The sequence below is a fragment of the Patella vulgata genome, chromosome 1 (genome assembly GCF_932274485.2).
Source record: "Patella vulgata chromosome 1, xgPatVulg1.2, whole genome shotgun sequence".
In the NCBI taxonomy this organism is placed as follows: Eukaryota; Metazoa; Mollusca; class Gastropoda; family Patellidae; genus Patella; species Patella vulgata.
Window position 1 is genome coordinate 75930641 of NC_065879.2, and position 64200 is coordinate 75994840.

At 35.7% G+C, this 64200-nt stretch overlaps 3 protein-coding genes and 1 long non-coding RNA gene across 8 annotated transcripts in view; 3 read left to right on the forward strand and 1 right to left on the reverse strand.

The window, feature by feature from the left end:
• The window catches only part of LOC126823612 (potassium voltage-gated channel protein Shaw), an 11408-nt gene extending 6958 nt beyond the window's left edge, over positions 1 to 4450 (forward strand). Inside the window, exons 2-3 of the mRNA XM_050552559.2 lie at positions 1314 to 1914; positions 3278 to 4450. Coding sequence (XP_050408516.2) covers positions 1336 to 1914; positions 3278 to 4120 — 1422 coding nt within the window. The 5' untranslated portion in view covers positions 1314 to 1335 and the 3' untranslated portion in view covers positions 4121 to 4450. The remainder of the gene's footprint in view (positions 1 to 1313; positions 1915 to 3277) is intronic.
• A 7524-nt stretch (positions 4451 to 11974) lies between these two features.
• On the reverse strand, positions 11975 to 21727 carry LOC126823598 (zinc finger protein 62 homolog). 2 transcript variants are annotated; one of them, XM_050552524.2, is made up of 3 exons: positions 21488 to 21727; positions 19336 to 19541; positions 11975 to 17180 (listed from the first exon to the last, which is right to left on the reverse strand). In XM_050552524.2, exon 3 carries the CDS (start codon positions 17023 to 17025, stop codon positions 15391 to 15393), a length of 1635 nt encoding a protein of 544 aa, XP_050408481.2. In that variant the 5' UTR covers positions 17026 to 17180; positions 19336 to 19541; positions 21488 to 21727; the 3' UTR covers positions 11975 to 15390. The 2 variants fall into 2 exon arrangements, with proteins under 2 accessions (XP_050408481.2, XP_050408487.2); XM_050552530.2 differs by lacking the exon at positions 19336 to 19541.
• A 571-nt stretch (positions 21728 to 22298) lies between these two features.
• LOC126823708 (uncharacterized) lies at positions 22299 to 30110 on the forward strand. The gene is made up of 4 exons (XR_007681268.2): positions 22299 to 22528; positions 26042 to 26180; positions 27011 to 27122; positions 28289 to 30110. It is a non-coding gene; the product is annotated as an uncharacterized LOC126823708 (long non-coding RNA).
• Positions 30111 to 31653: 1543 nt separating this feature from the next.
• On the forward strand, positions 31654 to 58040 carry LOC126823574 (uncharacterized). 4 transcript variants are annotated; one of them, XR_008788788.1, is made up of 12 exons: positions 31654 to 32057; positions 37363 to 38069; positions 39120 to 39449; positions 42063 to 42219; positions 42658 to 42812; positions 45109 to 45495; positions 49663 to 49731; positions 50086 to 50373; positions 52705 to 52773; positions 53338 to 53449; positions 53790 to 53901; positions 55535 to 58040. XR_008788788.1 is itself a non-coding variant. In XM_050552486.2 (7 exons), the coding sequence occupies exons 2-7, from the start codon at positions 37613 to 37615 to the stop codon at positions 46672 to 46674; spliced, it is 1554 nt and encodes a 517-aa protein (XP_050408443.2). In that variant the 5' UTR covers positions 31684 to 32057; positions 37363 to 37612; the 3' UTR covers positions 46675 to 46808. The 4 variants fall into 4 exon arrangements, 1 of the variants encoding a protein (XP_050408443.2); XR_008788790.1 differs by having other exon boundaries at positions 31657 to 32057; positions 37363 to 38060; XR_008788789.1 differs by having other exon boundaries at positions 32008 to 32121.
• Positions 58041 to 64200: the final 6160 nt, after the last annotated feature.

Genomic DNA, 64200 nt, shown 5'->3' on the forward strand with positions numbered 1-64200 from the left:
TATAAAAACAAACTTTTAGTTCCAATGGCTTAAATGTTTGTGTACATGCCTAGACAGACGTTATAGTGGCAACTATCAAGACACTATACAATCGAATACAATTCCTTAAAGGGTTACGAAATATTTTTGTTTGATATTTTAAAATGAGGTAATAATTGACTAAGTCGTCACATTTTGGAGTTTGGCATACTTAAATACATATTTATACACCGTGTCCTGTGAAATCTAGGACTTCCCCTTTAATTCTACATTTAACTTCCCCTTTCAGTGAACATCTTAGAGATCGTATCTGGAAGCGCCCTTTGCTGTGAAAAAGTTAGATAGCATCAATTACCGACCCACCGGCCTACTTTTCTAGTTATTTGGATATATTCGTTCAGGCAGATTACAAAATATTCTTTACATATAAATAGAAGCATCACATAGTCTTAACTATCTGATTATTGCTCTATTTTAATGAGTTTTAAGAAGTTCATCTTGTGATAATAATCATGTTAAGGAATTCATGTATAAGACATGCATGAGACAATGAAAGAATGTTTATAATTATATAGAAAAAAAGGTGTTGAAAAGCGTTAATTGAATAGTATAATTATAATTCGGCACATTAATTATGTTACCTAGCTTTGAGTGCCACAATAAAAAAAAATATGTACCTGATCAGACATAATAATTGTATAGCAATAATATTTTCAGTAAACTGATAGTGAAAAACCCTCAATCGGTCAGGAGGTAATTGGTAGTTGAAATATTGCTAGCCGGATGTGGTTGACAAGGTATACAATGGGTGTGGGCTGCCTCCGTTTTCGCACGCCGTACAATCGCCATGCTTGTTCTAAAAATTGAAAACAAGTAATTTATTTATTTAATTATTTCTGTAGTTTTGTAATCGGAGTTCAGCTTTAAGGACATTTAAGGACTCAGCAGGTATCCTTGTAGCACACTATAGCTCTTTGTGCGGGTGGGCATCAAAAGGACAACTGTTAATTTATATAATTTTCTTCAAGAGTTTGCTGTTAAAGCACGAACTTTGTTGGGGCCGTTATGGTATAATATTCCAGAGACCATAAGTAACTTGTTTATGAGGTTGAAAGTTGATGTTCCTGGGCAGGAGTAGTTCATAAAATCATGGCCCATTGGTTTTTGATGATTTGGGTGAACTGGGCCGTTTTTCAATCACATAGAACAGTTTCAACTCTAGGTTATATCAATCTTTACTTGTTATATGCAAATTGTGTTTTACAAACCGGGGAAAATATTGCATCCCTCAGGCATATTTAACGCTCATGATTTAACATTTTTGTCATTTCAAGGATAACCAGTACCCGAAACAAGATGCCTTTCTTCAACTCGGAGAGTGTAAAAGATTCTTCTGGAATTCTTCAAGCTCTACTTCCTGGTGCCAACATCCAAAAGAACAACCAAAGAGTGTTGGTAACTGTAGGCACGACAGATGAAGTTCTTGTGTTTAATGTTGGTGGTACTTGCTTCGAGACGTACTCCTCAACTTTGAGACGACTTCCCCATACGCGGCTCTCTGACGAACAATTCTTGAAAAGACACTACAGGGAGAAAAAGGATGATTACTTCTTTGACCATGATCCTGACGTTTTCAAAGTGGTTCTTCAATATTTGAGAACTGGGGAACTGCACCTTCCGTCATCTCTATGTGGTGCGTCTATAAAAGCTGAACTGGAGTTCTGGGGTGTGGAGGAGTGCACTATAGAAGACTGCTGCTGGTTAAACTATAATTCCTGGGCACAGACCTTACAGTCGTTGAAGAAGCTGGAACACGATCGTCAAATATCAATGGGAACACATTCATATAATTCAGAAAATACCAGAAAGTGGTATCGATTTCGAAATCAAGCCTGGGAATTTCTCAACAACCCTCATTGGTCCTTTTCTTCAAAGGTTAGTTATATTTCGATTGTCAGCACCTCATTAGATAGAAATAGAATAACTCCCAGTTGCAATCATTTCCTTAAAGGGACGGTCGAAAATCTCACGCAGTACCTGCAGTACAGTAAGCTGTTTAGAAGTGATTTTCTTCGCAGGGTTACGTAACTCATTTCCGGAATTTCATTGTTAAAATATATGTGTGGTGACTTATGGTACTCACAACGATCACTTGCGACTATACTTATGCAAGCATGTTGACAGACAACGGCAATAGCATGGAATTTGGGAACGTAATGCTAAAATAAATATTGAAAATGGAAGTTTGAATTTCTGAGAAAATGTACCACAGAGCTTCCGATAGTAGCTAGGGTGGAGGTAGGTGGAGTTAACACATGCACTTTAAAGTTACAATTTCATATTTTCTAAGAAACTCAAAACATAATTATTTCTATGTATTTTGCTCAATAGGTTGTCAACTCACTATTATACGATCATAGGTGTCATTCTCACACTTAAAACTCATTTACACCGGAAATAATAACACAATTACCTCCCAATTACCTTCCTTGTTTTCTATTCTCCACCATAGGATTAACAGGATTATTCTTTAACAAGGTAGTACTGTTTATAGATACCATCTATTTTAAGGCTTTATTTTAATAAATTTTAAAAATATAACGTAAAAATATGAAATTGCAACTTTAACTAGCACGGTCTATCACTAGGCTTAGTAGAGGTTTCGATCTCACAAGGGGCTTGGATTGCCGAATGGTTAGCACGTGCGCACTGTATCATAAGGTCTGTCATTGAGTCAACTGGTGGCGTGGTTTCGATTCCCCGGTCGTACGTGACAAGGAGTAGGGTCGCGTGTCCAACCTCGCGGGTTTTCTCCGGGTCCTCCGGTTTCCTCCCACTTCTAGCGAATTATTAAAATAAAGTTGAACCATATGTTAGTCCCGAAATGACCTAGTTTGTGTCGAGTGGACGTTAAACCCCATTTCTCTCTCTTTCGTTTCGACCTTACACGTGTTCGTGATATAAAAAAAGAGTGGTGCAGACGGTACAGAGCCACATCCTTGCACTGTTGGTGGGGAGGGGGGAGTTTTATCTCTCCGCCACATAAATGATATTACCACGTTTATTTAAAGAAAGAAGCTAAATCACAACTGATGCGAGGTCGGTCATTTCTCAACTAAATTATGATACAATTTTATTTCAATAATTTCCATTGCACTATTAGTCTGTAGCAGTGGAAAAGAAACGCAGACCCAGAGAAAAAACCCGATGTTTTGATAGTCCTGGTGGTTCTCTTCTCGATGGTGATACTGATATGCTGATTGTCTAGCCAGTAATATTGTTTTTGTTTTTATTTCAGATATATGGTGTTGTCTCCATTATTCTTGTATTTGCGTCTATATTTTCCTTTGTGTCACAAACCCACGAATACTTCCAAGTTTCTACAGAGCACAATGAGAGCCTTTCTGCAGAAAATGCCAGTTCAGAGTCATATCTTCCCTGGAGTAACAATTCCATTCACCCAGCACTGTTTATTACAGATGCCGTCTGTTTTGCCTTTTTCCTTTTGGAAATAGTAGTTAGATTTATTGTCTGTCCCAATAAATTGCGGTTTTTAAAAACACCAATGAACATAATCGACTTTCTAGCCTTAGTGCCGGATGTAGTTTCATATTCGTTTCCGCTGTCCGCGCCAGAGCTAGTAACATTCGTGTCGCTTATGCGCATTATTCGAGTATTACGTAGCTTCCGTTTAATGCGTCATTTCCCTGGATTATGGACTCTAGGCTACACCCTTAAAGCTAGTATTAATGAACTTTTGCTGATGTTACTGTTTCTGATTATTGGCATGTTGGTTTTCTCGTCTTTGATCTATTACGCAGAAGATCGTGAAAACTTTCCGAACATACCTCGAGCCTTCTGGTGGGCCCTCATCACCATGACTACTGTGGGATACGGCGATATGTATCCGGTATCCAATTTAGGATACTTAATAGGATCCATGACGGCCGTGTCTGGTCTATTGTTGATTGGATTCATCGTACCAGTTCTTGTAAATAATTTCATTCTATACTACAATCACACACAGTGCGCCCTAGAAAGGGAAAAACGACGTGGCCAGCGTTTACACCAACAAAAAAGACGACAGAAGTTGGAGAGAATGAATTCTTTCAAAACCGAAAATTTGAACACAGAAAACTAAAGATGGGGAAAAAAGATCTAACAATGTTATCAATTTGCTTATATACTAGTGTCCTATGGTGGTGTTCATTATCATTATACGGGATAAATTATGCATTGTGAAAGCATAAATAGGGAGGACCGGCTTTAAAGCAATTGGACCAACTGCTCTGAACGGTCTTCATTTAACTAAAACAAACGTAGGCTGTGAACCTAGTTGTAAATGCTAAACCCACCCTGTTCATTACATTATGAAGTGTCGCGACATAAAAACAAAAATCAAATTTTGCTCAACTGTAGTACGCAGTTTGAGTTGCTTTTTACTAGTGCTCAAAATAAAGTTTAAAAAGTACCAATTGTCTTTTTTGTAATTAACTCATATCAGATGGACTAAAGGAGTGTCTGCAAAAAGATAAACGAAGTCCTATAACTGTGTATTTAATTACAATCGCCCTATATAGATAACGTTTCTTAGCCCTGAAGCAACATAGATGTGCGTATTCCCAATCTCTAGGATGGGAAAAATTCAGTACACATATATGAACACCATGAAAACTCGGTTGTTTGTCACATTAACTGTTTATTTTGTCTTTTGGTCTTGGAGGATCCGAATGTGGCATGAAGTAAATCACAGAAACCTATAACATGATCGGTTCTTACTTGCCTGTTCTCTAGGGCATTGAACTTTCTAAGAAGACCGTTACCGCCATAGAAAAATGTTTTAAAACATAATTCCATGGCTTTAGTAAATACTATGGTGGCTGATAGTGGCCATGTTAAATCTCGCCCTTTTCATAACGCGACAACACGACATCACGACAGTATTGACGCAATCATACGACACTTTATTCTGTCGTATCATCGTGTTATTTTTATCGTAACGTCGAGATGTCGACTTATTGTCCTAGTCTCTTTCTACAAGTCACAAAAATACAGCTGTACTCATTACATCATATATAGGCCTAAGTAGTAGATTTGATAAATATAAAAGAGATAGTAGGAAAACGTTGATTAATTATTTGTTTTCTCAAAATAATGAAACATTTTGTGTCCACAAGTGAATTATATTTGGTATTATATTTAAAAAATCTAGAATTACAATAGCAGGACCAAAGTGAGTTAACTAAGTTAATTCCTTGAAGAAAAAGTGGTGTCGGGAGGTATCACACAAGTAAGCATTCATTGCCATGTGTACGACACCCACCAATATTTATAGATGACTGGAGCGATAGTTTAAAAATGATTTCAGAAGACAGGGTGGGAAGGGGATTGTAAAAAAACCAAATCGGGTCACATTCTTTAAAATCACAGCATTATCATAGTGCAGCACGTCACCCCAATAGTTGCAGGAGTCTTTTTTTTTTGAATGAGGTGGAGAAAACGATTCACAGCCTGTCATTGAGTCAACTGGCGTGGTTTTGAATCCCCGGTTGTACGTGACAAGGTGTAGGGTCGCCTGTCAAACCTCGTGGGTTTTCTCGTGTGCTAAGTGTTTCAGCGAATACATGTAGTTACAGAAAGTGTCTTGTAGATTAAGACTATAGCGCATGTGCAGTTTCAAACTTCCGAGACGACAAGTCGACAAGTCGATGATACGACAAAACCAAACTGTCGTATCATCGACTTGTCGACTTGTCGTCTCGGAAGTTTGAAACTGCACATGCGCTATAGTCTTAATCTACAAGACCCTTTCTACAACTATTCGCTAAAACACTTATCACACGTGAAAACAATATAATTTCAAAATTAAAAAAGGTTTAGAAAATATATTTTCATAGATCTGTTTTTTTAAGGTGTTATCTGTCAACCCTCTGGTATAACTACAGACTGCGGAACTAGATGTTCAAATTTGGCATAATCATTACTTTCAAAGACAGGATGGCATGAAATGAAATGAGATGGAGTTTAACGTCCTACTGTTCTCTCCTAAACTGGGCTAAAGACGACGGGCATAGGCCATACAGTGTGCTATGAGGGAATTTTGCCCGGGAAGCGGCGCTACGGCCCGCTCTTATATCGAAATCCAACTGCCAAGGGATCTTTTACGTGCACGCCAATGTGTACACGGGACCTCGGTGTTTCGTCCCATCCGAACGACTAGACAGCTGTCATTGTCAGGCCCTCCGTCCCGCATCACTGACAAGGGGGAACCACGCCGGTAAATCTTGATGAATTTTGTCGGCCAATGCAGGGATCGAACCAATCTGTGAAAAAAGTCGTCTAATATCTCTGTAAAAGATGACTGTTTTCAACACATGCAATCACGTCACGCGGTGTCAATCATTGGACCAATGGCGCGTGCATTGTTTATATAAGACGTAACTGCTTCGGGTAGAATGATGCCTTTTACTCATTTTAATACCCATTTACGCCACATAGGAAATATTTTTTACCTACAAATACTTCAAATGTCTTTATTTATTTTTCTAATACATAAAAAAAATATTTTTAGAATTAAATTTGTCGGAGGAATAATGTTAATATTGGGGACTCATTAAGTCGCATCGATGTCATTCTTATCAGAGGCCTAGCGAATATTCACTTCTGATCAGTGTGGGATCGAACACCCGACCTCCAGGCTAGCTAGCCAGCGTCTTGCCCACGTAGCCACGCGATCCTCTGAAAGGATGATACTCTCGGGTGTAAATACATGACCGAACCAGTACTGTCATATTGAAGACGGGCATACGCCATACTATGAGCGAAATTTTGCCAGGACAGCGCACTATGGCCTACCATTATATCGAATTCCAACTACCAAGGGATATTTTACGTGCCAGGCCCTCTGTCCAGCACAACTGACAAGACCTCGTCGGAAAATCTGGATGAACTTTCTCGTCCAATGAAGGGATCGAACACCCAGCTTTCGGGTTACCGAACCAACGTCTTACCTGCCTAGACACTGCGACTCCCCCGCAAAATATCAAGCACCAAAAACAATGGATCGAGGCCTAGATGATTACACACTATGAAAGCCTCATACGCCCCCCCCCCCCCCCACGTCTCTTATTTTGTTTTACAAATAATTTCAGAATCAATAAAATGATATCAATGATGTTTGATACGACTGAAAAATAACATGTATAGCATTGATTAAACAACATAGGTAGTAATGAGAAATATTACATATTGAATCCGTCTTAGTGATAGCGTAGATTTACTCAATACGTTCTTTCCAATAGATCATCATTTAACTTGAAACAAGGGAAACAGTTGATCGAAGAAAACAGATTTTTTTAAAAAAAAAAACAGGTTTCAATGTGACAGTAGTGCTTCGGTCATGCATTTACCTCCGAGAGTGCCATCCTTTCTTTGAAAGTAATGATTGTGCCAAATTTGAACAAATTCCATCTAGATTCGCGGCCTGTAGGTAGAGTGTTGACAGATCAAATGTAAAAAAAACAAAAAAAACAAAAACCCCAGACCTATAAAAATATATTTTCTTAAACTCTTTTAACTTTGAAATTATATTGTTTTCACATGTGCTAAGTGTTTTAGCGAATATTTATAGAAGGGTCTTGTAGATAAAGACTATAGCGCATGTGCAGTTTTAAACTTCCGAGACGACAAGTCGACAAGTCGACAAGTCGATGATACGACAGTTTGGTTTTGTCGTATCATCGACTTGTCGACTTGTCGTGGCGATAAGTCGATGATACGACAGCACGACAAAATAAGGTCGATGATACGACAAAATCTGACGATCTTACGACAATTTGTTCTGTCGTAAGATCGCCCGATTTTATCGTAAGATCGTGTGATTTTGTCGTGCCGTCGTATCATCGACTTGTCGACTTGTCGTCTCGGAAGTTTAAAACTGCACAGTGCACATGCGCTATAGTCTTAATCTACAAGACCCTTTCTATAACTATTCACTAAAACACTTAGCACATGTGAAAATAATATAATTTCAAAATTAAAATAGTTTTAGAAAATATATTTTTATAGGTCTGGTTTTTTTTACGTTTTATCTGTCAACACTTTACCTACAGGCCGCGAATCTAGATGGACTTTGTTCAAATCTGGCACAATCATTACTTTCAAAGAAAGGATGACACCCACAGATGTAAATGCATGACCGAACCACTACTATCATATTGAAACTTGTTTTTTAAAATCTTTTTTTCTTCGATCGGCTGCTTCCCTTGTTTTCAAGTTAAATGGTGATCCATTGGAAGGAACATTTTGAGTAAATGTATCATTGATACGGATTCAAAATGTAATATTTACTACCCTAAATGTATCATTGATACGGATTCAAAATGTAATATTTACTACCCTATGTTGTTTAATCAATTTTAGACACATTAATTTCCAGTCGTGTCAAACATCATTGATAGGGACCTACCATTTTATTGATTCCGAAATTATTTGTTAAACAAAATAAGAGGGGGGGGGGGTGCGTAGGGGACTTTCGGAGTGTGTTCATAGCTGAAGGCAATACTGGGCCTATTTTTAATCATCTAGGCCCCGATCCCATTAGTGATGCCAAACGGATAAATATGCGATAAGGTCAATAACAGCTGCAAATCGCTTTCTTCACCTCATAAAAAACCTCCCCTGCACTTATTGGGATGGCGTGCTACACCAATGCGGTGATTTTATGTGGTCTGATTTGAGGTTTTATATAATCCCCTTCCCACTCTAATAAAATAAATTGGAAATCTTCTGAAATCGCTTCTAAACTATCGCTTCAGTAATCTATAAGTATTGGTGGGTGTCGTACACGAGGCAATGCATACTTGTTCGATACCTACCGACACCACTTCTTATTCAAGGAATTAACATAGCTGACTCACTTTTGTCCTGCTATTATGATTCTAGATTTTTTGAATGTAATACCAAATATAATTCAATTTTGGGCGCAAAATGTTTCATTTTTTTTTAGAAAACGAATCAACGTTTTCCTATTATCTCTTTTGACGAGTCTTATTTATATGTATCTATGTATATGTATCTGATGTAATGAGTACAGCTGTATTTTTGTGACTTGTAGAAAGAGACTAGGACAATAAGTCGACATCTCGACGTTACGATAAAAATAACACGATGATACGACAGAGTTAAGTGTCGTATGATTGCGTCAATACTGTCGTGATGTCGTGTTGTCGCGCTATGAAAAGGGCGAGATTTAACATGGCCACTATCAGCCACCATAAAATACAGACAACGAAACATACGCCCACAGCAGCTTAGAGGTCCGGGGAGATTAAACAGATTAAATGATAACTTTTGTCGTTATAGCATTCACTACGTTGAACAAAGTGAAACAAGGGTCATAGAAGTTTTTCACAGAAATTGCTGAACTTTAACTGGCTTCTTCGTTTTACCCTAATCTAAATAATGCATATTATTATACATTTAATACTGATCGGATGTTAACATTTGTCATTAGACTTTTCACAAGTTTTAACAAAGTGAAACAAGGGCCATGACCCTAGAACTTATTAACGAAAATTGATGGAATTCAATATACTATTAAAATTGTCAGTAGTGAGCTAGGTAGCTCTTGGCCCTCGGACCAACTGGTTTCGTTTGGCCTCCATCGCGGTAACGAATACGTTACATGACGAGAAAGCGAAACTAGCTTGATTCACTATTCGTGCGCCTTACTCAGGTCATTTTGTTTCTCAGGATTGAGACCCTTATAGTTTTCAGTGGATAAGAAGATGAATTTTAGTTATTTTGAAAAAAAATATGTCAAATTTTTTTTTGCCATTCAGGGCCCTTGGACCAAGTCTAGTGGGTTCCTGAAAACCGATGAGTAAATGTATGATTAGAACAATTTGCCCTGGGCCAAAAAGTGTTGAGAGTTATTTAGGCACACATTTGTTGAGAAAACGACCCTGACAAATATTTTAAGAGATTTTTTAATTATATTTTGGGAACCAACATCTAATCCATTTCCACCAGGCGCGGATTAAGCGATGGTGCTGACCGTGTGTAGCCTGGGGGCCCCAATGTCGAAGGGGCCCAAAATTATTTCTAAAAATTAATGTATGGTTTGATTTATTATGTTGTGCCAAATAAATCTTTCTATCAACAATACTGACATAAAAATTGTATTTGTACAGACGGACAATGACCAGAATATATCCGTTTTTCACTGACATTCAGGTGACATTTTTAACCAAGCGCCCGATTCAAGCTTAATCCGTACCCTGATTTCCGCTGATGTCTTCCATATTAGATTCCATAATATTGTTTATTTATTTCGCAAAATGAATTTAGGAAAATAAAAAAATCCCCCCAAAAAATCGAAAATTGCAACCGGGCGACGGGAAGGTTTTTAGCTGTTAGCATATCCAAGGCCAATATACTTAGCGTTACCACGAACCCTATTGACACAAACCACCAGGCTTAAAGTACGCCTTTTATTTAGGGACCACGCCTGTGTATAATTCTTGATCCTATTGTTGTTGGGACTGTCACAGTTTAGTCTGAAATGCTACTCCCCCAAATTAGCGGACATAATCGAATGGAACTTGTCAGGTACCCTTTATAAGGAATACCATGCAGTCCCGTAGGCCTTTTAGTTCTTGATTGTTGTTATCTATGTTCCTGTTAAGAACTTTGGGACTTAAATCATAATCCCCCCAACCAAGTGTAATGTATGGTATGTCATGGCTCAGAAACAAATCAAGCGATTCCAGCATGTGGGACTGAACCAAATACTTCACGGTAGTGCCCCTCCCCTTTAAAGTGTCCTATAACGTGGAACCGGTCTTGTTAGAATGTACAATGATCATGGAGAGTCAAATAAACATTTTTTGGCTGAACGGAGTAAGTGACAAGGGTTATAACCGGTGTTTTATACCGTGTCATATACTATCAACTGGTGATCAGTTTCAGACGAGTTATTTGCCCATGAATATAAACTAGCTTACAAACGAACTTGAACATCAATTAGAATGTGACCCAACAGTTTGTCGTATGATTACACCAGGGCATTTTTTAAAAGGAATCTGAAGCATAGGGGGTCGTTTACCCCCGAGCGCGACAAAGTATTGTTTCCGACATACCGTAGATGAGTTTTGGGATGTGAACACCTTGTGCTTTGTTCGTTCTACTACAAGTATGATTTTACCTAAATATGCGACTTTCCTTCTCTGAAATGGTACCAAAAACGCGCAATTTTCATTTTACATCATCGGTTTTGTCCCACTAATTCTTTGTTTCTTTACAAATTTTGTCAGCCGTGGGACATCTGCCCCGCTACTTTCTATACTAAATAATGTATTACGTCTTGTCATTATTAGAATAAAATTCGTTCATTTTATTTTTATGGGCACTTGTGCTAGTATAAGAATCGTACCAGGACAGCGGCGAAGCCACCTACTTTACATCGAATTCCAACTATCATCGGCTATTTTACGTGAACACGAAATGTGTACACGGTGTAGTACTGCCGGACTTCTTTATTTGTTGTTCCTTGTGATCGTAAATAATACTACAGCAACAATGATTTTACAGCTTCATTAGTAAACTGGAAATAACTTTGCAGGTTCCTCGTTCTCAAATATATAATGACTGGTAAGAATTTCTGGGTGAGCTCTAATCTAGCTCTCCCCTACACCCTAATTTATACCCCCTACTTTCCCAGGTCTTTAATAACCTTGACGTGAATTTCCACGCCATATAAGGAATAAAACTCTATATTTCCCACAACCAAGACAGGCAACATTACCTATTTTTGGTCAACCGACCATAGGTCAATAAACAGCTAGAATTTGTGGACTATTTTGACAATGATTATAATTTAACTAAAACATCACTGTTTTTTACGAACAACTATAACTACGTTCATTTAGTACTTATGATTTGACTTTATAGACCAAATTGAAGAGACAATTTTATAAAGAGCCAAAATTGTCTCAAGGGCAATAGTGCTACATACGTGGACCTTGGTTATTCATCCCCATCCTGACAAATGTGTACACGGTGGACCTTGGTTATTCATCCACATCCTGACCAATGTGTACGGTACACGGTGGACCTTGGTTATTCATCTCCATCCTGACAAATGTGTACACAGAGGACCTTGGTTACCCCCCCCCCCCCCCCGCGACAAATGTGAACCGGGCTTGAAAAATCCAGAATGCTTCAAATATTGTGTTTGGTCTATTGTTGTTTCATTTCAATAAATCATTACGAAGGCAACCAAATGTTATGACTGGGCTTTAGTCAATGATTGTACTTATTGAAATATTCAACAAATTGAAAGACACGACTTTTAAAGATACTTTCCCAGAAAAGTATTTATCGGGTGGTTATTTCCAATAAAAGAATGTCAAATTTGGTATATATGGAAAGTTTAGACACCCAATCTTACTAGAAAAATACTGGATTACCCGAAAAACTCCCATGGGACAAGCACTGGGCAAAATTGTCAGAAAATCACAAACTGACAACCCGACTGTTATCTGCCAGCTTATTGTGTGCCAGCTTAAGTGAGGGAGCGGTTGTTATTTGTTGATCAAACGGTTAGACGGTTTTGGGAACATTTAGGGGTGTCAACGTACAAATTAAACGGCAGAAAAAGAAGTTGACAGAAAGAATTAAGAATTTACTTAGGCCTCAATATGTATGGTAAATGTACAGTAAGTAATGATAAATACATTCTGAAAAATGGATCCTCCCACAATGAAGCTACGTTGTCAGACATTACGTCTAACAACAGGTTACTTATAGCTATAGGTATCCCTGGCAAATACAAAGTTTTGAGAGGGAATTGAAGCAAATTTTTGTTTGATAGATTTGTTACTTTGAATATGTTTTTAATCCAAATATATCATCAAATCACAAAGTTTGTACGCGGGAATGTATCTTTAAGTACAGTAGTCTTTATATTAGTTCAATAATATTGTTCATAAGTCCTATAGAATCAAGACAGATTTCAATGCTGTATTATTATATGAACACACACATTTGGCCGCCACGCTTGATCCCAGGCTACAGATAACAATTTACGCAAGCTTCTAATTAGTTATATATACAAACGTAAATACTAATATAGCTGCTAATATACATACAAACGTAAACTAAATATACATCTAGCTGCTAATATACATACAAACATAAACTAAATACTAAGACAGCTGCTAATATACATACAAACACGAGCTAAATACTAATTTAGCTGCTAATATACATGAACTAAATACTACGAATAATAATCTGATTTACCAATTAATATATACATGCGGTAATATAATAAATATATAATATACAAATAAATCACATCTAAATTAGATATAAAACATAATCAATCCATAATCCTATACCCCTCTGCGAATCAATTCAATAACATACGGCCATTTATATACCTGTGTATATTAACTCATTCGTTACACCACGGCAAGATAAAAAAATTACAGAGTGTGTATTAAACAATTAAACAGTGTTAACAGTATAAAATAATAAACACATGTGGACTAACATTTATTTTTTTAAATTGAGACTTATAAACGTGGTAGTAGACTTGTGTGTGTGAGAGAGAGAGAGAGAGAGAGAGAGAGAGAGCAACATATTTCAATAATTCGCTTGTGTGTAGGGGACTTTAACTGTGGGAGGAAATCAGAGGGCCCGGGGAAAACCCACGAGGTAGGATCACGTACAACTGGGGAATCAAAACACGCCAGTTGTCTCAATGACAGACCTTAACCACCCCCCCCCCCCCCAACAACACCAATAAGACTTGATTGTGCTAAACAAATCAAAATGATCTCTAAAAGACAGGCATAGGTTATCGACTTCCAAATGCCAGGGATTTTTTTGGTTAGGTAAAAAAATATGTCAATTTGTTAACGGGGGAATTCCGGATTCCGTCACATCGGAACGACTAAGTAATATTCTAGTCCAGAGCCTTGTGTTTTACCTCTCGACTACCGTGAATCCTTTTGAAAATTAAGCACATGTATAATTGTAGTCAACTAAGATGTTCCTGGTGCTTGTTTTTAAAAAGGCCTAACGTAATATTAAATGTGAGAGCTATTTAATACGATAGACGGGACTCAGTTACGATTAAGAGAGTTGTACATGTATATTGTCAAGTGATGGTGGCAAAATTAAAAAGTCGATCTGGGAAACACGTGGTAAAAACGAAGCAATTATACTAGCTTGCATTTGCCTTAGCAGATCGAGTAGATGCTCATTTTATAAAACTGCCATATCAAATGCCTTTCTGTATAAAAACGGTATTCCTTTTATCAAAATATTTTTGGTAAAAATTTATTCAGCACAATAAAACCTCATATCAAAACTCAATGACAAAATGGCTCTCTACTGAATCTAAAATGATATTAAAAAGATACAAGATTTTAGTTCAATGTAAATAATCATGATATAAAACCCCTGTCAGAACATCAAATATTCCAATAAATAGTGAATAATAATAATACATAAACTTCCGGCGCACTCCACGTTTCAAAATTACCGATGGCACGTGGCATGGTCACCTGTATAGTTGTTGAGTAGGTCTACGGTTGGAATTGGGTCAACAAGAAAGCCATTCAAGATTTACCGTTATAATTTAGTATGGCATGCACATTTGGACAAAGCCCTAATTCAGTGCCCTTTTTAGTGAGGCCATGGCATATATAATTTTAATTTGTGACATTATTTCGATTATAACAATTGGTAACTTGACTGCATTGGACTGAATGAATGACAAGGGGTTTAATATAGTACCTTTTGGAATGGTCTCAGATCCCACGATGTCCTCTCACTGTTCCTGTTCATCCCTATTAAGCTGCAATATGAAAATACCCTTACCTTCTAGTTTTCACCATGATTCTTCTTTGTTCAGCAACAGGAGTCTTTTCTTGCCTAATCTGACACAAATTTATAATAACACATAAGCAAAATACTTTTAATTGGTCAGCAATTATGAAAGTTGCACTGGTGCACCGAAGTATTATGTTTATGTTTTTGAATCGCAACGCAAAATTCTAGTTGGAAATAGAGTTGACTTACTATAGAATTGTGTCAGATGCCACGAAAAATGATTCCTTTTGGCAAGCAATGGAGAATCCTTGTAAAAAATAGATGATAATGATTCCAAAATAGCCTTAGAACAGAGGTGAGGGTAGAGCGGTATTTTCATATTGCATGAAATGAAAAAAACTAATTCAATCTAAAAAAATTATGAGTCATAATAATTGAAGTCCCTAAAGTGCTACATTGTACAAGATTGATAACAAATGGAAATAACTCTGTAGATTTCCTATTCAGAGCAATTCTTTCACATTCAAAGAGTTCTTAGTTTTCGTGTCAACACAAAAAACAATTGATTCAAACAGTTATTCCTTTGGCGTGGTTTCTTTTATGTTTTCTTAGAACAGATATTGTAGTATATGATTTACCACAAATATCACAGTGATGTGGTTTATCCCCAGTGTGTGTTCTCTTGTGGAGGTTTAGAGTACAGCGTCTACCAAATGATTGATCACAAACATCACATTGAAATGGCCTTTCTTTAGTATGTGATCTCATATGCTCATATAGTACATCACTGCGACGGAATGAACTACCACAGATCCCACATTTATATACTTTCTGGACCACATGGCGCATTTTGTGGCTCTGCAGCCATTTATTTTGAGAATATCTTTTCCCACAAATATCACACATATATTCTGTGGTGTGAATTCTGCTGTGTTTCTGTAGAATGCCACTGTGAGTAAATGATTTGTTACAAACATCACATTTAAAATTGCCTGTTTTACCATGTACCTCAAGATCAGTACCCTTCTCATAAACTTTACTTTGTTCTGCTACATCCTCTTCGTCTTCGCTGTCTTCTGACAAGTAATTACTCTTTTGTTCCACTATTTGCCCGTCCAGTATCTCAAAAACTTGTTTTGCTTTAGCTGTATCCTCTGTTAATTCATCTTCTTCAATATGCATTTCATTGTTGTCTTCAATGTCACTGTATTGTTCTGAAATTTCACTGCCCAATATTTCACAAACTTTACTTTGTTCTGCTACATCTTTTGTTGATTCATCTTCTTCAGTATGAACTTGATTGTGGTCTTCTGTATTGCTGTCCTTTTCAGAAATTTGATTGTCCAAAATTTCACAAAATTTAGTGTGTTCTGCTACATCTTGCGACGATTCCTCGACTATAACATGGATTTCTTGGTAGTCTTCTAAGGAAGAGTTTTGCTTGAATATTTGTCCCTCTAATACCTCACAAACTACTGCTGCCGACTCTTCTTCTTTCACTTGGCCATGTTCTTCTAAGTCACCCTTTTCTTCCAAAATTTTTGATACATCGCAGTCAGAGTCTTTTCCTAGGCTGTGTGTTTTCTGGTGTCGGTACAAATTCTTGTAGCTGCTATATCTTTTATCACATAAATCACATGCCAGTTTCCCTTTCATAGCATGTGCCAATTTGTGTGTGTATAGACTACTGCTTCTATTATAAGATTTATGACAGAGATCACATGGAAATGGTCTTTCTCCAGTATGTATTCTTTTGTGTTCATTCAGAGTACTCTGTCGACCATATGATTTATGACACACATCACATTCAAATGGTCTTTCCCTAGTATGAGTTTGCATATGGCCTATTAGAATATCATTCCGATGAAATGAACGATCACAAATCTCACATTTAAAAAATTTAAGGACAATATGTTTTAGTTTGTGGTTCTGAAACCATTTACTTTTAAAGTATCTTTTCCCACAAAAATCACATATATATTCTGTAGTGGGACTTTTGTCATTTTTCTTTGGATCTCCATCGTGAGTAAATGATTTACCACAAACCTCATTTTTTAACATTTTCTTATGAGTTTTCATGTGTGTTTGGAAAGAAATACTGTGATCAAATGATTTACTACATATACCACATTTTAAGTTATATGTGATGTCGGGGTTATTCTGTATAACAAGATCGCAACTGCTTTCAGTTTGCTCTGCCATGATTTGACGTAACACGAAAATCACATAGAATTTGTTCACCTCTCACTTTTTCCTGTGTTAAGATAATTTGTTAGAAGAAATTGGTGAAAAGATTTTGTAATCACTCCGTCACTGTTACTGTTTGAAGATCTGATATGACTGGAAGATTCAGTTTTCTGAAACGTAAAAAAGATATTAAAAATAACATTCCTACAATTAAAGTTTAAGAATGAAACTGGGCTAATGAAAACAGGAATATACTTAGGGTTCTTTTACGTGCATGCCAATGTGTACGGTGTCAATTGATTAAACTTGTCCTTGCCAGATTCTCTGTCCTGTGTCCCACTGACAAGGGGAAACCACACAGTGGAATCATACCAGGGACTTCTTAATTAGTAAGGCACAAATTACTCACTGAGCCATAATGGCTCCCCATTGTATAATAAAAGATGACAATAGATTATTTAACATTAGAAAAGATAGGTTGCCAGGCAATGAAACATATGCCCACAGCAGCTAAATCGACCAGGAAGTCAACAAGAGTTGTCGCATATTTTTACTTTTGTCGGTAATGAAACATTTATAATACACTAAAATATGATTACAGGTAAAGACTCATTAAGTAATTATCAGAAAATCATTAGAATTTGTTTGGCCCATGCTAACTGTTAGTATACAAAACATTTAATATCATGAATTTAGCTGTTCAAGTTACCAAAAATCATTGAAAATCAATATACTTGTTCATCTCAAGACCTTAAACGCTGTGTATCAATCCAAAGTCAATTGAAATGATAATATATAGGCGTATAGGCGTACACACGGTGTATAAATATAAAATCATTCAGATGATAACTTTATGGTCTCTAAAGCATCTCATGATCTTAAACACTGTGTATAAATTTAAAGTCAATCGGATATTAACTTTAGCCTCTGGTGTGTCCACAAGCAATTGTGGACGTCGGACCGATCGCCGGACAGGCGGACGGACGGGGGTGACAACAATTTTAATGCGGGTGTATAAAAATATACAAATCTGATAATCATACAATTGATACTTTGTTTTTAGTAGATTTGTATAATGCAAGATGACACTTGATTATTGTCCTTGATTAATGTCCTTGATTAATGTATAAATGCAAGAACATTTACGATATCACCCTTGGTGGAAGTGGACGTAAAACTCCAGGAACGAATGAACGATTCCCTTAATCAAATAGAATATTACATGTACATGTACCGGTATGTTGTAACATGAGCAATGAATTACGTAATTGTTGAAAAGACAATTTCATTGATCATTGCACTTATTCTCTGGAGATTTTACGGCAATGGCAACAAATACTGACAATGCGTTAGATATTTTACAAATTTCTAAATTTCTTCAAATAGAAATGCTAAAGTATTACAATCTCTTAATCTGTTTGTTTTTTTTTCAATTTATAGGAGAGCGTTAACAGTCCTCTTAAACTTGACCAGGAGTGCGATTATTATAGCATCTGCAATTTTTAAACATCAATCCCTGGCCTATCCGTTCGCTTTGATCAAATCATGTAATTGTGCTGTAAGGTTTCACCTTTATTTCAATGAAAATTAGTTTATTACATGTTTAGCTAGTGTAATACAGTTTGGGGACAATTTAATTGGAAATTAATATTATACACGTAGCAGTAAAATACAGGTTACTTTGGGTTAGTAAAGTTGTGATGGATAACTCTATAGACCGCCATCCACTACTCTGGATAGAGGCCAGACAGAAGACATTAGTGGGCCATTTTTAGTAGAGCTATATTGTACTAGGCCGATGTGGATGGAAATTGAATAAATAAAATAATGATCATCATTCCTTGATTTAATCTTTAAAGGCCCAATACCACTCTTGTTGTAACTGAATAATATGTCCCAATCTTTATTCTGGTCAACAACTTGTACTATTTTAGAATATTTCAATTAATTGATGATACAAATTTCATCTTAACACACCTTATTTAAAAATTTTGAAAAATTCAACATAATGGTTTGAAACGTCTAACGTAAACCTTTTCAAATGAAACTTCGATTTAAAAATATTTTCAAACCCTCTGGACAAGTAAAATAGGATGTAATGGATAATTTACACAACAGGTAGGACACTTAAACATCTAGTATTTAGATAAAGATATTATTTATTTTCTGGAGCTTTTAAGCCAGCAAGAGTGTTATTGTCCCTTTAAGTGGCATTTAGCAATTGGGAAACACATTAACAGATTGATAACAAGAAGAGGATACTTGTCGAAACGTCATGCTTTTAGAATAAACCAGTGATTGTTTCCCATAAATACTCATACATACTGTGTTCTGACTTCTGTTAAAGTCGTTGTTTTGATTTGCTCGATCAGTCAACGCCGTTTTAATGAATACCTGACAACTGGGAGTAGGTTGTTTCATCCCACTACCGGTTCATCTCGGGCTGTTTCATCCGGGCTTTTTCATCCCAAATTTACACGGGTCCTTTCATCCCACTTATATCGGGTCGTTTCATTCCACAAATTTAAAAACTGGTATTACATGAATTTTTAATATTTTATTTATACATTAATACAAATAACAACATGCCAATGCAATTTAATCATGAACAGTGTCCAACTCCTTCTTTTGCATACGCCTTAGCTTATTTTCCGAATATTTTATTTATACGACGTCAATACGTAGAGTCCATGATTATGGACAACTCATCCAAGACAACTCATCCCAATATATACTATTCAAAAAAAGTAGGGGATATTTGATTTTGGGGGCATAATACTAAGATATGCAAATGACTACGAAAAAAGTCACTATAGAACCTAACAGAAGAAACATTTCCAGTTACATGCGACGCCCAAACGCACCAATAGCTACCGCATGGAATGCAGGTGATGCTTGGGATCATCATGGGGGTCCAACCCAAGATTTGCACGACTCTGACTTTGAATGTTACAGTCATTGTGGCATTGAATTCCAGGGTGGAAACATCAGTTTAATTGTTTTAGTGACCAGAAAACAAATTTTGATATGCGTCGGCTTACCCAAAATGAAAGGTTACGTGCCCTTGGCATGCTACAGATCGGCACAACACAGGCGGTTGTGGCGCGGACTATGAATGTTTCTCAGTCTGTCATAAGCAGGCTATGGTCCAGATACCGTGATACACAATCTGTACAGGACAGACCATGCTCAGGTCGACCAAGGGCGACAACTCAAGCCCAGGATCGATTTATCCGTACTTTGGCCTTGAGAAATCGTGTCATCACAGCAAATCAGATCAGCGCTCGTCTTCAAACAGACACTGGTGTGAGAGTGAGTGGCCAGACGATTCGGAATCGACTGCATAGGGGTCACCTTCGCGCCCGACGTCCTCGCGTGATCCCTTGTTTGAGAGATCATCACATTCAGGCAAGACGTCGTTGGTGTAGGGATCGTCAACACTGGGATAATCGACGCTGGAGCAATGTGATGTTTTCAGACGTAGGAGGGTGTGGCGTCGTCGAAACGAGCGCTTCCAAGACGTTAACGTCATCAGACATGATCGATTTGGGGGTGGTTCTGTTATGGTGTGGGGAGGCATCACTGTTGCTGGAAGAACGGCTTTACATGTTGTTGCAGGGCGTGTTACAGGCCAGTACTACCGGGACAACATCTTGGCAGTCCATGTTGTGCCGTTCGCACGACGTCATGGCCGCCGTTTCATCTTCCAGGATGACAACGCAAGATGTCACAGGGCCAGGATCGTTATAGGTTACCTCCAACAACAGAACATCACCACATTACCTTGGCCAGCACTGAGTCCCGACCTCTCCCCCATCGAGCATGTCTGGGACATGCTTGGACAGAGGTTACGTCAACGTCAACATCGTCCTGCCAATGTCCAAGAACTTGCTGCTGCGTTGCAACAGGAATGGGACAATCTGGACCAAAATGACCTTAGACGTCTCATTAGGAGTATGCCACGTCGGATCAATGCTTGTTTGGCAAACAGAGGAGGATTTACCCGTTACTGACTTGGTTGTGATGCTGTGGTAACTTTGCTGTTTGACCCCGGGTATCATTTTACCCTTATAATGGTCAGTCTGTGCCTTACTTAGTCTAACGATCATTTGGAATAAATCGATGAATGTGAACTTCATTTCATTTTGTCATTTGTTTCTTCGTCAGTTTCATTAGGTGACTTTAATAACACTTAAAAATCAAATATCCCCTACTTTTTTTGAATAGTATATGACAACTCATCCCAAGTCTTCTAATTTGAGATGCCCAGTTCGGAGCAAAACAGTAGGACGTTAAACCCCATTTCATTTCATTTTATTTCTAACTTGAGATGAGTTGTCTTATATTGGGATGAGTTGTCTTTGGAGGAGTTGTCTGTTTTAATGTATGACCTTGTCCAGCTAGACCGACGGGCGAATGATAAGTATTTTCCTAATTAGCCATGACACTATTAATCATGAAAAAAATTCATATATACCTGTGCATTGGATTGGTCACAGCTTCATTCATCAACTAATAATTTTGTATTTTTTTTCCCCAGATTAATATGCTGGCGTCCATTTTTGTTTCATTAGAAAAAGTTGTATATGTGGTGAGAACTTGGATTGTGTTGACCGGAGTAACTCACAATTTAAAAATAAATAATATCATGCAAGAGCCAAATCTGCTTTAAATGTAATATAAAGTATTATTTAGACATTATATTCTGTTCACATGACAAGCTCATAATCAACTCGGATACCTTAGATGTAGAACACTCACCCCAGGCTAGTCGTAGGTGTAATACATAAGGTACATTGTTATACAAGTAAAAATAGATTCGCTTGCAATAGTCAAGTAATTCAATCAAAATATTAGGCAATTGGATGAATATTTTACTCTTATTAGGTCCCTGGATTTTAAAGAATGTCAGACATTAAGTTTGCTTCTGGCCCGTGGTATCACATGTGGTGCAAATGGACGTTAACCCCAGGCTAGTCGTAGGTGTAATACATAATTAGGTACATTGTTATACAAGTAAAAATTAGATTTCGCTTGCAATTGTCAAGTAATTCAATCAAAATATTAGGCAATTGGATGAATATTTTACTCTTATAAGGTCCCCTGATTTTAAAGAATGTCAGACATTAAGTTTGCTTCTGGCCCCTGATATGACATGTGGTGCAAATGGACATTAACCCCAGGCTAGTCGTAGGTGTAATACATACATGTAAGGTACATGGTTATACGAGTAAAAATAGAATTCGCTTGCAATTGTCAAGTAATTCAATCAAAATATTAGGCTTCCTATATTTTAAATTGAAATAAATGTGAGCATGCGCACAAAAAGGACACTGCTATGATCGGCACGCGATAATATGAGAAGTTCGAACCACGTTCTATTTCCGGGCATGTTGTTGGCTCATTGTATCATTGTAATTAAGTTGGGACAGAAAATAAAAAGAGAAAGAAGAGAGCGGGAAATTGAGTGTCTTATCTCTTAAAATGGCTGAAGGCGATTATAGAAGACCACAAGCGGGTAACTATTGGGCTACATTGACATGATATTTCAAAACCCTTATTTGTAGTCGAAATATTTCACAAAGTTGATCTAAGTAATAAGATTAGCATGTGCCAACCAAAATTCAATTTTTGAGCTACAGACCTGAAATTTTGCACACAGTTAGAAATACACCTGAGAATCATTAATCTTTTTCAATTATGACAATCGGTTCATAACTTTGTTTTTTGTAGCTAATTTTATATACCCATATGTAAGCAGCGTTTTCCCAAAATCCGTCAAAAACAGGCAAAATTGAAAAAATAATATTTTGACTAACTGAATGACTTTGGAACAGACTCAAATTGTACACAGATGTTCTAGAGACACACATTTACTAAAATCAACCACAAAAATATTGTTTTTACCTTTTATTTTGACAAAATTTAAAGCAAATCGGACATATTTTGTTCCGAAAAAACATAAAAATAATAACTATAAAAAAAAATCATTAAAAATAGTGGAAATTGTTTTTTGATGATTAAATGGAAACTGGAAACATGTTCTCATGGACAGCTATGAAATATCCATGTTCTCGTGGACAGCTATGAAATATCCATGTTCTCGTGGACAGCTATGAGTATGAAATATCAAAAAATAAAATTATCAAAATAAATGCACTGAATCATAACTAACAAATCTCCAGAATTGAAGTTTTCAGTATAAAAATATAAAAAAACACAACAATTCAGCTAAATATCTACAAAATATTCTGCATATACTGAAAAAGTCTTGTAAATATGATTAAACAATACTGATAAAATGAAGGAAAACAGGCTGGAATACATGATACATGAGTTAATAATACATGAGTTAATATTAATAATCTAATATACCGTATGTTAAATAATAAAAATATTGAGACAAACAAGATGAAAAACAAGGTATAAAGAAGTTAACTACAGGTATTTAAGTTGTCAATCATAAAGTCAAGTTAACAGTACTACCGGTAATGAAAAGAGTAACACTGTAAAAACTTCAAGATCTTGACATCTATATTTGGGTAAACTTGGGGAATCAATTTCGGAGGAAGTCTGAAATATACAAAAAATAAAACAATATTAAAGCTATTTCAAACTTATTTAAATATACAAAGGTAGCTTCTTAAATTTGATAATATTTGCTGATCCCCAAAAAAGCCCAACATACTTTTTAATTTACAAATTACATTTTTGAATTACCGTGCACACCTCTGGCTCTTTGCTAGTACTCTCATCGCTTAGCTTCTGTCCACATTCCAATGTGTCTTCTACTAGTTCTTCGGTTGGGGGTAATGTCTCTTCAGAACTACTAGTAGACCTATCCATTTCTCAATAATTAAAAAAAAAACCCTAAAAATAAAAATATAGAAAAGTACTCCTTATTTCTTTTTTTCATTGGGCTTTATTATACCATACAATTCTGAGCTATGTTTGTTTTCGTAAAAAAATCAACTGCACAGTCTTAGAAAGTTAAAATTCTTCCTATGATCACTCATTATTAGCACGGGTGTAACTAACGGGTGTCTAACGGTACATTTGACACGCCCCCGCCATTACAATATGGCCGACAGAATTTCGGTCACATGGAGAAAAATTGAATTTTACCAATGTTCACGTCCACTTATGGAAATAAATGAAGATGGATGTTATAAAGGGATATTTAATCCATATTTGAGCAGGTTTTTTTTCGCTCCGCATCTTCCACGAAAAAAGTTACAAAATTTCAAACTTTTCAATCGGAGAAAAAAAATATTCTTACCTTGCTACGAGTGATAAATTTTGCATGTGGAGCAACCTTGACCTCTTAACTAACTGTTTTCGGTTGAATGGAACCGGTATCGATTGCAGGTAACCAACACGAGGCCGTAATGCAAGGCTAGCTTTTCGCGAAAAAATAGCGCCATATTTGTGACAGCCAATTAAGAAAAAAGAGTTACGTCCCTTTTTCAGTTGGCACACGCTAATAAGATTAAAAGATTCTACTAAATTCTACTCTCTAAATCTAATCAGTTCCTTTTTGGCGCTATGTGCAGTCATCCATTTAATAAATTATCATAAACGTCTGGGAAAACTTTTTTTATTATTATTTTATCTTTTCTAAGTGACAAATACAAGATTATAAGAAACGACGATTAATAATTTTGTCATTTATTAATTGAACTTAGTTGTTGAAATAAAGTGTAATTTCTGAAGTGGAGAACAAGACTTCCTTAACAAGAAGGTTAGGTTTACTTCATCTCTGAACTTATAAGTCCTGTTACCCCCGCCGTCCCATACTTTCAGGAACGGGCCTATTGAATTGACCCCTTCTCGAAAACTTTTTCACTCCTCATTCACTTGTCAGTATGCCTGTACAATATAATAGAACATTTTAGTAATTAAATAAGACCTTGCTTTCCTTGCTAGACTCCGTATGTGTGACACAACATGCTGTTTAAAATACATCCCTCCTGTTAAGATGGAACAAACTTTAGGTTACCAGGGAAAAGAGTTGGAATCTTTGAATTTATCTGGGGCAGACAAAGCAAAAATGCCTGAAGATTCTAATTTTTTCAAAGATTGAAATTTTTTCCCCCTGGTTACCAATATTTCGTTTCGTCATTATAACAGCTGAAGGCTTAAAACTAATTAATAGGAATTTGGGAGCATTTATTTTTTTCTGGGATACAAATATAAATATTATATGATATGATGTTATTAATTGTTTATTTTAACAAAATATCCAACACAGTCTAAAAATGGTAAATGTTATATAGGCTAACCCTCGTTCATAATTAGATTTTGCGTCTTTTATCTTTCTGTTTATATCTGTATATTTCTTCTATTTTGGTGGTTTTCTTTGGCCTCCTGTGCTTTAATTGGCTTGTTATTACAAAAGGCCTTCATCAAGGAAAGCCGACAGATTTCACCAAAAGTCCTTTTGCGAATTGTTTACTTTTACAAAAATAATGAAATGCGAATACACCCTATATGACATGTTAGTTACACTTAATTTAATAACTTATGTCACATGTACATGGAAGTGGCAGATTAACTACTGTCTGTCTCTAATTGCTAATTATAAGCATTTTGATGGAGTCTTTGAATATTATGGACAGAATATATTTTGCATTCTAATAGATGAATATTAAGATATATAGATTTACAAATAAAAACAAATTTAGAATTTGAATAGTTTCCGATGGGAAGTACTTGATAATATTTGTTTAGTAAAATCAACTAAACAAAAATAGGAAATATATTACTGTATGTGAAGGAGAAGTCTCAATTTTTAGAAATCTGGAAATGCTACAAAACAATTACAAAATTTAAGGTTTGAATTGCATTGAACATTTCAAAATTCAATTAGCATTTGAATAAATAAATCAAATTTAAAAAAAATGTGTTTTCGGTTACTTGGCCATAAAACTGGAAAATCTGTTAATGAGAAAACAAAGTTCAGATATTTTGGCCTTATAGCGTACTACCGATATGTTGGATGTGACCACTAGATTTTATGATTTATTTTTAGTTGAAAGTCATGAAGAAGATCTGCTAACAGTAATAGTAACACTTAATATAAAAGATCTGAAAGTTCGGTCAGTACATGTATTTAAAAAGGATGTAAAGGAACCAGAAAATGCTGTAGTTCAACATTCATTTAGCGAAAGGTAACATAAATTCAGATTGATCAAATTTATTTTCAGTTTCTTTTAACACTTGACAAAGGGAGAGAGAGTGATTGGGTTCAAGGTCCAATTGACACAAACTAGGTCATTCTGTTTCACTTTGGTACAACATCATTTCAATAACTCGCTTGTGCATGATGGGTCTTTAACAGTGGTAGGAAACCCACAAGGTTGTACCAGGTTGGGTCCAAGCCACACTATTGGACACAATGGCAAACCTTCTGATCTAAAATGCACACGACATGTTAGACTGTTCGATCACCCACCCACCCTGGCTGTTTAGTCAATAGATAGGGAAATCAGCCAGGTACATGAAGTTGACTTCAATGTGGATATAAATGGTTTCACAAGGGCAGCGATTTGTTCGTAAGAAGGGTCTTGTGCTTGAAGGCAATAGCTTAATGACTCAAACGCTTGATAAAACATCTTGAAGAAAAGTCATAAGAAACCTAAGTCGATATTTTAAATGTTCATACAGGGAACTAACCTGTGTCATGGACAGCTGTCTAACTCACTGGATCTCAGCCGAGGTTAAATGTAGTGTACCGGAATCTGCCGAGGTTTGTCGAGTGCACTTTGACCATGCCAAATTATATTTGTATACAGTACAATATGTATGTATTAGTATTTGATACCTGGTATGTATTATTAATGCATGTTAATCCCAAAATGACAGAGATTGTGTTGAGTGGACATTAAACCCCCTTTCTCTCTCAGTAACATCAGACTGTAGATCGTCAGTCAGAAACAATTACATTTACTGCATAAGTCTTCATGTACCGCAGTTATATAAATATACATTTTTTTTCTAGAGGTTTTCAAGTTACGTGTGATGTACAGAATAAAGATAAAACGGTGACAAAATATAAACAAGTTATTCGACGATTACCAGGTCTGATTGATCCAGATAATTGTGATATTAAGGTAATTTAAATTATATCTGTACCAACATACAGGTATGATACTACCACAGGTCTTTTACTGCAAAAGTTACAAACCTCTAAGTAATGGCCCTCCTTTTAACTTGGGAGTCGCAATGGCTAAGTGACTAAGATGTTGGCTCACTAACATGATGATGGTCCCATGTTCGATCACAGAGTTGGCAGAGAAAGTACATGTACATCAGGATTATCCAGCATGGTTCCGCCTTGTCAGTGTTGCAGGACAGAGGGCCTGGCAGGGGACAACGTAACACATGGGACGATAAACCGAGGTCCCTTGTACACTTTGGCATGCACGTAAAAGAACCCTTGACAGTTGGAATTCGAAATAAAAATAGGCAGCAGCGTCGCTCTCTGGGCACAATTTCCCCTCATAAGCCCAGTCGGTAGAGCTGGGCGATATTTTGGTTTTTCAATATTCTCTGAAGACAGTATTTTTGATAGTTTTTATTTCTGTGACGGTTTTATATCGAAAAACCGAAATATCGACCAGTCGGAGCAGTAAAGTAGGATTTATGCAGTAGACGACGTGTATTTAAAAGAAAATGAAAACCCATTATTTTATTCAATGTGGGATGTTGAATAATTACAAAATACTTAATTTACATTCAATGTTCCACCACTCAATACATTAATAAACAACTGTCATTAATACAAGGAGCCACGGTGGCTAATTGAGAAAGACTCAATTTTGATGAAACTCAAAAGTATGTTTACATGTATATCCCAAAGATATGGGTTCATTTCGATACTTGCCTATAATGGACCGTAACTTCCTGGATTATGGCCCCTGATTGTCAGAAAAATAGCTTCTTCATCTCTTGATGACTTGAACAGCTAAATTCATGATGTTAAATGTTTTCATCCGATTTTGATGAAACTTAAAACATGTTTATATCCCAAAGATCTCAGTCTTGTCGATATTCGTGCATTTTAGAACATAACTTCCAGATTTATGAACCCTGATTGTACAAAAAATCATGTTTTTTGTTTTAAGTTTGTTCTCTGTCCAGCTCTTGCAAAATGGGCATATCTTTTTTTATGAATCCATAACACTTTTGCCCTGTATTAAAAAGATAATGGTGAGTCAGTAAACCCACATTGTGTCTTTTAAAAATAAATTTTAAAAGTGTCCAATATCTGTTTCAGTTTGAAACAGAAAAAATAATTTTAATTCTGCGTAAAAAAGAAGAATGTTCCTGGGAAGTTCAGCTAAGTAAAAATATGTTGGAACAAGATATTGAGGAGGATTGAAGTCACAACTAAATTTCCTGGAAATTGTACAAGCTGCTTCCATATCATGAAATTATTAAGCACTAAGAATCAGACCACTCTCTTTACATAGAGCTTCAAGGCACAATGGGAGTAGTAATATTTATACTATATTATACGAAACATGGTTTATAAAGCTGGCACGATATATTGTTGAATCAATGTATGGCGATTCACCTTCTCACGATTCACATATTGAATCACAAGACCCTGAATCGATGTATTGCGATTCACTTTCTCAGGATTCACGTATATTTTTTTATGTCACTTCAGTAAGTAATCTGTCACTCTTAATTATCCACGTCACTCTTAAATTGTTTTGGTCCTTATTTTGATCCACATCAATATTGTGATATAAAACAGTTTTATTTCATCGAAATTGGCAGGACTAAAAATATCATTTATTCATTTATCTTGTTGTTTTCTTGGTAAATATTGACCTGGTTATGAATAGTGATATGAATCATGTCGTAGCACTTGAATCACAATATGTATTGTATCGTGACTGCACTAGTCTTTTACTAACAAGCAAGCTAAAAATTACTTGCAATATAAAATCGTGCAATAGCTTTGTTGAACTATGTGATAATATCACCTTGTAAGCTTTACTATTGTACAGTTAAGATCAAAGGAGTACTTTAAACTATTTGGGGGGGAGATGGCCGAATGGTTGGCACGTGCGCTATATCATAAGGCCTTTCATTGAGTCAACTGGCACGGTTTCGAATCCCCGGTTGTATGTGGGTTTTCTCCGAGTCCTCAGGTTTTCTCCCACTGCTAAAGACCCCTAAGCGCAAGCAAATTATTGAAATACAATTTAACCATATGTTAGTCCCGAAATGACCTAGTTTGTGTCTAGTGGATGTTAAACCCCATCTCTCTCTCTCTCTCTCTCGCTCTTAACTTTTTGAAAGAGACAGCCCATTTTCTGATTGGAACTTGTAATTAATCATGTGTGGAACATTCTTTAGAAACCTGTGACCTTGTCCTGTACATCCAAAACTCCATGCTATTTTTACAGAAATAAAAATATTAGTTTCTATGTGACAGTATGCCCCACTGTGTTACTTATACTCCCCTCTTCAACACATACTTCAAATCCAGGGATATGACCTATCTGGGTGTGGTAAGAAAATCAAGTTTAAATAGTAATGATTTCTACAGTAAAATACAGCAACAATTTCTGCCCGAAAATGTGCCGGTCAAATTTATATAAAAATCTATATTGATACTTTATAATTATAAGCATTTAAGGTGGAATATAACCATATTTTTGTAAGCGTTTGTTATCCAGTTATGTTCAATGTTATTGAATAGAATAAAAAAAAAAACAGCTTCTACAAAAAATGCTCACAGATTGCATAATATTTTAGTTATATCCTAGTGAAGAAGTCATATATTTCAGTACGTGTAAGTGTTAATTTTATAGAGAATACATGTATATGGAGTCCATTTTGAGGCTTTTAATCTGGCATTTGTGGGGGTAAAGTTGTAAGGACTGAGCATTTTCTTTTCTGTCCATTTTCATATTTTTGAAAGGGTGAGACATTGGCCTTTATAGAATGTTTTTTCTGATTCATCATTTTATCAACCATTATGTTACAAGAACATTGTTTATTTTACATGCTGTTCTTCCTTAGATCTGTAAATGTGTATTTTTTTGTCATTTTGAGAACTATAAACATTTATACATCTAAAATCTTATATTTTTTTTTATTCCCACATCGGAATTCAATTGCTTTCCCGCCAAAATTTGTGTAAAGCACACTGCTTGGCATATGTCCATCTTCATGTCATCATTAGCCTGGTTGGAGTAGAATGTTAAACCCCATTTCATTCATTCATTCATTCACAAATTGACTAAAATTTAATCGCATGGAGAAAGTATTAAGTGTAAAGCAACAATGTGTTCAGGAAGACAACCAATTGCATGTGTTAGCAATTGGTCAACAACAATATTCAAGTTATTTAATGATAGGAGGGGATCCATTAGGTTCTGGGAGAGATCCCAGAAAATTTGGTTCTGTTTGAAAAGGTAGAGAAAATTTAGCTAAAAGCAAGCGCAACCGTGGGTGATGTCTTGATGGAATTTCAACATTTGTTTGCTAAAACGGAATGTGATTTGGTAGTGTTTTGTGTTTTGAAACATTTGATAGAAACTGGCCGCGCTAAAGTTATAAAGTAATGGCTTTGTCATACTCCATTTAGTTCCACTAACATTATGCAACTATCATTTTTTTTATACGCCCACATTTTTATGTGTAGGTATATTGTCGTCACCCCTGTCCATCGAATTTGTTTGTGGTCACTCTACAGGTCACAATTCTTATCCAGTTTTGACGCAAACTTGAAATATAGGTTTATATCTCAAAAAGATCTTGGTTCCTTTCAATATTGGCCCCTGATTGCACGAAAAATCACGTTTTTAGCTTGAGGACATTCTAGATGGCACACTTTTTATGTATGTTTATTACCTAAAGATCTCAGTTCCTTTCAATATTCGCGCATATCGGACCGCAACTTCCTTGATTATGGCCCCCTGATTGTACAAAAAATCATGTTTTTTGCTTGTGGCCGCCTTTACACCATAATGATGAATGAGTTCGAATTTCGTGGAAATGGGACCGAAACTGCCAGACAAAATGGCCACTCCTCATGTGTAAAAAGTATGGTACGCTGTATCAAGGTTGTGGACCCTTCTAGAGATCACAATTTTGATCCGATGTGATAAAACTTTAAATTCATGTTTATTGTTTATATCACAAAGATCTTGGATCCTTTCAATATTTGTGCATATCGGTCTGTAAATTCCTGGATTATGGATCCTGATGGTATGAAAAAAAATCACGATTTTAGCTTGTGGAACCTGTTGAGGTCACAATTTTTATTTAATTTTAAAAAAATGTTTAAACATATCACTTACAACTTAATGATGGATGAGTTCGAATTGTAGGCAAATAGTGTAAAAAGTATGTAATATCAAGGTTGTGGGTTTGTCGTATGAGGAAAGTGTCCCAACTGTAACTTTGTCTGAAACACTGGAGGATAGTATTATGTCAAGGGCACGGGTAGTTTTTGAAGTCTGCTTATACATTATGTCAGATGAGATCATCCGCCTGTCTCTTAAAGTAGAATAAAGTGAGTTCAACTTAAAGCTTTGTTTCGGGCTTATCATAACGTACGCCTCCTTCCAGGTACTTGGCAGTTAGTAAGATAATGACAAATAGGGAGCGGGTTGTGTCATTTGTCAGAGAGGTACCCCTGCCAAGTAAAGTAATAAAAAAAAATATTTTGTTTTGCCTGTAGGACTATGCCTGCAATACTAATTACATCTATATGCAAGACGAGTAATTCAGAGGAAAGTATACTATCGATCGATGCACGAATGGAATAACGGGCGGGCAGAGTAAAGCTCAGTGAAACCAGTAAACCACCTTAGTGGCGTGATATTCCAGTCTTAAGTTGTCAGCAAATAAAATGTCTGCAGAACACCCACCAAGATATTCTACCTAGTATCGAGCACGACCACTGGCGGAAGTGCGAAAGTGCAGTAGCGCATTTGGTAATATTGAAAAATAAATCATTCATGATCTTATTGATGTTTACAAGGAGCACTTCCTGTGAAGCTGTAAAACGAGTCAGAAAGGTAAATAATACAGACAGTACGTTATTATAATAATATATGGATCTATTATAATCCACTAATCCAGGTACGTATGCCTACGGCTACGCGTTTCCAAAGGCCAAAGGGTTTCTGATACCATATGTCTCTATTTCAACACAAGTGTCCACTATTGAGATTCAATAGGTCTAATCTGAAAGAAATTTAACAAAATATTGAAAATTTAAATTTAAATTGAAGTTCAATATACTGAATCAAATCAAATTATCACGAGACTATTCATTTACACACTCTTTGTGCTACAGACTTACGACCGAGACCATTTTCGTTCAAGGTCACAGCAAAAGGGCGCATATGGGCACAAATTCCCGTTGCAAAAATATTTTCGTTTCTACAAATCCAGTCTAAAAGAAATTTTATCAGTGTTTAATTAATATAGTGATAATCGTTTGTTATGTTCAACAAAAAAATTAATAGTTCTTCGATGATATTCTTCTTTGAAATCCGGATTATTTATTGATAGTAAAATTCATAGTGCGCGAGGTCACAACGGGACAGAATTCAAACTTGATCGCCGCGTCATGTGATCGCCTTTTTTCCACAGTCGACCAATCATGTTATTGTCTACCATTAACGTGTCTTGTTGGAACACAAAATGGCGCGCTCAACGAGGAACACATTTGCAGTTAAAGAAATATAATCTACACGACATGACGACAAAGGCTGACTTAACTTGTATTGTTCACTTAGACATTTATTCGAGAGAGCGTTCCATGTAGGTCAGAATCACAATACGTATTCCCATCTTGAAATTAAAGTTCCCGGTTGTGTTGCATTCAAAATATTGTATTTGATGCTGTACGCGCGCAAACGAAAATGTCAGCAATTGCTAATTAAGGAGGTCGCTATTTGTTTATTTTATCGATAAGGTTAAGGATTTTTAACATGTGCCAACAATTATATCCTCTACATTAACTCTAAAATAGGTTGAAAACTATTTGATAACAAATCTATTGGCTAAATTACACCTTACAATATCCCAAATCGATGTTGATAACCGAAAGTTGCTACCTTTTTTGTTTACATGCAAAGAGTTGCGTCCCTTATATAGTTCCATAGTTTTGGTTAGAAAATTGTAAAAAAAAACTCTGTTTGAAAATGCGGTAGCGTAGATATCTATTGCCACGGAGTAGAGCGGTAAATGATGCCTTTTCGCATCAATTTACCGCATGATGCGGTAGAGTTGACAGGTCTGCCACTTCTATTCCAACTAGTAATAAGGAGCATCATGTATACAGACCATAAGTCCAGAAAAATTTGTGAATGAAAGAATAGATATAACCATCCAAGTCATCCCAAAACATTGCATGCTGTGATTCAAAGGCATGAGGGGAGTACTAATTGATCAACAGTTTGGATAATCCCTAATTCATACCCCTCAAATCTGATTAAATAACATGAGGTGAACATTAATGTCCACTCGACACAAAGTAGGTCATTTTGGGGTCCAACATATGGTTCCTTTTTATTTAAATAATTCGCTTGCGCATTTAAGGTTCTCTAGCAGAGGGAGGACTCGGAGAAAACCCACAAAGTTGAACAAGTGATCTTACTCCTTGTCACGTAAAAGTGGAGACTCGAACCACGTCACAGACTCAATGACAGACCTTATGATTCCATGTGTTCATGTTAAACCATTCGCCCCCCTCCATATCAAATAGATATTGATGTCTTTGTAAATTATGTATGTTATACAGTGTATTTAGTATAAATGTCTACAGTGTATTTAAATTTATGTATTAAATAAATGTATATGTAAATATTATCTGGTTCATTCGCAATTGCAGACAAAACCCATTTTTCTATATAAGAATGGAATTTGACAGCTTTAAATTACAGTCAAGTATTATTTGAATTCATATATCTATCGGAAGTAAGCTTTATAATGTAGATGCAAAATTTTATTTCTTCCATCTGGGCTATTCTGATCTGGGTCAGATAGTTTCACCCATCTAATCTATACCCATTTGTTTCATAAATTAAGTACACTTACCTAAGATGAGAGTTTAATAGTCAGTCTATCTATTCTTTCACATTACTCAGCCAGAACTAAAGGATTAAATTGAACAATACAGGCAAATTAAGGCCTGGAACTGTTGGCTATCTAAATCATGTACGTGACATCTGTAGAATATGAACATAATTAATGGTTGACTGTCGTTAAGTAGGCATTCTAAGTGGGAATTCTGCACGTTCAAATTTAGCAGACTATGAACTATTTGTTGTTATATTTTCAAGATCCCATGATCAAGCTTACTCATTAGCACTAAAGCAACTTTTACAGTATTAACGGTTAATAACCAACCATGTAAAAATCCCAGAGCTTTGCAAGTTTTAACCAATCTATTTCTTGATGTGATGAATACATACAGAATGTTTTCGTATTGTTATCTTGTTTGTTTATTTGATGACAGCTACTTGAAATGCATATTTGACCATACCATGTAATGGTGAAACAGAAAATGGGATGTCACAGGTCAGCTATAGGTATGGAGCAGAAACCTTTCCTAGATGTATATCTTAAAAAACCAAAAAAAACCCACACTGTTCATTTTATAGGTGACGGCTAGTCAGTTGGCAAGGTATAGATGTTTCAGGATTCAGGAATGGAAAACAACAATTATTATGACCAATAATAATATATTTGTTTCAATTAACAAAATCAGTAAAACTTAAAAATAAATAGGCCTCCACACCTCACCCATCCTATAAAGAAACAAATTTCTCTGGTTATATAGAGAATCTTTTACAAATCTTTTTGGATATCAAAAAAGACTATTTTAAGTAGGGGATTTTATTTCTTACCCAAACCTTTTTTACACGTACAAATCAAATTATTGTAAAGCGATATCTCCTTAGGAGATATCGCTCCATTAGATTATGGAAGTTATCATACTAGCGATATCTACTGTAGAATGTGTTATTTGGTGATAATGAGCATTTTCTGCTCAGTCAGCAGAGTGCATGATAAACAATTTGATTGGTCGAGACTTTGGAACACAATAACTCCTTCGAATTAGAATGTTCAAACTAGGTGTAGGCATTCATCAGGTGAATGCCTTGATGGAGTTTGAAGATGAGCATTTTCTGCTTAGGGTAAGCAGATCATAAGCAATTTAATTGGTTGATGCCTTGGGACACGATAACTCTGGTTCTAATTAAATGAGAGTGATGGAACTTGGTGTATAGTTTCATCACGTCAATACCTTGACTAAGTGTGATTATTAACCATTTTGGTTCAGGGTAAGTTTTACAACTTTGAAGCTTTACAATTTTGATTGTAATTGAGTGATAGTGGTGAAACTTTGTGTATAGTTTCATAAAATCAATACCTTTACAAACTTCGATGCTGAGCATTTTCTGCTTAGGCAAGGTAGAGATTTCAATCTGATTGGTCGAGACTTTGTATCACAATATCTGGAACACAATATCTCTCCTTCTAACTGAGGTAAAATTTTCAAAATTGGTGTAGATGAATGAATGCCATGACATCACATCAATAACTTGACTAAGTTTGATCATGCGCATTTTTCACTAAGGCTAAGCAGAGATAAGCACTTTGATTGGTTGAGACTTTGGAACACGATGGTATGCACTGTATCATAAGATCTGTCATTGAGTTAACTGGCATGGTTTCGATTCCCCGGTTGTGTGTGACGAGAAGTAGAGTCGTCTGTCCAACCAAGGGTTTTCTCTAGGTCCTCCGTTTCCTCCCACTGCTTATCACCCCTACGTGCAAGCGAATTATTGAAATGAAATTGAACCAAATGTTATAGTCTCGAAATGACCTAGTTTGTGTTGAGTGGATCTTAAACTCTCTCTCTCTCTCTCTCTCTCTCTCTCTCTAACTGATGGAGAGTGGTGAAACTAGTGCATAGTTTAACTATACCAGGTACTTCAAAACCTAACTGAGTCTGATCATGAACATTTTATGCTTAGACTAAGCATAGATAATCAGTCTAATTATTGGATACTTTTCGAAAAGATAAATGTGCAATTAATTCATATGTGTCATCTGTTTATTTTGGGATTTCGGCATGGGACACCAGCCTCATTGTTGGCTTGTTTTAAGTTATAACATGGCCCTTAAAATCTATTATAAGATGGTTATGATAAAAGAGTGTTGCATTGAATAAACATAGTATGATTGTCTTCAAAGTACTGACTGGAATGCTTACTTGGAAATCACTTTCTCCAATTCCTTTTTCACTCTCCCCAAACTGTTTAAATAATGGTTGGGAATATTTCATAGTTTAATTAAAAATAAATGAGATTCAAATCTTCTTTATGTTTTGCCAATGAATGCCTGATTTGGAGAAATGAAATGAAATGAAATGGGGGTTTAACGTCCTACTGTTCTGCTCCTATACTGGGCTAATGAAGACGGGCATACGCCATACAGTGTGCTATGAGGGAAATTTTGCCTACTCTTATATCGAATTCCAACTGCCAAGGGATCTTTTACGTGCATTGTAATGTATACACAGGACCTCTGTTTTTTGTCTCATCCAAAGGACTAGACAGCTATCCTTGTCAGGCCCTCCATTCTGCACTATACTGACAAGCGGAAACCACGTCGGAAAATCCAGATGAACTTTCTCAGCCAATGCAGGGATCGAACACCCGAACTCCAGGCTAGCGAGCCAGCGTCTTAACCACCAAGCCATCGTGGCTCCGGACTCTAAAGAGTGGACAAACAAATTTATGCTAATTTAAAGGCTATAGCGATTGAGCTCAAAATCAATCACAGCCATTGTTTACTCCTAAGAACCATTATCCTAAAGTTTGAAAATTGCGGCCTCTAGAGAGCAGTTTTGTGAAAATCAACTGAAGGACTTGGCAATAGGGCAGAAATTGGAATGTCTGTGTATGGGATCAGACCACAATGTGTTTCTTTCATCTAACTTTTGCATACTCTATTTATGTCACTTCAGTGGAAGTATTTAGCCCAAAGATCTCGGTCCTTTTCGATATTGGCATGTATTGAACGGTACCTTAATGGATTATGGTCCCTGACTGTTCGAAAAATAGTGTCTTTAGTTTGTAGACACTTTAGAGATCACAATTTTTGGCCAATTTTGACGAAACTTAAAATGTATGTTTATAGCCCAACGATTTTGGTTACTTTTGATATTGACACAAATTGGACCATAACTTCCTGATATACCCCAGAAGTTAGTGACGTACACCTGAATGATACCACTGGTGATACCGAGAATGCAATTGATTTAAATGATTTTTACAACAATCATCTTTCATTCTTTTCCAGGTTTTCAATCTCTACATGTAGCTCACAAGAATGATTTTTCTACATTCTCTTATTACAAAAAACCGTTGGCATAGAGAATAGGCCTACATACAGGAAACAAAGCAGAGGTTCCTCTTTTGTTGAATCTACTGGTACACCTTTCAATCTTCAATATTCATTAATAAATTTTAAGACACTCCATTACAAGACTTTATTGACCATCCATCACATCTCACAGCTAAACATATGATTTCGAAGATACAGTTATAAAATGCAGTCAATCTGTGATAACATTAGTGTAGACACAGACCTACCATTTGTAATGACTAAAATAGAACAAGCACAGTCAGTTTCAAAACCTGTTAAACCAATTGATGTGGAACCTGGACTTGGATTTGTTCAGAATGCAGGGCAAGATCACCTACAAAACAACACAAGGAACAGGAATTCTAAGGAATCACCCATCGGTGAAAAGCAGAAAATAGTAACTGGTCAAATACCCCAGATATCATCTCAAACGTCTTTACCACAAAAAAATCAAGTTCATGTCATACAAGAAAATGATGTCTTAGGAAAACTTGCCGCTGCACTAGAAACAATAAAACTTCAGAATGAAATAATTGAAAAACTTAAACAGGAAAGTGGGATTGCCAGCGATATACATGTACAGACTGAAGAAGTGGTTGAGGAGACTGATCTGAAAGCTGTTGCCAAAACTGGTGAGATTTGTATGTTTTATTTATATTTCTTAAAAGTAAAGAATTAATATTAATTCTCTTAATCTTGTGACAATCAATTATTTTTATGAATTGTTAGTTTCGAACAGATATCCTCTCACAGTCTATTATTACAACTTTTCATCTTTAAATAAAGTAATTATTAGTGAGCTGTAAATTGACCGTGTATCTATTATCCCTCTGAACTTCATTCAGTTATATATAAGGATAACTCAAGTTTTCCTTTTGCTACAGTCACTTCCAGTTAGATCAAATCTTGGTTACGCATCTAACATAGCAATGATCTCTGTGTTAATATTATATTTGGAATGTGTTTAACCAATTCTATCACATATTGGCTGACACGAACATTGTCCTTTAATCTTATTATTTATATCATACTACATGTAGTGCCTTTTGCAACCATTTATGTCACAGTGTTGGCAATGCAGTATATTTTGTAGAAAAGAGGGTAGAACAGTCCATTTAAATATTGTACTTGTGTATGCCACATCCCGTGAAATCCAAACATAGTTCATATTTTATAATATATTATCTTCTCAAGAAGCTGATCAGCCCTATTGGGACAGCGGCATATTAAACCGCTCTAGTACCAATAACTGATCTGCAAACATTTTATAATATAAAAAGTAATAACGTTGATGTAAAGATGATTTTGTGTAGGAATAGGATTAAATCGAATCTCTGAACCCGTCAGCTGGGTTTTTTTTACAGTTTTGTTCACATTTGCTACGATTTCTTGCTGTGGTCATAGTCATACACTTAAAACTTCACCCCTTTTTATGTACCATGAAGGAAATCATGTCTAGACAGATGTACCATTGAACAGGGGAATCCACACTGGAAAATCTCGGGTTAACCTTCTGGTCCAGCAGAATGAGGATCAAACCAAGAACATTCAGATCAGTGAGTCAGCACCTAACTCACTGAGCCACTGTGGTCCCCTTGCTAAATAGAATTCAGCCAATTCTTGGTGATGTTTATATCAAGAAGTACATGTATAAAATATTTGATATTACTCAATATGTTATTCATATACAGGTACTGATGAATATCAAATAGTTGATATAATCCCTCTGATAGAGCAAAAAGGAACAATGGCACCATGGGATCATTCAAGGATACGGAGTAATATGGAACTTCTCATAGAAGAATTAGATCCAGATGTTTTAAAAACGCCTCTGTATTCTAAATATGTTCTTGATATTGACAATGTTGACGAAATAGATGTTTTACCAACTAGGCGTAAGAAGAATGAAAAGATGCTTTATATGTTGATGAGAAGAGGAAACAAGGCATATAAAATATTCTTAAAGATTTTAGAGACATATGGATATAGACATGTTATAAAACAACTTGAACCAGAGAGTGGTAAGGAATCATTCTATTATCAGCTACTCAAATTATTTTGTTCAGTGACAAGAAATGAAGGCGACATTATATTTGCAATCATTTTATGTGTAAAGTAAATGTTATATCAATTATATATATTATAAAGTACGAAAAAGAGAACATCATGGGCGGTAATCTTTCAAATTTATTAAGTAAATTATTAAAACAAATGGTACCCTATGTCAGTCCCAAAATGACATGCAGTCGTTAGATAAAGAGATGCCTGTTTCTGCTATAATAGTTTAAAAATTGATAATGAAAAATGAATATATTGAAAATTTCAGACAAATTACTTTATTCTGAGCGAAGTTATGCATGTATAAGTTTTGGCGAGAACTAGCGTAAATACATGTAGTCTTGATTATCAAGTAGCATTACTGCGATAACAATAAACAGAGTTTTGATTTTCCATCTTAATGAAGATAAATGTATGAAAGGCATTGTCTAATCCACATACTGTCTTAGTCATTCAATGGTCTGAAGAATTAATTATGGGCTTGTCATGTGAATACATGTAAATGCTTAAACATACATTATGCAAGAGCTAAATCTGCCTTTTACAGGTCTTTCTTTAGGCATGAAATGTTATCTAAATTATTAGACATTAATTAATTTATCCAGACCACAATCAACTCTTGATGTCATCGCTAGCCTGCAATATTTACTGGATTAGGATCTGATTTGCTGCTCAACTTTCATTCATGATTTAATCATGATTTGGATAATCGAGACTGTTTTTTATTGTACTGACTTTAGTAATGATGATCAAGGCTAGGCCGAAAATTCATTCACTATAAATTCTCGGTTCAGAGTGGATCAATTTGACTGAAATTTTCAGAAAATTCCCTTTTTAGCTATTCTAGTGAGAACTGCCAGCTCTTATTTAATCTCCCATAATGTATCTTTAAATAATAATTTTGAAGCCCCCCAAAACACCTGAAATGGACATATTTAACTCTTACATACATGTAGCACAGAGTAAAAATACACAGAGTGGCGACTCGCATTACGGCCAATAGAAACACTGTGACGCGCAATGCATCTTGGTATTCTCTGTAATAAACACACACTGACAGTTCGCTCAACGACATTACTATATCTATATCACAGAGTAAAAATACACAGAGTGGCGACTCGCATTACGGCCAATAGAAACACTGCGACGCGCAATGCACCTTTAGAATTGTCTGTAATAAACACACACTGACAGTTCGCTCAACAACGTTATTGATATCTATCTATATCGATGAACTAAATCTCTTTAATTTCGTAGTTTTATAGTATTTTCGGTAACAAAACTACTGAGAATTATCACATACAATCATAATATGTTAGTTGTGTGTGTGTGTTTCGGGAATTTATAAAACATGATTCATATTTTTAAAACATGCATAAAGCGTGTACGGCCCGGAATGAAAGAACTGAGACGAGAGACGGCATTTGTGACAGTTTACGAATTGGTCTATTTAAGGCCGTAAATTATTGTCGATTTTTAAGAGGTTTTATTAGATTTGAAATGTAATTTCCATACACCTTAAAATGGGACATTTAAGGCCTATTTTACTCAACATCAAAATGATTTATTTTTTCTCCCAAAGAAAAATTCCCATGTCTTCTAGAGCTTATTACTGTGTGCTTCTCTTATTTATGTTATGTTAATAAAGTAAGCTTTCATTAAAATATAAAATAATAATTTTTAAGAATATTAAAATTGAATTTCAAATTGGCATATAACGTTTTCCAATAAACAGATTTGAGTCGTTGGTTGTTTTCCAAGATAAAATACCTTAATTTGGCTCCAATGTTGACTCACCGTGTGCTTTTATAATTTTTGTTCCATTAATTAATGTAGGCTTTCATTTTTAAAAAATAGAATAATTAAAGATATTAAAATTCTATTTAAATAGTCCTATAACATTTTTCAATAAACATTATTTGAATTGATTGGTTTCTCTTTTTACAAACAAGTATAAACCAAAAACAACTTGAGAATGAATATTTTGCATATTGCTCTGGGTGTCATGTAATGTTTTGACAGCCTTTATAGGCCTCCTAATGAAATTGTCCATTTTACACTACTGCACAAGAATATATTAAATTATTATAAATCCGAAGTTTGCTCTAGATATCCATTCCATTAGGTCTGATCTGTGTTCAGAGTTACTTTTATTTTTGTGATTTTTTTTGTCAACTGATTATTTAGAAATAGAAAATTTAATTTATACTGTGTACTATTATGGAATTATCTGCCATACAAACTGAAGTTAACCATACAGCATACTGATACTATATAGATAATCACAGAGTAAATTAAAATTATTTTGAATTACTGAATGGTTTAAAATTAGTGATAGTGCTTTAGTAAATATTTTATTGGTCAGATTAAGGCCTACCAGTAAAAGGGGAAATGTGATTTTGAATAGATAACAGTATTAGGCTTACTGTTACTCTGTGGTGACATTACAGACAAACCCCAAGATGCAGTGCGCGAACTACTTTTTATGCAAATGAAGCAGTCGCCACTCTGTGTGCATCTTGATTTATAATGTTTTTGGGGGATTGGAGATTGATTAACAATAAATTATTTTACAGAGGAATATAAAGGCACCATAAAATACCCTGGACATGAATTAGTTGAAATTATGGATTACACTAGTCCCAAGCATAAAGAATTTATTGAAATGATTGAATGTGATATAGAGTTACAGTATCCAGAATCTACTGAAATAGTTGTAGTTAAAAAGCTAACGTGAGTATAGGTGACTAACCACTGCCATTTTCTGCATCATTACATATACTCCATAAAATTTAACATTGTTGAACTCCTGTATATTATTCATGTTTTGGAGAACATATAGTCGTTTGGATGGGACGAAAAAGCGAGGTCCTGTGTACACACTGCCGTGCATGTAAAAGAACCCTTGGCAGTTGGATATAGATATTAGAGTAGGCCGTAGCGCCACTGTCGGGGCAACATTTCCCTCATGGCACACTGTATGGCATATGTTCGTCTTCATTAGCCCAGTCAGAGCAGAACAGTAGGACATTAAACCCCATTTCAGTTCATTTCATTTGTTCATGTTTTGTAGGAAGGCTATGGTGAATTTATCTTTAATTTCATTTTTTCATGGTTTAAAGGAAGGGCTGTTTGAAGTCATGTGTGATGTATATTGTTCATGTTTTGTAGGAAGGGCTGTGTTGAAGTCACATTTCATCTGATATCTGTTGGTAAAAAAAGTGAACATGAACTGCGTCAAATTTTAGAAACAGCTGTGAATTCCGGGAAAATTGGTGATAACAAAGTTTCACCTGAAGGATTTTCATTTGAAAAACTTACAGAAGGTAACAGCTTTTGTTGTGATCCTTCATAACAAGACCCAGGCTAACTTTTTAACATCGAGGGGCAAATGAATCCATTTTATTATTGTGGATGACCATAAGATTTTAATCTAGTGCTTATCAGTAGATACATTCATCTTTTATTTCATGTTGTATCATAAGGTCTGTCATGGAGTCAAGTGGATGGTTTCAATTCCCAGATTGTATGTGACAAGGAGTAGGGTCGCCTGTCCAACCTTGTAGGTTTTCATTGGGTCCTCCAGTTTCCTCTAACTGCTAACGATCCCTACGTGCAAGCGAATTATTGAAATAAAACTAAACCATGTGTTAGTCCCGAAATGACATTAGTTTGTGTCTATGGACGTTAAACCCCATTTCTCTCTCTTTATTTCAGGATGCGAATTACTTGCAATATAATGTACAATTGTAAATCATCAACATTTAAGTAAGGCCACACAAATTTGATTTTCTGTTTGTCAAGGTCTTAATAAATACAAAGCTACATGAATCACATGAAAGATGCTTTGTTAAAATTTCAGGATGTAAAAATTTGGAACTGAAAGCTTTTGAACAGCCCAACCAAGTATTTTTGGTTTTAGCTAGTATTTTTGTTTTTTTCCCAAATTAGTGTGGCCTAATAGTCTAGATCACACTTCTTAAATTTGTCCCTATCTGAGTGCTGTATACATATAAAGATATTATAAGCAGTAAATAGCTGATGCTTCAAAACAGACTAATTAGAAAACTAATTGCAAATAATTATGCTCTGATCTAAATCAGGAACTGATCCCGTGTGCTATTCATCTTGTTGTTTCTTCTTCTAGTGGGCCAGACTCTTAAAAAGAAATCTAAGGCTCCACCAATTCAAACACAATTGGCATGTTTGATCCTTGGACAGTTGCGCATCACTTGACGATGTCTGATTTGACCATTCCAAGATGGTTGTGTTGATGTCATGCATGGTTCCTGGTCCATATTGCCTAATTTTCGCATGATTTGTTATCCTTTACTGAGACAAAGTTGCCTTCAATAGTTCAATACTTAGACTTAATGCTGCATTAGACAAACTGAGGGTTGTCTTATATATTTTATCTCTATTATGATGTCTTGTAAAGTGATAGATAACTATCATCTGAATTACTTATTATTTAGATATTAGGGAGCCACGGTGGCTAGGTGGGTAAGGCGCTGGCTCGCTAGCCTGGAGGTCGGGTGTTCGATCCCTGCATTGGCCAAGAAAGTTCATCCCGATTTTCCGACATGGTTTCCCCTTGTCAGTGATGCAGGACGGAGGGCCTGACAAGGACACCTGTCTAGTCCTTCGGATGATACGGAAAACCGAGATCCCGTGTAAACATTGGAATGCACGTAAAAGATCCCTTGGCAGTTGGAATTCGATATAAGAGTAGGCGATAGTGCCGCTACCCGGGAAAAATTTCCCTCATGGCACACTGTATGGCGTATGCCCGTCTTTATTAGCCCACTATATGAGCAGAACAGTAAGAAGTTAAACCCCATTTCATTTCATTTCACTTAGATATTAATTTGTTTCCATTTAGTATTATATTATTATCACTATTATCAAAGATAATTTTTTAATGTCTAGTTGTTCAGAGGGTATGGAAAACCAAGGTCCTTTGTACAATTTGGCATTCACATCAAAAAAAAAAAAAAAAAATTAGAGAGTTTGAATTTGAAATAAGAATAGGCCTTATTTGAAATTCTTATTTGAAATAAGAATAGCCCTCATAGCTGACGACATGTCATATGTCTGTCTTCATTAGCAAAAAAGTAGGACATTAAACCCCTGTTCATTTCAGTTAACAATAGAGAGATTATTAGTGCATTGATAATAGGACAATCAACCCCAGTAGTTAGAGAGATTATTAGTGTATTGATAGTAGGACATTCAACCCCAGTAGTTAGAGGGATTATTAGTGTATTGATAGTAGGACAATCAACCCCAGTAGTTAGAGAGATTATTAGTGTATTGATAGTAGGACAATCAACCCCAGTAGTTAGAGAGATTATTAGTGTATTGATAGTAGGACATTAAACCCCAGGAGTTAGAGAGATTATTAGTGTATTGAAAGTAGGACATTGAACCCCAGTAGTTAGAAAGATTATTAGTGTATTGATAGGACATTAAACCTGTAGTTCATTTAACATTACATGTAGCTAGAGAGATTATTAGTGTAATGATAGTATTGAAGTACCGATTGACAACAAAGCCAGTTTAGCTTTTTTTCTTAACAAAATACTTGTTAAAAACATGTTTTGGAACTTATGTTTTTTTAAGATGAGGAAATCCCGTTGCCTGGAAGCAGCATTATTGACCATGAAAATGAAATCAAATCCTTGAAATTACAAATAAAAGAACTGCAGATTGAAAATTGTGCATTAAAGGCCACATCTGTACACTCTCATGAAATGGAGAAATACAAGGAACATGAAGCTAAAAAATATTCAGACATCCTTAAAGAGAAGGAACAGATTATTTCTAGTTTGCAAGAACAGCTTGATCAGCAGAAAACAGACAAAGAACAACTTGATCAGCGGAAAACAGATGAAAAACAACTTGATCAGCAGAAAACAGATGGAAAACAGCTTGATCAGCAGAAAACAGACAAAGAACAACTTGATCAGCAGAAAACAGATGATAAAGACACCTTGGAGAAAGAAGCCGGTATGTTACTAGATATTAAGGGGAGTTGGGTGGTAGAATTGTCCCAAAAAGACCTAGTTTATGTTTAGTGGAAGTTAAACACCATCTCTCTCTCTCTCTCTCTCTCTCTCTCATGCTTTCTACTAGTATATTAAATATAAAGCCAAGACACACCAGAGAAAATCAATGGCGGATCCAGAGTCGGGGTTTGGGGGGTGCACACCCTTTCCTTAACGAAAGCAATGTGTGTAATCCAGCCACGACATAGACAGAGAGCGAGTTTGCATGAGCTCTCACGCGGACTAGGTTTAGTTCAGAAATGTAGCAAAACCCCTCCTGCAAAAATTCCTAGATCCGCCCCTGAAAATCTGTCAGTGTTTAATGGCTGACCATTATTCATAGTTATCGCCAAGCTACACATTCCATCTACTTGTTGGTGACAAAATCTGATATACAATGTCTCCGTTCAGGGTTTACAGGATGGCTGTAACAATCTTTGTTTTCTGTATTTGGCTATCTCCTCTTTTTGCAAATTATGACTCTCCAAAAAAGCTACCCGGTGTGATTTGTTAATGTAGTAATTATTAACTGTCTAAATCATTAATTAAAGCCAATTTAAGAATTTATATCGTCAATTGTCAATCCTGTAACAAAATCTGTCTATTCAGTAATAAAATTAGCCATTACAGGATGGAATGTTATAGACACTAAATTTATGATTAAAAAATCAATTCTCCAAATTTGGTCTCCTCGCTAAATAGGATTCAGCCAATATTTGGTGATGTTTATATCAAGAAGTATGGGGGGTTGGATGGCCGAATGGTTAGCACGCGCGCGCTGTATCATACGGTCTGTCATTGAGTCAACTGGTGGGGTTTCGATTCCCCGGTTGTACGTGACAAAGAGTAGGGTCGCCTTTCCAACCTCATGGGTTTTTTCTGGGTCCTCCGGTTTCCTCCCACTGCTAAAGACCCTTACACGCAAACGAATGATTGAAATGAAATTGAACCATGTGTTAGTCCCGAAATGACCTAGTTTGTGTTGAGTGGACGTTAAACCCCATTTCCCCCACTCTATCAAGAAGAACATGTATAAAATTTTTGACATTACTCAATATGTTATTCACATACAGGTACTGATGAATGTCAAATAATTGATTCAATCCCTCTAATAGAGCAAAAAAAACAATGGCACCATTGAATCCTTCAAGGATAATGAGCAATTGGATACTTCTCATACAAGAATTAGTTCCCGATGATTTAATACGTTCTCTGTTTTGTGAACGTGTGCTTGGTATTGACGATGTTGAACAATTAAATGCTTTATCAACTAGACGTAAGAAGACTGAAAAGATGCTCTGTATGTTAATGAAAAGAGAACATAAGTCATATAGAACATTCTTAAATGTTTTAAAGACACATGGATATGAATATGTTGTACAAAGACTTGAATCAGAAATTCGAAAGGCGGGGGACTATTAAAATGGGTTCGTCTGTCTGTCTGTCTGTCTGTCTGTCTGTCTGTCCGTCCGTCCGTCCGTCCGTCCGTCCGTCACACTTTTTGGGACACAATAACTCTCCTTCTAATTAACCTAAAATGTTCAAACTTGGTGTAGGTGTTTATTAAGTCAATGCCTTGATGGAGTTCAAAGATGAGCATTTTCTGCTTAGGGTAAGCAGAGATAAGCAATTTGATTGGTTGATGCTTTGGGACACGATAACTTTAGTTTTAATTAAGTGAGAGTGATGAAACTTGGTGTATAGTTTCATTACATCAATACCTTGACTAAGTTCGATAATGATCATTTTCTGCTCGGGGGTAAGCAATTTGATTGGCCGAGACTTTGGAACACAATAACTCTCCTTCTAATTGAGCTAGAATGTTCAAACTGGGTGTAGGTGTTTATGAGGCAAATGCCTTGATAGAGTGCGAAGATGAGCATTTTCTTGCTTATGGTAAGTAGAGATAAGCAATTTGATTGGTTGATGCTTTGGGACACGATAACTTTAGTTCTAATTAAGTGAGAGTGATGAAACTTGGTGTATAGTTTCATTACATCAATATCTTTACTAAGTTCAATGATGAGAATTGCCTGCTTAGGCTAAGGGGCAATAAGCATTTTGATTGGTCAAGACTTTGGAACATAACAACTCTGCTTCTAATTGAGGTAGAATGTTTAAACTTGATGTCGTCTTGACTGAGTTCAATGATTAACATATCGAGCAGAGATAAGCAATTTCCTTGGTCAATGCTTTGGGACAAGATAACTTTGATTCTATCTGATAGAGAGTGATGAAACTTAGTGTATGGTTGATAATCAGTTTGATTGCTCGATACTTTAGAAAAAAATAGATGTACGATTAATTAATATGTGTCATCTATTTATTTGGGGATTTATTTGTTGGCTTGTTCTATTATTAGCTACTCATATTATTTTTTCGGTGACAAGCTACACATTCCATCTATTTGTTGGTGACAGGGGTCACAGTGGCTAAGTGGGTAAGATGATGGCTCGCTATGTCAGGAAGTCGGGTGTTTGATCCCTTCATTGGCCGAGAAAGTTCACCCAGATTTTCCGGTGTGGTTCCCCCTTGTCAGTGATGCAGGACGGAGGTCCTGTGTACACATTGGCGTGCACGTAAAAGATCCCTTGAAAGTTGGAATTCGATATAAGAGTAGGCCTCACAGCACACTGTATGGCATATGCCCGTCTTCATTAGCCCAGTTCGGAGTAGGACGTTAAACCCCATTTCATTTCATTTCAATTGTTGGTGACAAAATCTGATACAGGATGAAATATTACAGGACACTTTACAGGACATTACAGTCACTAAATTCGTATTATCTGAGAACAATAAATATTTTATCTTTGATATATAAACTTGTCAAAAGATGCATTAAAAAATATTCATACATGTAGATTTTACTTACCAATTCTAAATTTGTTCTGGAAAATAATAAGGGATAGACACTTTTTTTTTGAAAAACAAAGTTGACTTAAATTTATTTGTAAAAACTAGTACAAAAGTTTTGTCGTTTTTTGAGCACTATTCCAAATATTTTAGGAATATTGAGCAGAAATTCGTCAATGTATCTGTTATTACTCAACGCTTAAGTCAGTTATATAGAAGGATAACTTGTGTTTTCCCTTTGGGTTGGTCACTTCTCTTTCTTGAAATCGTCATAACACATCTATTGTAGCAATGATCTCTGTGTTAAAATTATATTTGAAACATGTTTAACAAGTTTTATCGCATATGTGATAATGACTGACGCTCTAGAGGTCAAAGTTAATATCTGATTGACTTTAAATTTATACACAGTGTTTAAGGTCATGAGACGAAGAAGCCTATTGATTTTCAGCGATTTCCGATAATTACTGCCAGAGTTATGGCCCTTGATCACTTTGAGAAATCTTGGGGACGCTGTAAGCTAAAGTTAATATCCGATTGACTTTAAATTTATACACAGTGTTTAAGGTCATGAGACGAAGAAGCTTACTGATTTCTCAACGTTTTACGATAATTACTGCCATGGCCCTTGATCACTTTGAAAAATCGATGGACGGTATAGAGGCTAAAGTTAATATCCGATTGACTTATACATGGTGTTAAAATTTATGAGACGAAGAATCTTATTGATTTTCAATGATTTCCAAGTTATAGTCCCTGGTCACTTTGAAAAATCTATACACTGTGTTTACTGTCTTGAGACGATTTCCGATAATTACTGCTAGAGTTATTTTCCCTTGATTACTTCCAAAAATCTTGCGGACGCTCTTCAGGCCAAAGTAATCATTCGATTGACTTTAGATTGGTACACAGAGTTTAAGGTCTTGAGACAAACAAGTATATGGATTGTCAATGATTTTTGATCACTAAATCCATGATATTAAAAGTTTTTTATACTAAATGTTAGCATGGGACAGAATTAGAAGCCAAGCCAAACAAATTCTAATGATTTCCTGATATTTACTTAATGAGTTGGAACTCTTAATTAGAATATAGTGTATGTAAGTGTTTCATTACCGAAAAAATTAAAAATATGCAACAACTCTTGTTGACTGCCCGTACAATTTAGCTGCTGTGGGCATATGTTTTGTTGTCTGGCAACCTTTCTTTGTCTATTGTAATATAATCAAATACATTATAATGTATTTAGTGAATACTTAAAACTGTGTGTTTTCAGGTAGTATTAAAAAAAGTGCAGAAAAACAGGAATCTCTACCAATTTTGACCCGTATACCAGATCTTACAGGTTTGTGCATTTATATCTTTATAATGATATTGACACAGAAAATAAATATCAAAAGAATCCATAACTAGTTGTAATTTGTACAGTGAAAAGACTGACAGATGGAAAGGATGATCATATACGAATTCAATAGCCTTAAAATGATTATAGAGTATTGAAATGTGGTCGTACATGTATATTGTCATCACACCCATACGTCCGGCTTCCACAATTGCTTGTGGATGCTTTAGGGACTAAAGTGAATATCTGATTGACTTTAAATTTATACTCAGTAAGTAAGAGCATGAGACAATGATTTTTTTATAACTTGAACAGCTTAACCCACTATATTAAATGTTCTTTTGTACTAAACCTTAGAGCAAAAAGGAACAATGGCACCATGGGATCCTTCAAGGATAACGAGTAATTGGATACTTCTCATAGAAGAATTAGATCCCGATGTTTTAATAGATCCTCTGCTTTCTGAATATGTGCTTAATATTGACGATGTTGAAAAAATAGAAGCTTTATCAACTAAGCGTAAGAAGATTAAAAAGATGTTCAAAATGTTAATGAAAAGAGGACATGAGTCATATAAAACATTCTTAAATGTTTTAAAGACACATTGATATGAAGATATTGTACAAAGACTTGAACCAGAGAGTGGTAAGGAATTATTCTATTATCAGCTACTCATATTATTTATTTCGGTGACAAGCTACACATTCCATCCAATTGTTGGTCACGGGGTCACGGTGGCAAAGTGGGTAAGACGCTGGCTCGCTATGCCATTAAGTCGGGTGTTCGATCCCTGCATTGGCCGAGAAAGTTCACCCGTCTTCATTAGCCCAGTTCGGAGCAGAACAGTAGGACGTTAAACCCCATTTCATTTCATTTCATTTTAATTGTTGGTGACAAAATCTGATACAGGATGGAATATTACAGGACTGACATTACAGACACTAAATTCGTATTATCTGAGAACAATAAATATTTTATCTTTGATAAATAAAGTTGTCAAAAGATGTATAAAAAATACTGTTACATCCCACTTCTACTCGTTGCCACTGGCAACCTTTGATAAAACTGTCCTGTTTATTTTCAATACATGCTTAAAAGTATCCGTGTATCAGAAATATACAGAAAAAGTACTGTTCATTTCTGATACACGGATTCTTTTATACTGTTTTAGATAACTATCAAGCAATAAGTAGCGGACGTTTAGTCCTACCCAGATCGCAATTGATAACGATGGCTCTATACAATGCACAAGGATAATGTACATGAAACAACTAGTCAAAATCATAGTAACAAAACAAACCGGGGGGAACTACATGGCAGTTCAAAAACATATACAATGACATTAAATTAACATAACAACATATTACAAAAATCAATTATTATACATATCAATTGGCATCTATTTCATAATTTGGTTTGATTTATATGCAAAATATATAAATAAGAATATTGAATAATTATTTTAATTAATTGTGATGATAGAAGGTGCAGTTCTCTTGCTGGACACTTCACAGGCATTGAAAATAAGCAGGATGAAAAAAAACGCCTAGAAAGTCATAAACTTTATTACAAATAAATTTCAACGGAAGAACCATCCGCCGATGCATACTTTTACCAGGAATGACCCACGTTTCGCATTTCCTTTACACTACATTTAATAATATCGCTGTCCTCTACGCCATAGACAAGTTGTTTTGACGATGTGGTCTAAACAAACACGTGATTGTTTTACGCTCAGAGTATCATAGCAAGACGCACGTGTAAATACTACTCAGGTCGTCTCTCCACTGCGAAATCATTCTACCATGAAATGTAACGTGAGGTTCAGAAAGGGATAAATGAAAGAGCAGAAAGTATTTGTCACTTTTCGGTTGAAACGACTCGATAATTTTGCTTCACAATACTCGATAGAAATGTGATGTAAGTAACTTATTAGCACATTTCCTCGGTGTATCGGTGAATATCAGGACAGTTTTGGTCGGGAGCTGCCTCGGATGGGCCTCTCGACCAAAACTGTCCTGATATTCACCGATACACCTCGGAAAGTGTGCTAATAACTATTACATATATGTAGATTTTACTTACCAATTCTAAATTTGTTCTGGAAAATAAGGGATAGACACTTTTTCTTGAAAAACAAAGATGACTTAAATTTATTTGTAACTAGTACAAAAGTTGTGTCATTTTTTGAGCACTATTCCAAATATCTTAGGAATATTGAGCAGAAATATGTCAATGTATCTGTTATCACTCGACACTTAAGTCAGTTATATAGAAGGATATAGCTCATGTTTTCCCTTTGAGTTGGTCACTTCCCTTTCTTGAAATTATCATAACATATCTATGGCCCTTGATCACTTTGAAAAACCGTGTGGACGGTATAGAGGCTAAAGTTAATATCTGATTGACTTTAAAGTTATACATGGTGTTTAAATTTATGAGACGAAGAATCTTATTGATTTTCAATGATTACCAAGTTATAGTCCCTGATCACTTTGAAAAATCTATACACTGTGTTTACTGTCTTGAGACGATTTCCGATAATTATTGCTAGAGTTATGGCCCTTGATTACTTCAAAAAATCTTGCGGATGCTCTTCAGGCCAAAGTAATCATTCGAGTTTAAGGTCTTGCGACAAACAAGTATATTGATTGTCAATGATTTTCGATAACTAAATCCATGATATTAAAGTTTTTTATACTAAATGTTAGTATGAGACAGAATTAGAAGCCAAACAAATTCTAATGATTTTCTGATAATTACTTAATGAGTTGGAACTCTTAATTAGAATATAGTGTATGTAAGTGTTTCATTACCGAAAAAATTAAAAATATGCAACAACTCTTGTTGACTGCCCGTACAATTTAGCTGCTGTGGGCATATGTTTTGTTGTCTGGCAACCTTTCTTTGTCTATTGTAATATAATCAAATACATTATAATGTATTTAGTGAATACTTAAAACTGTGTGTTTTCAGGTAGTATTAAAAAAAGTGCAGAAAAACAGGAATCTCTACCAATTTTGACCCGTATACCAGATCTTACAGGTTTGTGCATTTATATCTTTATAATGATATTGACACAGAAAATAAATATCAAAAGAATCCATAACTAGTTGTAATTTGTACAGTGAAAAGACTGACAGATGGAAAGGATGATCATATACGAATTCAATAGCCTTAAAATGATTATAGAGTATTGAAATTTGGTCGTACATGTATATTGTCATCACCCCCACACGTCCGACTTCCACAATTGCTTGTGGATGCTTTAGGGACTAAAGTGAATATCTGATTGACTTCAAATTTATACTCAGTAAGTAAGATCATGAGACAACGAAGCCTATTTCCGATAATTACTGCCAGAGTTATGGCCCTTGATCACTTTGAAAAATCTTGTGGATGCTCTAGCAGCTAAAGTTAATATAAATTTTTACACTGGGTTTAAGGTCATGAGACAAACAATCAAAACAAATTCTGATGATTTCTGATAATTACTTGATGTGTTGTAAATGTTTTCAATACTGACAATAGAAAAAATAGCCTTGTTGACTGCCCAGATGACTTAGCTGTTGTTTTGATGCCTGGCAACCTATCTTTGTTTATTTTTAGTTGAAGAAAATCGGTGTACAGTGACTATAAAACTTCATATAAAAGATCTGAAACTGGAGTTATTTAAGAAGGTACCAGAAAATGCTGCAGTTGAATATTCATTTAGTGAAAGGTAATACAAATTCAAAAATATGTGTTGTTTTGGCAAGTGAGAGGTACATGTAGTATCAAGTTCTTAGTAGTATGCACCTGCACCCCCACCACTACCACCTGCACCCCCACCCCCGCCTGTATTTTTTATTTAGAAATGATCATTTTAATGGCTTCAGCATTCATGGACCACCGTAATCAAGTCTGGAAATAAAAAGTTTATCACAGACCTTGTCAGGCACAAATTCAGACATAATTCCTTTGATGCCTGTTGTTTTGTCCAAGACAGATTTTCCCTTTGTAAGTGTTTTGATATTTTTCAGGTCTGGCCTTCGTATAATATAGATATTTTATTTTTCTAGTGGTTTTGAAGTTACATGTGATGTACAGAATAAAGATAAAACGGTGACAAAATATAAAAAATTTATTCAAAAGTTACCTAGTCCTATTGATCCAGAAAAATGTTATGTTAAGGTAATTGAAATTTTGTTGTAGAAGTCTCAGATTACCTTTTATTAGAACAATGGAAAGTAAAACAAGCTACAAACCTAAGGAATATCCTTCTTAAAACTGCCGGACAAAATGGCCTCCCCACGTACGCTAATAGTATAAAAATATGGTATATCAAGGTTGTGGACCCTCTAGAGGTCACAATTATCATCCTGTTTTGATGAAACTTGAAATGCATGTTTATAATGCAAAGATCTTGGTTCCTTTCGATACTGCCTGAATTATGGCCCCTGATTGTACGTAAAATTGTGTTTTTTAGCTTGTGGATTCTCTAGAGGTCACAATTTTTATACGCCCACATAGAAATGTGGATGTATATTGCTGTCGCCCCCGTCCGTACGTCTGTCTGTACGTCCGTCCGTCGTCCACAATTTCTTGTGAACGCTCTAACGCCTATTGAATTTCAGCAATTTCTGTGTATTATGTCTAGAGTTATGGCCCTTTTTTCACTTTATTGAACCTTGTGAATGCTCTAACGCCTATTGAATTTCAGCAATTTCTGTGTATTACGTCATTTGATCTTTCTGAAATTTATATGCATTATTTAAATAAGTGAAATGAAGAAGCTTATTGAATTTCAGCAATTTCTGTTTATTACATCTAGAGTTATGGCCCATGTTTCACTTTATTGAACTTTGAGAATGCTCTAACATCAAAAGTTATCTGCCAATCTGTATGAAATTTACATGCGTCGTTTAAATTAGTAAAGAGAAGAATCCTATTGAATTTCAGCAATTTCCGTTTATTACTTCTAGAGTTATTGCCCTTGTTTCACTTTGTTCAACCTTGTTAATGCTCAATTGATGAAAGTTATCATCCGATATGTATGAAATTTATATGCATCATTTAAATTTGTGAAACGAAAAAGCCTGTCAAATTTCAACAATTTCTGTAGATTACTTGCAGAGTTGAGACCCTTGTTTCAATTTGTAGAACCTTGTGAACCCTCAAACGGCAAAAATTATAATCTGATCTGTATAGAACTGTCTTGTAAAGGCCCTCAATTACGTACAAAGGAATAAATATGCGACACCCATTGTTGACCGCTCGGACGATTTAGCCGCTGTGGGCGTATGTTTCGTTGCCAGGCAACCTATCTTTATCCAATTTTGATGTATGTTTTTAACTCAAAGATCATGGTCCCTTTGCTATTCGCATATATCAGACTGTAACTTTCCTGGATTATATGCCCCTGATTGTACGAAAAATCATTTTTATTTTTTTTAGTTTGTTATATTTCCATGTGGGTGTATCTTGCCTGGCAACCGCTGGTTTCATTAAATCATTAAATGACAATCATGTTTCAATCCGCTTAAATCTCTGCTATCCGATGGTCTACAGGGTTGATCATAGTCATGTGAATAAATGTCTAAATAATAGTTTATATAACATTTGAAACCAAAATAAAGACCTGCAATAGGCAGATTTATCTCAAACATAATGCATCTCTAGACGATATGTTTAGGTGGCTTAATTAGCAAGCAACTGCCTTAAATGTTTTTTTTACAAATCCATAACTTTTTAAGTTTGAAATTTATTGAAAGGTATGAGGAGTCATTAATTGTATCTGTGAAGAAAAATCCCATTTCTATTTCAGTTTGCAAACGAACAAATAATTTTAATTCTTCAAAAGGCAAAGGAATGTTCCTGGGAAGTTGAAATATTTGAAAATATGTTGGAACAAGACATTGGGATGGATTGAAGTCAAGAACTAAATCTTCTGTACCTGCTGCTCCCAAATCATGAAATTATTAAACACTAAGAACCAGACCACCCTCTTTACATAGCACTTCAAGGCTACTTATACTAAATAGTCTGGTTTACAATGGGAGTAGTAATATTTATACTGTATCTTTTACTATCAATCATTCTAAAAATTACTTGCAATATAAAACCATGCTATCTTTGTGTAATCTAATTAAAATACAGATCAATATTTCGTTTTGTATTTGTTTTTTTATACTTTCAATGGCTGTCCTCCACTATGTGAAGATCTGACTGGTTGTAATGGGAGGTCATGTCAGGGTTCATATGAGAAGCTTTTGACCCTATGACATCAAACATTTGATTAACTAATCAGCGTTGATGTTTCTAGTGGGATTCAGGGGTTTGGATAACCGAATAGTTAGCATGACCTAGTTTTTTTTGTCGAGTGGACGTTAAACCCCATTTCTCTCTCTCTCATTAGTGGGATTCCCATAGTTCCATGTAGTGCACGCCAAGACCTCATCGCAACCATAGGGCAGGGGGGGCATTTGCCCCCCCAAAAATTTATTTTCGGGCAATGAAAAATTCGACGACCTTTTTTTTCTATTAACATTTAGAGAAAAAAAATAATTAACTTATTTCTATGAGATCCACACTGCCCGAAAAGTATTTTCTCGTCTTTTTCTTGTCCACTGCATGCCCGAAGCTCTCTTATGATATGTATGCCCGAAAAAACGGTATTGATTTCGGGCAATTTTCTCTTATGCCCCCCTGAATTACTTTGAGCTCATACGCCTATGATCGCAACAGACCTTTTATAACAATTCTTCTAGATCCTGTAGTAAAGACATTTAAAACAAGAGAGAGAGAAATGGGGTTTAAAGTCCACTCAACACAAACTAGGTCATTTCGGGACTAACACATGGTTCAATTTTATTTCAATAATTCGCTTGCGCGTAGGGGTCTTTAGCTGTGGGAGAAAACCGGAGGACCCAGAGAAAACCCACGAGATTGGACAGGCGACCCTACTCCTTGTCACGTACAACCGGGGACATTTAAAACAAAATTGTGAACTTTAAAAAACGAAACGAAATAAAATCTGTGTTTTAATCAGATTATATCTTTGTTGAACTGTAAAAGCTTTATTATTGTACATTAACATATTTGAAGGAGTTATTCCAGATACTTTTTTGTGAATCAAACTGATTATTAGTGATGAACACTGGTCCTGTACAAGCATCAAAAGCTCCATGGTGGTTTTTACACAAATTCAATTATCAGTTTCGATATTCAGCCTGGATAGAAATCTCTATACATACGTACTTGCTTAAACTATAGTGATCGTCATGGTTATCAAGTCACTGGTACAACTGAAGTATGGATTTGTTTAAGTAACTCCATCTAGGGTTTACTTCCGAATGACACTATTTTGAGCTAAAACTTTAAAAAATGCACCAAAATCAATAGTTGTCCTTAGGTTATTAGGAATACATATGACAAGTTCAGATGATTGGGGGTTTGGATGGCCGATTGGTTAGCATGTGCACGCTGTATCATAAGGTCTGTCATTGAGTCACCGGGCGTGACCCAGGGATACCATTTGTAGATGCTGATATGAAAAATCACAACCAGCTTGAAACATCAATATACAGGAAGCCAATGTACATCAACCAGTACATCTATTACAACTCAAACCATAACCTCAAGATTAAAGAAGCCATCATCTCAATATTAATAAACCGTGCAACATACATCTGTCACCCAGTTTATCTACAAATACCCACAACAACTAGTGAAAAGAGTAATCCAATCAGTTATCCATCAAACCAAACCACCAACAAATAAAAACTTAAATATGTGTTACCATACCATTTATAGGCAAAACATCCTACCATATCCGACGAGTCCCGAGACAAGCTTGAATAGAAACTAGTTTTAAATACGAAGAAACACTGAAGGTAATCTTGGAAAATCGGCATAAAATAATCCAAACGATGTGTATACTAAATAACTTGTTCCTGTTCATCAATTTCCATGGGAGAAACTAAAAGGCCTTTGTAGATAAAAGCATTAAAGAACATCAAGCGAATTCATCTAACAATATATCTGCCGTGGCTCAACACCTCAGAGAAAATCTGTGCCATAAAGTATGTTGGGATAGTGTGAAAATCTTAGTCTGCAACATACGCAACAAAAACGTACACAAATTTTCAGAAGCAGTGCTCATCAAGAAACACCAGCTCAAATTAAACCATGACAATGGACTTCAAATTCATAGAGCCTATGACATTTTAATTCATTAATATTGTGCTTTAATGGACTCATAAAATTTTAGTCACAATAATGCTGCAAACTTTCTTTTCATTTCCTACTATTAATCATTTACAACACCTTAATTGATTAGTTATTTGTTAAATTCTAGCCTATGTATTTACTTGCAGGCTTAAAACAATTTTTCTCTCTTTAACTACCGATACATATACCTAGAACCTAGAGGGATCACATGGCTAAGTGGGTAAGACGCTGGCTCGCTAGCCTGGAGGTCGGGTGTTTGATCCCTGCATTGGCCGAGAAAGTTTTTCCGGCGTCGTTTAACCCTTGTCAGTGATGCAGGACGAGGGCCTGATAAGGACAGCTGTCTAGTCGTTCGGATGGGACAAAAAACCGAGGTCCCGTGTACATATTGGCGTGCACGTAAAAGATCCCTTGGCAGTTCGAATTCGATATAAGAGTAGGCCGTAGCGCCGTTGCCCGGGCAAAATTTCCCTCATAGCACACTGTATGACGTATGCCCGTCTTCATTAGCCCAGTTTAGGAGCAGAACAGTAGGACGTTAAACCCCATTTCATTTCACCTAAAACCTAACTAATTGCTCTATAAGCTTTTGTCAATATCTAGCTTTTGTCAATAACTTCACTTCTACAGAATTCTTGTCTTTGTGGCTTCTTTTTTATTTTTTTATACTTATAAATGCTCACTGCAAGCTGTTTGTATCATATTATTGTTTACCTTTTGCTTGATAACGATAAAGAGAATACTTGTTGAAATGTTGTACTATTAAAGTTGCTAGTGATTGTTATCCATAACTATTGTTTGTGTTATGTTAATGTTTTCCTATCACTAAATGTCTTACAAACAAAAACATGACTTTTATTATACAGTACATGTAAATTGTAGGTAGGCCCTATCTAATCAAGAAATCATTTTTTTTTTATCTAGTTTTACTAATATATCAGTGAGTACAAGATATATATAAATTCATGGGGAAAATATCATACCCATGAGCATCCTTAATTAAACATTTGTGTCTACAATAATAATGCAGCAGCACATTAATTGGGGCTATAAACCTCCACCTAATCCTATTAAATTTCTGAGGACAATAATCTGCAACCTTTTTATACGCCCACATTTTCGTGTGGACGTATATTGTCGTCGCCCCTGTCCGTCCACAATTGTTTGTGAACAGTCTACAGGTCACAATTTTTATCTAATTTCAATGAAACTTGAAATATAGGTTTATCATCCTAAGATCTCGGTTCCTTTCGATATTGGCATGTATCGGACTGTAACTTCATGGATTATGGCCCCTGATTGTACGAAAAATCACATTTTTAGCTTGTGAACACTGTAGAGGCCACAATTTTTATCCGATTTGGTTCAAACTTGAAATGTATGCTTATAACCCACAGATCTCGGTTCCTTTCGATATTCGCGCATATCGGACCGTAACTTCCTGAATTATGGCCCCTGATTGTTCGAAAAATCGCGTTTTTAGCTTGTGGGCCCTATAGAGGTCATAATTTTTATCCGATTTAAAAAAAAAACGTGTTATTATATCACCGTTACACCCTTAGGACGACTGAGTTTGAATTTCGTGAAAATCGGCCCAAAACTAACAGACAAAATGGCCACCCCTCGTTATCATAAATAGCGTAAAAATATGGTATATCAAGGTTGTGGACCCTATAGAGGTCACAATTTTTATCCGATTTTGTTGAAACTTGAAATGTAAGTTTATAACCCAAAGATGTCGGTCCCTTCGATATTTGCTCATATTGAATTGTAATTTTCTGAATTATGGCCCTTGATTGTAGGAAAAATCACTTCCTTTTTAGCTTGTTCTCTATCCATCTCTCGAAAATGTGGGCGTATCCTGCCTGGCAGCTGCTGGTTAGATTTCTGTTGGCTGTAATCACCTCAGAATATCACCATTGAATAAACTCACCATTGAATAAAGTCAACAGTTCTTGAGTAAACTATGATAGGAATATCGGTCGAAAAATAGTTAATTTTTGTTCAGGCCCCAAGTTCACAAAGCATTCTCAGACTTAAGTTGAGAATTTACTCAACTTTCAATCACTGTTTATGAAAAATATCTTTGATCCAGAAACACAAAACTTTGCACATAGTTTCTTATTGATGTATTCGATACATTAAAACAACAAAAGTTTTATAAAGGTCTATATTTTAGTTAAAATAAGGAGAACAATTTTGAGTAAATTCTTAACTTAAAGATACATTATGGGAGATTCGGTAACGAGTTGGCAGTTCTCACTATAATAGTTAAACACTAGATATTGTAAAGGCAATTTGTTGAAAATTTCATTCAGATTGATCCACTATGAACCGAGAACTAAGCGACTGAAATTTCCCCCTAGACTTGGTCATCATTACTAAAGTCAGTACAACAAACAGCATAGTCTCGATTATCCATTTAATCATTCAATCGAGAAGGAAAGTCATGCAGTAAATCGGCTCACAATCCACTAAAGATCGCAGGCTAGCGCTGCCATCTAGAGTTGATTATGTCCTGGATATGTTAATTAATGTCTATTTAATAATTTAGATAACATTTCAGGCCTAAAGAAAGACCTGCAATAAACAGATTTAGCTCTTGCATAACGTATGGTTAAGTCTGAGAATGCTTTGTGAACTTGGGGCCAGTATTTACAAAGATGCCTGTATCAAGGAAAAACAGATGGAAACTAGAACAGACATAAGTGACAACTGACTGGTTTGCATACTTTTATAAAACTCTATATTTAATTGGCATTCTGGTCTTTAAGAGATTGTCAGTCTAACACCATTACTATGGGGTAATACACCCCTGGACTAGAAACATTATCCAGTAGTAACATGCATTTTCATATGTCGTTTAAGATTACCACTAGTAACACAAGATTTATTACAAACACCACATATAAATGGTTTTTCCCCAGTGTGAATTTTCATGTGTGTCAGTAGATTATTTCTTCTACTAAATAACTTATTGCAAGTTGCACATTTATAGGGTTTTTACAACAAATATCACATTTATAAGGAGTTTATCCAGTGTGACTTCTGATGTGATTCTGTAGATTGCAACTATGGGCAAAGGATTTCACACACAGTTCACACTTATAAGGTTTTTTTCTCCAGTATGACTCCGTGTGTGCAGGGCTGCCAACAACCAGTATCGCAGCGCAATTTGCGATACATATTTTGTCCGTTGCTAACCAAAAATTAAAATCTAACGTTTTTGATTCGCAGTTACTGCGAATCATTAATATGCCTGTCATTTTGGATATTGACACAAGAATAATCCACATTTTGAAGACTAGAAGGCTTACTCAACACTTTCAACGTGTATAAAATGTTGAATAAAATTTTATAAACAAAACTGAATTCTCCGTGTGACATTTTCTTCTCGAATTGCCCAGACACAATACTATATAACACAGGGACATAACTCTATGAATAGGGACTATTAAACCGGAAATAGGGAATCAAGTAGTACCACTCACGTTGTGAGACATCAAGTAATTATATCATATTCATTTTGAAAGAAATAAATCCAGTGTATCTCCCACGTATTGTAAATAAAATATAAAAAAAATAAACACATGTTAACGTATTGTAAAATGATAAATCAAAGTAAAAATTCCCGTAAAATATTATTGTTTATATCGCGTGTGTCTAGTTAATCGAGGTGCGCCCGATTGAACAAAAATAATAATACACGATAAAAAACAGACGAAATTGTTTTCTAACGAAGATTTCTAACGTAACAAAAAAATTACAATTAAAATGAGTGGGGCTTCGGAAGTCATTGTCAAGAATTGCCTTCAGACGTAAGACCTAACTAAATGTCTACATCACATTCACAAACTGTCACAAGTACTTGTGGCAGTGCTAATAAATCTAAGAATAGTCAGAATGGAATCTAATCATATTTCAGTTCGTTATGAATTAAAGTAATATCTTGTTATTTTGGTGTTTTACGTTGAAACTGAAAAACTGCTAATCAATTTTTAAATTTGCTAATCAAATTTGGCAAAATTGGACTTTTTGATTAGCAGTAATCAACTATGAAAAATTACCGACAGCCCTGCGTGTGTGTCTTTGCTGATGGCTTCTGTCAGCAAAAGTCTTACTACAAAAGTCACAATTAAAAGGTCTCTCTCCCGTATGAGTTCTCACATAAGCTTATTAAAAGATTTACTACAAACATCACATTTATAAGGTTTTTTTCCAGTGTGAATGATCATGTGTTTACTTAGATTGCCTTTATGAATAAAGGTCTGGTAACAAACACCACATTTAAATGATCTATCTCCAATATGAATTTTTCTGTGTTCATGAAGATGACCACGTTGATTAAATGTTTTATTACAAACATCACATGAAAAAAGTTTCTCAGTTTCACCGTATTCCTCTACACTCATATCACAAACTTGTTGAAATTCATTGTTTTGTTGACATAAAGAATCTCCTACAGATTGGGCTACTTTACAATGTTTCTTTAAGTCATTGTGAGATATGAATTTCTTTCAGGGTTATCCAAGTCATTTTGTTGACCTGCAAAATGTATTTCTTCTGAACAGATTGATCATATCAGTTTTGTTGTCTTTATCATTTAGTTTGTTGTGGATTTTCAAGTCCCCATATTTATTAAATATCTTTTTACACACCAACGATTGATGTAAATGTTTAACATCATCTATATCCTGTAAAATGATAAAAGTTTAAAGTCAGTAGTTGGATGTGAGTAGGAATACATAATACCTACATGTAATGCACATGCAAAACAAGTAATTGGCAGAGAAATATTGGGATGAAAAGTTTTTTTTCATTTTTAGTGAAGCCTGTACCATAACAAGCCTGGGACTGTACAACGCAGTGGACGTTACGGCTGCCCCCCCCCCCCCCCCCGATCCATTCACATTTGATATTTGTTTATTTTTTGCAATGTCTATTTTCTGTCTTGTCCGCAGGTTTATCTTGTAGATTTTTGTTTTGCGTGTAGTGCGGTCCTCCTGCACTTGCTATTACAATGCATAGTGGTAAGTATTATATCAGTGCATATGGTTAAACAAAATAATTTAGTAATCGATTTCCATTGCTTTGAAAATGTTTAAAATATTTATTTTACTACAATAAAGATACGTGTCAGAAAATGAAAGGGGTGGGGTGTTAGATTAATATGCTAGTGGGTAAGTTTTGATTTGACCGGGGAGATCTACTATATAGTGAGCTAGTGACATCCACCACAGCTTCATAAATGTAAATAAAAATTATAAAGACGAAAATAAACACTTTGTATAGTATTGTGATCACAAAAAATGAAATGAAATGAAATGGGGTTTAACGTGCTACTGTTTTGCTCCGACTGGGCTAATGAAGATGGGCATACGCCATACAGCATGCTATGAGGGAAATTTTGCACATTCAGCGGGACTATGGCGCCAGGGGACCTTTTACCTGCACGTCAATGTGTACACAGGACCTCGGTTTTTCGGCCCTTTGTCCTGCACAACTGACAAGGTGAAACCACGTCAGAAAATCTGATTGAACTTTCTCGGCAATGCAGGGATCAAACACGCAACCTCCAGGCTAGCGAGCCAGCATTTAATTAAGAAGCCACCATGGCTCCTATTTTGATCCCAAAGTTCAGATGAATCCCCTTTAGAGAAAACTAAAACACATAGGGTTTTGGGCACCCATGGGCATTCCATTTTATTCCCCATTGGCATTCTATGGTACAATATATAGCCCAATGGCATCTATCTATGTGTACACGTTCAATGCCCGGGGGATCACGGTGGGTAAGACGCTGGCTTGCTAGCCTGGAGGTTAAGTGTTTGATCCCTGCATTGACCGAGAAAGTTCATCCAGATTTTATGGCGGCGTTTCCCCTACTCAGTGATGCAGGACGGAGGGCCTGGCAAGGACAGCTGTCTAGTCATTCTGATGAGACGAAAAACCGAGGTCCTGTGTACACATTGGCGTGCACGTAAAACATCCCTGGAATGTTGGAATTCGATATGAGTAGGCTGTAGTGCCACTGTCCGGGCAAAATTTCCCTCATAGTACACTGTATGGTGTATGCCCTTCTTCATTAGCCCAGTTCGGAGCAAAACAGTAGGACGTTAAACCCCATTTCATTTCATTTGCGTCCCAATGGGACCCCCAACCCAGGTGACAAATCACAAAGACCCTTATAACAAGATGGCCATAAACCAGTTATTTCTTTAGTATTTTCGACTATAACAAGGTTAGTTAAACACAATTCTC

Bases quoted from the DNA above. Each gene is read 5' to 3' on its own strand.
- LOC126823574 (XM_050552486.2), top strand. From the start codon at position 37,613: ATGCAGTCAATCTGTGATAACATTAGTGTAGACACAGACCTACCATTT. The intron at 42,220-42,657 runs GTGAGTATAGGT...CATGTTTTGTAG, and splicing joins GTTGTAGTTAAAAAGCTAAC to GAAGGGCTGTGTTGAAGTCA. The intron at 45,496-46,606 runs GTATGTTACTAG...ATTCACATACAG, and splicing joins CACCTTGGAGAAAGAAGCCG to GTACTGATGAATGTCAAATA.
- LOC126823598 (XM_050552530.2), bottom strand. From the start codon at position 17,025: ATGGCAGAGCAAACTGAAAGCAGTTGCGATCTTGTTATACAGAATAAC.